We start from the raw sequence: 72,089 nt of genomic DNA on the forward strand, positions 1-72,089 counted from the left end.
CAGACTCCATGAGGGTGGTATGAGGGCCCGACGTCCACAGGTGGGGGTTGTGCTTACAGCCCAACACCGTGCAGGACGTTTGGCATTTGCCAGAGAACACCAAGATTGGCAAATTCGCCACTGGCGCCCTGTGCTCTTCACAGATGAAAGCAGGTTCACACTGAGCACATGTGACAGACGTGACAGAGTCTGGAGACGCCGTGGAGAACGTTCTGCTGCCTGCAACATCCTCCAGCATGACCGGTTTGGCGGTGGGTCAGTCATGGTGTGGGGTGGCATTTCTTTGGGGAAACGCACAGCCCTCCATGTGCTAGCCAGAGGTAGCCTGACTGCCATTAGGTACCGAGATGAGATCCTCAGACCCCTTGTGAGACCATATGCTGGTGCGGTTGGCCCTGGGTTCCTCCTAATGCAAGACAATGCTAGACCTCATGTGGCTGGAGTGTGTCAGCAGTTCCTGCAAGAGGAAGGCTTGATGCTATGGACTGGCCCGCCTGTTCCCCAGACCTGAATCCAATTGAGCACATCTGGGACATCATGTCTCGCTCCATCCACCAACGCTACGTTGCACCACAGACTGTCCAGGAGTTGGCCGATGCTTTAGTCCAGGTCTGGGAGGAGATCCCTCAGGAGACCATCCGCCACCTCATCAGGAGCATGCCCAGGCGTTGTAGGGAGGTCATACAGGCACGTGGAGGCCACACACACTACTGAGCCTCATTTTGACTTGTTTTAAGGACATTACATCAAAGTTGGATCAGCCTGTAGTGTGGTTTTCCACTTTAATTTTGAGTGTGACTCCAAATCCAGACCTCCATGGGTTGATAAATTGGATTTCCATTGATTATTTTTGTGTGATTTTGTTGTCAGCACATTCAACTATGTAAAGAAAAAAGTATTTAATAAAATTATTTCTTTCATTCAGATCTAGGATGTGTTGTTTAAGTGTTCCCTTTATTTTTTTGAGCAGTGTATAAAGCTTGTGGTCTGAAGCAGTAGCTGTATGCAACTTCCAGTAATGTATCATTCTCTATTCAAGGAGCCGCAGGTAAGAAATCAAGCCAGTGGAGGAGTGTCTGTCTGGAATATCCCCTGAAATCAGAGCACAGCACAAGAGCTGTTTTGAAATATTCCACAGTAAACTACCATACATACTTCTTGTCCCCCTCGGTGCAACAATGGCTAACATGCAGTCTGCTTTTCATTTAGTGGATTACCTATGGTAGGTTGAGACAGCCGTCTCTGGAGTGGCACTGTGTGTGTTCTCCCCATCATCGCTCCATCTCTCCATCCCCACGGAGAGATTTCTCTCATTAACACAGCTCTATACCAGGCCAGTCTCTGTCCTCCTCTCTTCCTCCCCCTCCTCCTCCCCAGTGGAGCTCTGCAGACTGCAGACTACCTGTGTAATGTGACTCACACATTACACAGTCCCAGCACCGTACCACAGCACCCCATGTTACTGCAGACTGCACAGCACCTGCCCCAGCAGCACCCCTAGTCACTCTAATGAGAGCTCTGTAATGTTTACAGCACTTAGAGAGAAGAGAGAGGGGGAGAGAGAGAATGAGAGAGAGAACGAGAGAGAGAAAGAAGGGGAGAGAGGGGGAAGGGGAGAAAGAAAGACAGATGATAGAAGGGGATAGAGTGGGAGAGAGAGAATGGGATAGAGTGGGAGAGAGAGAAGGGGAGAGAGATATATAGAGAGCAAAAGAGAGAGAGAGAAGAAGAAAGAACGAGAGAGATAGGGAGAGAGAAAGAGAGAGCGCGAGAAGGGAAGAGAGAAAAAGAGAGAGAGAGAGAAGATGAGAGAGGGGGAGAGAAAGAGAGATAGAGAGAAGGGGAAAGGGGGAAAGGTGGTGTTAAAGAGAACGGGAGAAGTAACAGTTCCGATTCCTTTGCTAACCCTTCCGAACCAGTTAGACCAACGGCAAATAAAAGTTTATAAGTCTGACACCATACAGTTATTATCAGGTTATCGGAAACAAAAAAGGAAGGCTGACGTTAGACTTTAACTTTAGACGCACTGAAACACACGCACAGAACCACACCCACACCCACACCCTAGCATACAGAGTATGTTGTAAGACAATTATTAGTCTCTTTCATCTTTAATGAAAACATTCATTGTCATTGAAAAGGTTAATCAATCAGTCATCAGTGGGGTGAATACTTATTGCATGGCACTCACAGCCACCACAAACGTCATGGAGTAAGGGTGTGCCTCACATTTCATTAAAGGGGCTCCGTGTGACATCATTGATTTCCAGCAAACCTGGGATTCCATAAAGCAGGCATTCTGGGTAAGGGGAGAGGGAGAGGGGGAAGGCAGAGGGGAGAGGAGGGAGGGGGAGAGGGCGGAGAAGGGGAGAAGAGAGAGGGAAGATAGGGGGTAGATCGAGGAGAGAAGAGGGGAGAGAGCGGTGAGGCTGGCGTGGTGTGTCCCATGTCAAAGAGCCTGTCAGGGGCTGTCAGAGGACAGGATCCAGACCCAGGCAGGGCCAGGACAGGAGGGTCCTGGTCAGGCAGCTGTCACCTCCCTGACACTGGGTGAGACCATCCATCTGGCCTGCTTGGGGAGGCCCACGGCGGGTGGAGAGAAACAGAACAGATCTCACGTCACACACACACAGGAATACATGCATGTACATACAGGAATACAAGCACACACACAAGTTGCACACACACGCACACACACACACACACACACACACACACACACACACACACACACACACACACACACACACACACACACACACACACACACACCACACACACACACACACACACACACACACACACACACATGCCTGTTCATGTGCACCACACTGAACAAGGCTATTCTGGGTGATCACTGAGTCAATCTTTGGCCCATGTCCAGATGAATCCGCTCTTGCTGAGAGATTTGAAAAACAGGACTGACACGCTGCCATCACTGCCCATGAACATAAACAAACAATAATAACATATGGATGTAATGGTCTACCTCAAGTAACTCTTACTGCCTCCACCGAGATTTTAATACTGCTAATTTCACACCTCTTTTTACATAAACCTATATGCTGTTAGAAGGAACATAAAAAGGCATAGTTCAAATCAAATCAAAGTTTATTTGTCATGTGCGCCCAATACAACAGGTGTAGACCTTACAGTGAAATGCTTACTTGCAAGCCCTTAACCAACAGTGCAGTTTTTAAGTAAAAAATAGGTATTAGGTAAACAATAGATGTAAAGAAGAAAGAAAATGTCAAAAATAACAGTAGCAAGGCTATATGCAGGTGGTACTGGTGGCATACAGGTGGTTCACTTGCTAATGGTGCACAATTAGCAATACCGATTTAGCGATACACATGTTTAAGATAGAACTGCATCGTTCCTCGGACCCCAAACCGATCGAAATTAGCAAAACATTTTAAATGAATTGGTGATTCATAACGTTTGAATCAATTTTCTGACCTATGCATGTTAGGTCAGAAAATTGATTAAAATGTTACGAATCGCAGATTTACTCAAATGTTTTGCTCATATTAGGCCAACTTTTTATACCTTCTGAAAATACCTAATTTTTGTGACAACTGATGCGCGTTCACGTTCTAGTCAGAACTAGGAAACCCAGAAAAGTCTCACTTGCTAACTGGTTGAACGTGGCAAGTGTATATCTACAGTACAACCAGTTAGCAAATCGGAAAATTCATAGTTTCCTAGATCCGATTAGCTCGTGAACGCGGCATTAGCATATAACTGTGTTGACAGTTGTTGATCTGGAAGTATTTTGCATGCCGAATAACACTAGGGAATATCACTAGGCTAGTCTAGTCAAACTGCACACTGTGCCCACCTTCGCGCACTGACCAATGCGAGGTAGGAGGCCTGTTCTGGATCTTGCACATCTGCCTGGCACCTTCAGCATTCAAATGCTAAAATGTCTTGCTCGATATTAGGCTTTACTAGTTGAGTGACAACCTATGTGATTTGCTAGGTTATTGCGCACACACACACACACACACACACACACACACACACACACACACACACACACACACACACACACACACACACACACACACACACACACACACACACACACACACACACACACACACACACACACACACACACAGAGACAGATCCAGCTCAGAGAGGCCCAGGTCATGAGCTCCATCAGCAGCAGATTTTAATTCAGAATGGAAAGTGAATGTGTTTATGCAATAAATGTTTGAAATGAATTCCATCGATTCATTCTCTAATCAAACCGAATTGCACCAAATTGTTTCAAACTAAAACGTATCATTCTTGTATCGTATCGGAGCTGGTAGCAGGATTACCATTAAGTGACAAACTTCCTCCTCCACATTTAGACAGTGAGGGACATTCTACATGTAACAGTGTAGGTTCTGTCCCTCTCTTCGCCCCAACCTGGGCTCGAACCAGGGACCCTTGCACACATCAACAACTGACACCCCACGAAGCATCGTTACCCATCGCGCCACAAAAGCCACGGCCCTTGCAACGCAAGGGGAACAACTACTTCAAGTCTCAGAGCGAGTGACGTCACTGATTGAAATGCTATTAGCGCGCACCACCGCTAACTAACTAGCCATTTCACATCGGTTACACTCACCCCGCCTTTGACCTCCTCCTTTTCCGCAGCAACCAATGATCCGGGTCAACAGCATCAATGTAACAGTGTAGGTTCCGTCCCTCTCTTCGCCCCAACCTGGGCTCGACCAGGGACCATTGCACACATCAACAACTGACACCCCACGAAGCATCGTTACCCATCGCGCCACAAAAGTCGCGGCCCGTTGCAAGGGGAAACCCTACTTCAAGTCTCAGAGCGAGTGACGTCACTGATTGAAATGCTATTAGCGCGCACCACCGCTAACTAACTAGCCATTTCACATCGGTTACACACAACAGACCTCTAGCCAGGTCTTCCCCTGTACGCTACTGCTACTCTCTGTTCATCATATATGCATAGTCACTTTAACCATATCTACATGTACATACTACCTCAATCAGCCTGACTAACCGGTGTCTGTATGTAGCCTCGCTACTTTTATAGCCTCGCTACTGTATATAGCCTGTCTTTTTACTGTTGTTAATTTCTTTACCTACCTATTGTTCACCTAATACCTTTTTTTGCACAATTGGTTAGAGCCTGTAAGTAAGCATTTCACTGTAAGGTTGAATTAAGTGTACGTGACAAATAAACTTTGATTTGATTTGTATCCAGTTATAATGGAATGTATCCAGTTATAATGGAATGTATCCAGTCATAATGGAATGTATCCAGTTATAATGGAATGTATCCAGTTATAATGGAATGTGTCCAGTTATAATGGAATGTATACAGTTATAATGGAATGTATCCAGTCATAATGGAATGTATCCAGTTATAATGGAATGTATCCAGTTATAATGGAATGTATCCAGTTATTTTTGAATGTATCCAGTTATAATGGAATGTATCCAGTCATAATGGAATGTATCCAGTTATAATGGAATGTATCCAGTCATAATGGAATGTATCCAGTCATAATGGAATGTATCCAGTCCTAATGGAATGTATCCAGTTATAATGGAATGTATCCAGTTATAATGGAATGTATCCAGTTATAATGGAATGTATCCAGTTATAATGGAATGTATCCGGTCATAATGGAATGTATCCAGTTATAATGGAATGTATCCAGTCATAATGGAATGTATCCAGTCCTAATGGAATGTATCCAGTCATAATGGAATGTATCCAGTTATAATGGAATGTATCCAGTCCTAATGGAATGTATCCAGTTATAATGGAATGTATCCAGTTATAATGCAATGTATCCGGTCATAGTGGAATGTATCCAGTTATTTTGTCCAGTTATAATGGAATGTATCCAGCTATAATGGAATGTATCCGGTCATAGTGGAATGTATCCAGTTATTTTGTCCAGTTATAATGGAATGTATACAGTTATAATGGAATGTATCCGGTTATAATGGAATGCATCCAGTTATAATGGAATGTATCCAGTCATAATGGAATGTATCCAGTTATTTTGGAATGTATCCAGTTATAATGGAATGTATCCAGTTATTTTGGAATGTATCCAGTCATAATGGAATGTATCCAGTCCTAATGGAATGTATCCAGTTATAATGGAATGTATGCAGTCATATTGGAATGTATCCAGTCATAATGGAATGTATCCAGTCCTAATGGAATGTATCCAGTTATATTGGAATGTATCCGGTCATAATGGAATGTATCCAGTTATAATGGAATGTATCCAGTGCTAATGGAATGTGTCCAGTTATAATGGAATTTATCCAGTTATAATGGAATGTGTCCAGTTATAATGGAATGTGTCCAGTTATATTGGAATGTATCCAGTTATAATGGAATGTATCCAGTTATAATGGAATGTATCCAGTTATAATGGAATGTATCCAGTTATTTTGGAATGTGTCCAGTTATTATGGAATGTATCCAGTTATATTGGAATGTATCCAGTTATAATGGAATGTATCCAGTCATAATGGAATGTATCCAGTTATAATGTAATGTATCCAGTTATAATGGAATGTATCCAGTCATATTGGAATGTATCCAGTCATAATGGAATGTATCCAGTTATAATGGAATGTATCCAGTTATAATGGAATGTATCCAGTTATAATGGAATGTATGCAGTCATATTGGAATGTATCCAGTCATAATGGAATGTAGCTACCCCATTGATTAGAAGAGCAGATCAGGCATTGAAATGAAAATGGGGTCAAATGAATCCCTCTGTCACGTTCGTCGTAAGGATGGGACCAAAACGCAGCGGGAATGTGTATGATCATCTTCTTTATTTAGAAGAAAACCAAAATAAACACTTAAACAAAAACAACGACGAGAAACTGTCCTGTAAGGCACACAGCTACACATAGAACAACTACCCACAAAAACCCATAGAAAAACACCGCTACTAAATAGGACCTTCAAATAGAGGCAACGAGGAACAGCTGCCTCCAATTGAAGGTCAACCCAATAAACTAAACATAGAAATAGAAAAACTAGAACGAACATTGAAATATACCAACATAGAACATTAACCAAAAAACCCCGAAACACATAAAACAAACACCCCCTGCCACGCCCTGACCAAACTACAATAACAAAACCCCTTTTACTGGTCAGGACGTGACACCCTCCAAGTCATTAATACTGTCTCAGATATCCAATTACAGCATTGCACAAAGGAACTGTGTCATATTTGGGTGACCTCTTTATCACCAAAGGTGACAAGAGACTTCAGTTATCTGGTATTGTATAGCGTGTGTACTAGATATCGATTCAAAAATGAAATCATTTTCTAACTATACACCAACAGATTTCTACCTTCGGAAACTATTTCAAAGTATTTCTTTGCCATCGTGAAAATGATCCTCCCACAGAAAGCGTGTCTAATTTTCAAATCTGGCAACCGTGTGAGCAGGCTCTGGAAATGTTTATTTAGTAATAGCTGTGAACAATGTCCCTTGCTGTCCATACAGTAGGCTCTACAGTAGGCCGTAGTGACTGGTCGGTGAGACCCATGCCATCCTATTGGTGTGAAGACAGCTGCCGTAAATACACCAGATTGTATACAATTACCCAGAGAAGGGGGTGCCAACACATTTTTTCCAGCAATTATCAGCAGGGATGCCTGCTAAGTATTAAAGTCAAGTGAAGGTGATGTGTTGTTTTTCTCAGTCTTAGACAAAGACCCTCATTGTTGGACTTTCCTGAGCTCTGGTATGACTTCTACAGTCGAGACGCAGTCTGGGTCTCCTTATCGGAGAGGTTTGATGGGGGGAACAGTGAGTCATGAGTAATGGGAAGTGTGTGAGAGAGAGGAGTACAGGATGAAGGGCCCAGAGAGGGAGCGAGCGAGCGAGTGAGCGAGCGAGCGAGCGTGAGTGAAGTGAGTGAGTGAGTGAGTGAGTGAGTGAGTGAGTGAGTGAGTGAGTGAAGGAGAGAGAGAGTGAGAGATCAATGGTAATGTGTCTGATGTCATAGACAAGTGAGCTGTTTCCCCTGGTGGTCTTCCCATCTACCAACTCAGAGGTGAAGAAATTCTACTTCGTCTGGATTGGCTTTAATCTTCTCATCGAGCAGTATGAAGGAGGCAGTACACAGCCAGAGTGTTTTCCATTTTCGTCACATGAAAATCGTGTCAGGTCTGCGAGTGCACAAGCAGAGATCTTTCAGTATGGCACATTGACAGGCAGCTTGTTCAAATAAAGGACCGACAAAGCTCTGAACGCAAGCAACTGAGCTATTGAGAAATGCATTTACACGGATACACACGCATGACAACACAAAACAAAACAGAACCATTTCCTCTGTTGTCTCACAGGATATTGTCTCTGTGGGGTGTTGAGAAGATACATATTCAATTGTTGAAAAAAGTGCATATTTTCCTACAAAAAGTTAATTACAAATGGTTACAGTGTTGTTTAAAAATGTGAGTAAATTGAAAACATGATCTCTCTCCTGACATCTTAACCCTTTTAATAACTGGGCTCTGGGGAAATGAACAACATGCACAGAGCTTATCTATGACAAATTGAATCAGATGGTCTCATTGTCTTCAACAGAATAGTGTGAAACCAGATGAATTTGTGGAAAGCTAGTGAGAGCATGGGAATATGTAAATGAGAGATATTTTTTCAGGAAGTGTCTCTCTGTCAGAGGGACATCTGTACATTTTCACTAAATTACACTGATTTCCCTTAAGGATCAACTTAAAGCACATAAACAAATTCATATGGGCCAAATTTAATTCAAACTCATAAAAGAGTTTCCAACCACTTGCCAAAAGCTGTTATGCCTCTTAGATATTAAAGAGAGTCGTGCTTTTACATGGTTTTGTAATCTGTCTGCCTTGTCTGTTTGAATGGACTGGACAAATTATGAGCTGCTCTAAGTTTCTATTGGTACAGCAGTTAATTACAAAGAGAGTACACACATTGAAAGATTTATTGAAATGAATCCCAGCGTGAAACCAACATGAAAACACTCAAAGACTTTGATTTTGCCGGTCTCAAAGTTGGAAAAAAAAGAAAATTCAAATTGGGTTTACGGTAAACAATTCCTCTTGCAGAAATATTTCCAGGAGGTTGTCTGACAGCGAAAGTTGTCCCGACACAAAGGAGTCCCCATGACTTCAAAGTCCAGCCAAAGCCATAAAGGGATTTTTGAGACGGGTTAATTGGGTTAGGGCTGGTCCTTGGATGGTAAAGGATCTGCCATGAGGCTGAGGCTCATGCAAAGTGGCTTTATCAGTCTGGGATGCCACCACACCTTTTTTCAACCCAGAGGTCTGATACACACTGTTTACATTGTGGTTTTCAAAATATGTCTCCAAATATGAAAATGACAACAGAGTTTTGCTCAACAAGAGTCAGATCATCAAAGCAGGAGAAACCTGAGGTTAATTTTTTTATTTAACCTTTATTTAACTAGGCAAGTCAGTTAAGAACAAATTCTTATTTCCAATGACGGCCTACCCCGGCCAAAACCGGACAACGCTGGTCCAATTGTGAGCTGCCCTATGAGACCCCAATCACGGCCGGATGTGATACAGCCTGGATTCAAACCAGGGACTATAATGATGCCTCTTACACTGCGATGAAGTGCCTCAGACCGCTGCGCCACTTAGACAGCTGCGCCACTCATTACACAAACAATGAGAGGAAAGTGTTGAAAATAATTTTTGACTTTTGATCTAGTGCGTCTCCTTCAATGACAGTGTGAAAGGTTCAGAAAAATGACATTCTATGAAGAAACGCTTTGTGAAAGAAGCAAAACGGTTTTCAAGGATTTTATTAATGCATCCTAAAGGAAGTGGCCTAACCTGTAAAAGCAAAAGCAAAAGCATAGAATCGCAAATAACACCAACACTGTCTGTGCCTCTCCTCTCCTGGTGGACAGGAAAGTACACAATATTTCTTATTGCCCTGGATACTTAAGTGTGTGTGCCTTGGGCCCTCTTAAATGTTGCATGATGACCAAATGTTAGCAGCAGAATGGAGTTTACAGATTAGGCCTGGTACAGTAATAAACCTCCACAGCATCCTGGAAGACAGACGCAGTCAATACGAAGTGATAACAATTCCGCTGAACAATTACCTCTTAGTCACTCCTGGTATTCCAATTAAAAGGGGATCTGGAGATAAACCAGGCCTGAATTGAGGTCCGAGACAATAATTGCAAAGGAGTCTCATTTAATATTGAATTATGGTGTCTTGGCCATGCTAAATTATACATTCACATAATGACCATGGGCACAGAGTTTGTTCTATCACTATAAACCGTGGCACAAAAAGAGGCATTCATCCAGCCACTTTTATTGAACTGATATGAATTGATTCATCATAAGCCACTAGGATCTGTCCGCCTTGGGCTCAGCAGCCAGCGAGCCAGCTTCCCCAGTGGAGTGGTGCCAGGTAGGCCTCTCTATCTTAATCCTGATGCATTCAAATAAATGACAAGCTATGGGGCCATTGGGCTATGGAGTCTAAAGCCAGAGGATATTGTTCGATTCTACCTCGGCACTCCAGGAGGCAATTTAAACAACCCAGCATGCTAATCAAGGGTGTCTCTCTCTCTCTCTCTCTCTCTCTCTCACACTCTCTCTGTCTCTTTCAAGTAGAAGAGGAGCCAAACTAGACCCAAACAATCTAAAGTGTAAACTTAAATTGGGCCCCTGTCTAGGAGAACATTAGGCTCCAACAGGAAATGGGCACTCACATAGAAAAGGCAGAAATGGGTTTTGTTGACCACACTGCTGTTATGTCTTGAATGTGATTTTTCAAAAATGTTACTTTTTAGACTAGAAAATCATGTCAGTATATTGTGACCTCATGGATCGCTCGGTCCTTTGTCCCAGGGGGTCGTATTTATGAGAATCAACGACTGTTAATGCCAGTGGTAACAGTCAGGCATCAACCCTGACTGTTACAACTGAAAAATATAAAAATAACTCATTTTTCCCATAGGAAGGGTTGAACGAACCAGAGGTAACTCATTTTTCCCATAGGAAGGGCTGAACGAACCAGAGGTAACTCATTTTCGGTTTTTAGGACTACAAGCTGGTGAGCTCTATAACCTGGAAAAACTCCAAACAACTTTGACAGAACTACTGAAATGCAAAAGATGTGTACCTCCATGATGTGAAGAAAATGTATGAAATGTATGCATTCACTACTGTAAGTCGCTCTGGATAAGAGCGTCTGCTAAATGACTAAAATGTAAATGTAAATGTAACCCTGAAACAATGAGTGTTAAAGTAAGAGGTTGGATGCAGAAAGGGAGGCATAGGGAGTTGAACCTACAATCCCAGCCAGTAGAAGGAGAACAGGACCAGAGCTCTCCTACTGCCAGCAAGACATCAACACCATCTCTGAGGAACTGCATTATTATTCCCATACCCGCCCACCTCCGCGCCTCCAGAATAATTCAATATATTAATATTCCCCTGGTATTTGTTGTGACCACAGAAACCGATAGTGTTCATTCTCCTCTGGTGCTCTGGACCCACAGGTCAGCTGGTAGCAGATCAGAGGCCCCTCTCTGACTCTGGGGTTAAACTAACCAGGTCTGACCGATAAAGATACCTATTCCCTTTGGAAATCTAGACCAGCCTGGCATTTGGTTTAGGATTAGCTTGTTCTCTTGTTCTTTTTTGTGCGCTGAGTATTCTTTTCATTAGCTACTGAGATGCAGTTTGTCTTTGTGTATTGTTTGTAGGAGCCAATCTGTGGATTAGGAAGGTGAATTATCATGCTAAGTAAATACTAGACTAAGAAAGTACTGTGTCAGTATGAGTATTTGGTATGAAACTCAAACAAAAATGCATTATCTGCAAGGCAAAATCAATTAGTGAACCAACAATGAACTGGCTGTATCTTCAAGGGGTCATAATCATTGAGCAGCTGTTGTTCATCTGATTGTGTCTTACTTGCGATGACTGATGCATAGTTGATTCACTTACAATAAGTACATGTGTCGAAAGTAAGTCTCTCTGGATAAGAGCGTCTGCTAAATTACTATATGTAAGTGTAATAAGCTGTGGAAAACCTCTCTAAAATAAACAGTCAAATTTGCCATTGGTTTATAAAGAAATTTGCCACAGCTCAAAACAGGATCACCATCACAAACATACATATTTGTATATTTTTGTTGTAATGTATGTATTCACAACAACTGTCACAAAAACAGTCTTACCACACTGAAATAAAAAAATGGACCCTGCAAAGGAAGTAGTAGATGGAAACGCTAAAGAACACTGACCCCTACTGGTACAAAGAAGTGTTACAGTTTGTGGATAATCTTCAATACAAGTGAATTGCAAATTACTGAAGGATGCATTTATTTTTACTTTCTCTGTGCCCCTTCTCTTGGCGGTCATCAAAGGGAGTCACTGGACTGCGCCTGTAGCGGACTGTGGATAATGTGCTGCTCCTTGGGGTCTGGGGCGGGTGTGTCATCAATTCTTTCTGGGTCTTCTGCGGAGTCACTGGACAGCCTCTGTGGTGTATTATGGGTAATGTGCTGCTCATTGGGGTCTGGGATGGGTGACTCATGTCCTTTATTTTTTCTTTGCTATCTGGGGATGCTGGTGATTCACAGGACTGTCTCTGTAGTGTAGTCTGGGCAATGTGCTGCTCATTGGGGTTTATTATATGCGTCTCATCCATCTCATCATTCTGGGTGGATGTTTGGTTGGTATCAACTCCTTCATTCTCTGTGTCTGATTCCTTCTACTCCTGTCCTTCATCTCTCGTTCATGTCCCCCTCTGTATTTTGTTCCCATTTCTCCTCGTCTGTCTCTTTATTACTTCCTCTTATTCTTCCACATAATTATTCTCTCTTTACTCCCCTGGCTGGTTCCCCTGACTGAATCTCCTGGCTGGACTCCTGCATGTGTTGATTTGTCTGGTTCTTGTATTTGTGGTCTACTGTGTACAGGTCCTAGTGTCTCTCCTTGTTGGGCTTCATGTGCAGGTCTAGTATTTCTTCTTCCTCTTGTTCGCTCTGCGGGTCATGGTAGTTTGTCCTCTGGAGGTTCTGGTCCAGTTAAGGTGTGTCTCCTCTGTCCTGGTTCTCAGACCTGTCCTCTTCTAGCACTTTCTCTGACACTGAAACACAGAATGAAGAGATTAGTACAGAATACAAAATAATTGAATGAGAGAGGAACAACTGGGAATATTCCATAATATAGGTGGCACACATTACTAACCCGGAGGAACCTCTGGGGTCTTTGTGAACTGGTCAGGATGATTTCTATCTCCTGTCAAATTAAAACAAACAATGAGTCTAATTTGGGTTCAGGGTCACTATGTAATTGACAGTAAATGTAAAATAATATAGAACAGCGGAAACCATTTAAAAATGACTACATGTAAACAAACTCCCTCACCTGAAGAATGAGTTGCTATTAAGATGAAACAGAAACAATGGGGCATTCATTAACACATCATTTAGTGTTTTTCTGTTTAGACAAAACTTCCACGTAGCAATATTCAGAAACTGATGTGCTGTATGATCATGTGACTTGGACAAGTAAAGTGCATCATCTTACTCTACCTTCTTCCAGTTGACTCTCCACATCAGACCTTCTCTATGTAGCTACAGGTCATCCACAACACAATGGAAAATAAGAGAGGAATAAAGGACAGGATTATACAAAGGGGAGTGGCAGTGATCATTATGAGAATAAGGGACAGCAACTTTCTATAAATTGTAGGCTTTATCCCTCTTACCAGAAAGATAGACTTTTGTTCTGTATTGCTCTCTTTTCTCCCCTCTTCAGTTGATACTTTGTCTCTGATTCAAGGTCTACCACCTTGTAGCAAATCAACTGGTGTCACTGGGATTATGCACACTTGAGATGGATTGACTCTGGTCTACCCAGATCATAAGAATGAAGAGTTTTCACCTCTTGGAATATTGAACTACGCCTCTTACACATTTCTGAATCTGATCTATAGGATGTTTGACAGAGGATGGTGTTACCTTTCTTGCCTATCATGCGATGCCACAACATGAATGATAGAAAGAATACCAACACAAGTAGAATCAAGATGATGGGCAGGACCACAGCCAGTACAGATGAGCCTTGCTCTGCAGAGAGACATCATTACGCACTGCTGGATATACAGCATTAACATATAATAAGACATGTTTTAAGCAGTTCTAACACTACGAATCACACAGTAATGTGACGCAGAGCCTTTATATGTCCCCTAGATCTACATAGACATGTCTACAGAGTCAGCACATTCAAATCACAAATCTGAGAATGTATTGTCTTTACCTGTGTAGCAGTATTGTCTTTACCTATGTGGACTTTACCAGTGCAGCAGTGTTGTCTAACCTGTTTACCAGTCCTTCAGGGTGCTACAATCCCTCCAGCTATGAACAGTTCAGGCCCTGGACTCTGACCCCCCAGGACTCCCGACGAGAATCCATCCGGAAAATTTGAGGTCACGGCCATTTCAATGCAAGCCAATGAGATATTCAAAATAATTCCTCCCAGACTGCAGTTCCTATGGCTTCCACTAGATGTCAAGTCTTTAGAAAGGGTTTCAGGCTTGTTTTTTTGAAAAACAAACGAGTAGTTGTAGTTTTTCCAAGGTGTCGCTCATTAGAAAAGTAGTCTTCTTGTGCGCGTCAATGTTGCGCGCTCTTCATTATCTTCCCTATTGAATATACTATTCTCCATCTTAAATGTTATTGTTTATTTAGATATTAGAGTACCTGAGGATTAGTTAGAAACATTGTTTGACTTGTTTGGACAAACTTTACTGGCATCTTTTCAGATTCGTTTGTATGCATGTTGAACGAGTGGATTACTGAATCAAGCGTGCCAACTAAAACTGACATTTTTGGGATATAAAGGACTTTATCGAACAAAAACTACCATTTTGTTGTGTAGCTGGGACCCTTGGGATTGCAAACAGAGGAAGATCTTCAAAGGTAAGTGATTTATTTTATCGCTATTTGTGTTTGTGATGCCTGTGCTGGTTTGGAAAAGTATTTGTGTGGGGTGCTGTCCTCAGATAATCACATGGTATGCTTTCGCCATAAAGCCTTTTTGAAATCTAACGCGGTTGGATTAACAAGAAGTTACCCCAGAGAGGAATATGTGGGACGGTAGCGTCCCACTCGCCAACAGCCAGTGAAATAGCAGAGCGCCAAATTCAAAACAACAAAAATCTCAATTCAAATTCTCACACATACAAGTATTATACACCATTTTAAAGAAACTTCCCATTAATCCAACCACAGTGTCTGATTTCCAAAAGGCTTTACGGCGAAAGCATAGCATTAGATTGTTAGGACAGCACCTAGACAAGAAAAACCACACAGCCATTTAAGCGTCACAAAAAACAGAAATACAGCTAAAATTAAATCACTAACCTTTGATGATCTTCATCAGATGGCACTCAGGACTTCATGTTACACAATACCTGTATGTTTTACTCGATAAAGTTCATATTTATATCCAAAAACCACATTTTACATTGGCGTGTAATGTTCAGAAATGTTTTGCCTCCAAAAACTTCCGGTGAATGAGCACATCAATTTACAGAAATACTCATCATAAACGTTGATAAATATACAACTGTTATGCATTGAAATAAAAGACACACTTCTCCTTAATGCAACCGCTGTGTCGAAAGCACACTTTGCAATAATCTGTCTACAGCGCTCAGTCACCAAAACAAGCCAAACAGATACCCGCCATGTTGTGGAGTCAACAAAAGTCAGAAATAGCATTATAAATATTCACTTACCTTTGATGATCTTCATCGGAATGCACTCCCAGTTCCACAATAAATGTTTGTTTTGTTCGATAGTTCATCTTTATGTCCAAATACCTCCATTTTGTTTGCACATTAGGTTCACTATTCCAAATGCAGAAGGCGCACGCACTAAAATCCAGACGAAAAGTCAAAAGTTCTATTACAGTTTGTAGAAACATGTCAAACGATGTGTAGAATCAATCTTTAGGATGTTATCATAAATCTTCAAAAATATTCCAACCGGACAATTCCGTTGTCGTCATAAAGGAAAGAGAACTGAGCTCGTGCACATGGCCGCGCGCGTAACTAAAATAGTGGCCGACTGCCAGACACCTGACTGAAACAGCTCTTATTCGCTCCCCCATTCACAGTAGAAGCCTGAAACAACGTTCTAAAGACTTGACATCTAGTGGAAGCCTTAGGAAGTGCAATATGACCCCATAGACACTGTATTGGATAGGCAATCACTTGAAAAACTACAAACCTCAGATTTCCACACTTCCTGGTTGGATTTCTTTCTCAGGTTTTTGCCTGCTATATGAGTTCTGTTATCCTGTTTAGGATAGGGGGCAGTATTGACACGGCTGGATAAAAAACATACCCGATTTAATCTGGTTACCACTCCTACCCAGTAACTAGAATATGCATATACTTATTACATATGGATAGAAAACACCCTAAAGTTTCTAAAACTGTTTGAATGGTGTCTGTGAGTATAACAGAACTCATTTGGCAGGCAAAAACCTGACAAGGTTTCAGGCAGGAAGTGGCCTGTCTGACAAGGTGTCGTTCTTCTTGTCTCTGTTTATTGAAGAGTGAGGATCTTAGCTGTCCCGTGACACTTCCTACGGCTGCCATAGGGTCTCAGAAGGCGGCAAAAAGCTGAATCGTGGCTTTGCAGGCTCTGGCTGAAACAAAGTAGCGCGTTTGGGTAGTGGCTGGTTACAGTACTGTGAGACTCAGGCGCGTGCCCGCGTCGACCGAAAGCTTTGTTTACTTTCCTCAGTTTAGCTAAATGGACATTCCCGGTCGGAATATTATCGCTTTTTTACGAGAAAAATGGCATAAAAATGGATTTTAAACAGCGGTTGACATGCCTCGAAGTACGGTAATGGAATATTTAGATTTTTTTTGTCACGAATTGCACCATGCGCGCGACCCTGATTTACCATTTCAGATAGTGTCTGGGACGCACGAACAAAACGCCGCTATTCGGATATAACGATGGATTATTTTGGACCAAACCAACATTTGTTATTGAAGTAGCAGTCCTGGGAGTGCATTCTGACGAAGACAACAAAAGGTAATCAAACTTTTATAATAGTAAATATGATTATGGTGAGTGCTAAACTTGCCGGGTGTCTAAATAGCTAGCCCGTGATGCCTGGGCTATGTACTTAGAATATTGCAAAATGTGCTTTCACCAAAAAGCTATTTTAAAATCGGACATATCGAGTGCATAGAGGTCTGTATCTATAATTCTTAAAATAATTGTTATGCTTTTTGTGAACGTTTATCGTGAGTAATTTAGTAAAATGTTAGCGAATTCCTCCGGAAGTTTGCGGGGGGTATGCTAGTTTTGAACGTCACATGCTAATGTAAAAAGCTGGTTTTTGATATAAATATGAACTTGATTGAACAAAACATGCATGTATTGTATAACATAATGTCCTAGGGTTGTCATCTGATGAAGATCATCAAAGGTTAGTACTGCATTTAGCTGTCTTCTGGGTTTATGTGACATTATATGCTAGCTTGAAAAATGGGTGTCTGATTATTTCTGGCTTGGTACTCTGCTGACATAATCTAATGTTTTGCTTTCGTTGTAAAGCCTTTTTGAAATCGGACAGTGTGGTTAGAGTAACGAGAGTCTTGTCTTTAAATAGCTGTGAAATAGTCATATGTTTGAGAAATTGAAGTAATAGGATTTTTAAGGTTTTGAAAATCGCGCCACAGGCTTAAAGTGGCTGTTACGTAGGTGGGACGAATTCGTCCCGCCTAGCCCATAGAGGTTAAACTCAGACATCATTCAAACAGTTTTAGAAACTTCAGAGTGTTTTCTATATGCATATTCTAGCTTTTGGGCCTGAGTAGCAGGCAGTTTACTCTGGGCACGCTTTTCATCCGGACATGAAAATACTGCCCCCTACCCCAATGAAGTTAAGCTTTTAACCTCTTGGGTAGGGGGCAGTATTTTGATGTCCGGATGAAAAGTGTGCCCAGAGTAAACTGCCTTTTACTCAGGCCCAGAATCTAGGATATGCATATAATTGGTGCATTTGGATAGAACACTAAAGTTTCTAAAGCTGTTCAAATTGTGTCTGTGAGTATAACAGAACTGATATGGCAGGCGAAACCGAGGACAAACCATCCCAAAAAAAAGAATTCAACCTACCTCTATTTTCAATGGCTATCACTTTAATTATAAGGCCAAGTCCTCCCAGATTTCAGTTCCTAGGGCTTCCCCTAGATGTCAGTCTTTAGAGTTTCAGGCTGGTTTTTGGAGAATTTTTTTTTTGCCAGAAATTGTAGTTTTTCTAGGTGGCTCCCATTTTGGCTGTAGTGTTTCCAAGTGTGTGGAAGAGTGCGTTTCTGTATTTTTCGCCGGGAAACACAATAACGATTCTCCGTCTTAAATTGTATCGTTTATTTACGTATTAGGGTACCTAAGGTTTGATTATAAACGTTGTTTGGAAAAGTTTTAGTAACGTTTGGGATTCATTTTGTATGCATTTTGATGGAGGGAAACTGGGTGGATTATTGACTGAAGCGCGCCAGCTAAACTGAGTTTATATGGATATAAAGAAGGATATTATCGAACAAACATCAGGTCACCATTACTCCTGATCCTGTAATGGTAGACAGGAGCACGTCTCACAGTTGGAAGGAGCTCTGTGAGTCTGTACCAAACTATGATTCCAAATGTTGGTGATCCCAAGCCTTCAAGGCACGACGCAGAGACTTTCCTGCTTAAAGAAGCCCAGAGGGAGAGTTTTGCAGAGACAAGCCAGTACCAAGGAACTGCAAACTCTGTTCATTGTCTCCTGAGTACGACCAAGCTCTAGGTCTTATTCGGGTCGGCGGACGGCTTCTTCAAGCTGAATCCCTGCCTCCTGACGTTCTCCATCCTGTCGTGTTGGACCCAAAGCATCCCATAGTCAAGTTCGTCATCCAGGACTTTGATGACTGTCTGCTTCATCCAGGACCGGAAAGAGTGTTTGCCGAGATTCGAACATTCTGGATACTACGAGGCCGGGAGGCCATTCAACAACATCAACGCACCTGTCTGGAGTGTAGGAAATGGCAAGCAAATCATGTTGTCCCAAAACATGGCAGACTTACCTTCATCCCGCCTTTCTGGTCTACCGGGGTACTGTTTCGGTCCATTTACAGTGAAGATAGGAAGACACCCACCTCAATCTTCTGACCAGAATGGACGCAGATACCTACCGGATGGCTTTCCGCCACTTCATTGCCCGATGAGGAAAACCCTTTGAGATCCTGTTGGACAATGGGATGAATTTCCGAGGTGTGGACAGAGAGCTGCAAGACGGCTTCACGGTCCTCTGGCCTGCTCTCCAGGAGCAGCTGGCTAAACAGAAGATCACTTTTTGGTTCAAACCCCCGAAACCACCGCATTTTGGAGGCGCCTGGGAGAGGGAGATAAGGTCTGTGAAGAAAGCTCTTGGCTTAGCAGTCAGAGACAAATCCCCACATGAAGATGTCCCCCTGACAATCCTTATGGAGATGGGAGATATTCTGAACTCCAAGCCCCTTGGCTATGTTTCAGTGGACGTAGCAGACCCCGATCCAGTTACGCCTAATCTGCTCTTGATGGGGCGGCATGATGCTTCGCTCCCACATGCCGTATATGTAGACAGAGACCTTCTTGGAGGACGCCGTTGGAAGCATAGTCAGGTCCTGGCGGACCACTTCTGGAGCCACTTCATGCAGAACTATTTGCCAAGTCTTCAGAGGCAGAAGTGGCTGAAGGACACTCCAGACCTGAAGGTTGGACATGTGGCCCTGATAGTGGATCCTCAGCTACAAAGAGCTTCATGACCCATCGAACGGACAGTGAAGATAATACCAGGTGCAGATGCAAGTATCCGGACTGTGGAGATCAAGGATCGAATCTACCTCCTTCCAGTCGCACGATCGGTGAAGCTTTTACTAAGTTTGAATTAGTTACCCTAATTCTGGGGCGGCTGTATAAAAGCCACTTAGATTTTAATTTACAATACCCTCATTTTAATTAGATCTACAAGGACATTTGATTGAGCTGCCAGCATTTTCATTTTGAGATTCCAGTAAGCTCTTTGATATTTTCTTTCATGTATCCTACAAATTATTATTGGATTATTCAACATGGCAACCACTTGTTAGTATAAAAACTAAACTTCTCAGTTCGGTTCATTTTCGTGGAGATCAGACCGTTTTCATTTGCAGGGATATTTGTGCGTTTTCGACCAGATACCACATGTATACTCTGTTTCATCATTCAACTCCTAGACTGGGCTTCTGTGTCTGTCATCTCCCTTTGACTAGAGTGCAGTCCGGTATCCGTTTACTCCCAGTGGCCTATACACACACATTAGAAAGCAAATTAGAAAGAGGTGGTGTGGCATTTAGCCATGGTTATATACTACAAACACCTGAGGTGCCTTATTGCTATTATAAACTGGTTACCAACGTATTTAGAACAGTAAAAATAAATGTTTAGTCGTACCCCTGGTAAACGGTCTGATATGCACTATATATACACACAAAAGTATGTGGACACCCTATCAATTTAGTGGATTCGCCTATTTCAGCCACACCCATTGCTGACAGGTTTATAAAATTGAGCACACAGCCATGCAATCTCCATAGACAAACAGTGGCAGTAGAATGGCCTTACTGAAGAGCTCAGTGACTTTCAACGTGGAACCATCATAGGATGCCACCTTTCCAACAAGTCAGTTCATAAAATTTCTGCCCTGCTAGAGCTGTCACGGCAAGTAATGTCTAAAGACTTGACATCTAGTGGAAGCCTTAGGAAGTGCAATATGACCCCATAGACACTGTATATTGGATAGGCAATCACTTGAAAAACTACAAACTTCAGATTTCCACACTTCCTGGTTGGATTTTTCTGAGGTTTTTGCCTGCCATATAAGTTCTGTTTTACTCACAGACATCATTCAAACAGTTTTAGAAGCGTCAGAGTGTTTTCTATATGCATATCCTACCTTCTGGGGCCGAATAGCAGGCAGTTTAATTTGGGCACGCTTTTCATCCAAAATTCCGAATGCTGCCCCCTACCCTAGTGAAGTTAAACATTTAATAATGATCTCTTACCTAGCTTGATAACTGGGGACATTTTTGCTTACTTTTTGTTCTAAATAGAGACAGCATATTGTATAAAAAAAGCATGAAATTAGCTGAAGATGCCCAAAAAATTATGGGGGAGGACCCCCAGACCTCCTACCAGGTTATGTCCCCCCACTTCTAAAACAAAAGTGGCGCTCCTGCCAAAACATGACGTTCTTTTTTTTTAGCTGATATGGGAGTAAATGCATAAACTGCATATCAAACTGGGATAATGTTTTAGGTTACACCAGCAAGCATAAGATTATTTTCCAGGGCATATTTTTTAAATTAGGAATCTGTGTGACGCTCGTCATAAGGAGTAGACCAAGGTGCTCATGATAAATATTTATTATACTCAGAACACTATACAAAAACAATAAACAAAGAAACACGAACGTCACGTTCTACAGGCTTCACTGAGCAATACAAAAACAAGATCCCACAACCCAGGTGTAAAAACCCCCTACTTAAGTATGATCTCCAATTAGAGACAACGAGGACCAGCTGCCGCTAATTGGAGATCATCCCAAACAAACCCAACATAGAAATACAAAAACCTGAACATAGAAATACAAAACATAGAAAAACACCCCGTCACTCCCTGACCTACTCTACCATAGAAAATAACATCTTACTATGGTCAGGACGTGACAGTACCCCCCCCCCCCCCCCAAAGGTGCGGACTCCGACCACACCTAAACAAAACAAACCCCCCCCTCAAAATAGAAAAAAATAAAGGAGAGCAGGGTGGGTAACTATTGTCTATGGCGGCTCTGGTGCAGTACCCATAACCTTCTCATCCCGCGGATCTTCCCACAGGAGGCGGCTCCGGTGCACAACCCCCCCTCTGCCCGCTGATCCCTCTGCTTCTGTACCACCGGACCGTGGATCGTCGGAGGTTCCGGACAGCAGGCCGTCTCTACAGGCTCCATGCCATGGATCATCACTGCAGGCTCCATGGCAAGGATCACCACTGGAGGCTTTGTGCCATGGATCACCACTGGAGGCTTCATACGTGGAGCCAGAATAGGTCTCACCAGACTAGGGAACGTCGCTGAGAGTTCTGGACTAGGGAACGTCGCTGGAGGCCGGGTGCGCAGAGCAGGCACAGGGTATACTGGGCCTTGGAGGTGCACTGATGGTCTGGAGCTTATGACTGGCACAACCCGTCTTGGCTGGATACTTCCTTTAGTCCGGCAAGGGCGGGTCGCTGGCACAGGACGAACTGGGCTGTGCAGGCACACTGGCGACAGTGCGTAGAACTGGCGCAGGATATACTGGGACGTGGAGGCGCACGGGAGGTCTGGAGCTTATGACTGGCACAACCCGTCCTGGCTGGATACCCCCCGTAGCCCGACAAGCACGGGGCATTGAAACAGGTCGCACAGGTTAGTGCTGGCGAACTGGGGGTACCGTGCGTAGAGCTGGCGCAGGATAACCTGGGCCTAAGAGACACTCCGGAGACCAGGAACGCAGAGCCGGCACAATCCTTCCTGGCTGAATGCCAACTCTAGCACGGCAACTGCAGGAAGCTTGCACCGAGCGCACCGGGCTGTAGCTGCGCACTGGCGACAGTGTGCATCCCCGCATAACAATGTGCTTGCTCGGTCACTCGCTCCACACGGTAAGCACGGGGAGTTGGCTCAGATCTCCCAGTGTGCCCCCCCCCCCCCCCCCCCCCAACAACAAAAAAATTGGGGGGCTGCCTCTCGCACTTGCCTCATGGTTGGTATAGTGCCTCGTAATAACGCCGCTCTGCTCTTGCTGCTTCAATCTCTTCCCTCGTGGGGCGATACTCCCCAGCCTGACTCCAGGGTCCTTTCCCGTCCAGAATCTCCTCCCATGTCCAGTTGTCCTGACCACGCTGCTTGGTCCTTTTGTGGTGGGATCTTCTGTGTTGCTCGTCGTAAGGAGTAGACCAAGGTGCAGCGTGTTGAGTGCTCATGATAAATATTTATTATAATACTCAGAACACTATACAAAAACAATAAACAAAGAAACACGAACGTCACGTTCTGCAGGCTTCACTGAGCAATACAAAAACAAGTTCCCACAACCCAGGTGTAAAAAACCCCTACTTAAGTATGATCTCCAATTAGAGACAATGAGGACCAGCTGCCTCTAATTGGAGATCATCCCAAACAAACCCAACATAGAAATACAAAAACTAGAACCTGAACATAGAAATACAAAACATAGAAAAACACCCCCCGTCACACCCTGACCTATTCTACCATAGAAAATAACATCTTACTATGGTCAGGACGTGACAATCTGATTATTTTACATTGAGATGTAGGGAGCTAAAAAGGTTAGCTTACTATATTTTTAGCCAGACTAAACCAGCTAGCCAGAATGCCAGCTAGCTACTACCATCAAGGGAAGGTGACTCTTCCTTGCTTTCACAAAATGAAAAGACAAAAAAAAAAATCTATTGCCCCCTTGTGAATGGGAGTGGGACCGGCGAGGATGTCATGTTACCAAAAGGTGTCCGTGACTCCACAATTCCCACTCCACCCACACACGTAGATCAACGGAATGAAGCTTGTTGGACTAGCTAACATGCTAAGTAGTTGCAAACTTGCTACAGTTGTCCATCATGTGATTTGAACACGCAACATTTGGGATACTAGAAATGTGTGTTATATGCCCACCTATCCTCCACGACCAACCTCCCTCCAATCGTTTCTGTCTTAAGTAACCTACTGCCTTCATCTGTGTTTGAAATGCACTGTATACAAAATTGTGTGGTGGAATCGAAAATGTTTCCCTTCTTGTGTGTCTGTCACGATATTCACATAAGTCAATTGTTTCTATTTCAGGATCACTTGTGATAGTGGGTTGATCCTACAGGAACCACGCACCTACGAAAAGTCTCTGAATGCTAAGGAGTCAGTGCAATGTCAACAGGAGATGCAAAGGACAGAGCTTTCAAACCTGGAGAAACGGTCATAACTAGGAACTACCTCAAAGGACCAAAGTGGGTTTCTGCTACATTCATTGCTGACTGGTCCTGTGTCCTATACTGTCCAGACTGCAGAGGATGTCATCTGGAAAAGGCACACAGATCAGTTACTGTTAAGTAAAGCAACACCGACAGAGCCACCAGTCGTGGGTTGTCCAGAACTGTTACTGGCTGACACCCTAACCCAGTAGTCGTCACCTAGGGGCTCAGTCACGTTCTCAGGACACTGACTCAACCAATACCAAAAAAAAGTGCATTTCATATGTGTGTTGCTGAAAATGAACAAGCTGTGAAAAAGATGTAACTTCTACATAATGGGGACAATTTAAATAAGAGGGGAGGAGATGTTATATATTAAGGTTGTAACTTTTGTACCTCCTACTTGCACAGAGCATCATGGGTAACGTGATGTTGAGATGTGCTTGTTTTAGATAAATGATTTAACTGATTCCCGGTTCTCGTCTAATCATTATTGAATTGTTATAAAGACGTGGTTATGAAACCATTGCGACAAAACAATGAGGAAGACAGAATATCCTGTGTGGCTCTCTTGGTAGATCTTGGCACTTGCAACGCCAAGGGTTGTGGGTTTGATTACCACGTGGGACCAGTATGAAAATGTATTCAATCACTACTGTAAGTCGCTCTGGATAAGAGTGTCTGCTAAATGACTAAAGTGAGAGTATTGTTATGTACAGTGGTGTAAAAATACTGCTTAGGTTTTTGGGGTATTTTGTTTTACTTCTTCACTCAAGAAAATTTGCTTAATATAAGGAATTTTAAAAGAGTTATACTTTTGATACTTAAGTATACTTGAGCAATTACATTTACTTATGATACTTAAGTATATTTAAAACCAAATACTTTTATAATTTTACACAGGTAGTATTGTACTGGGTGACTTCCACTTTTACTTGAGTCATTTTCTATTCATGTATCTTTATGCATGACAATTGGGTACTTTTTCCACTACTGATATTGTAACTACTGTATAGCAGTGCTGTCTTACCTGCAGCAATGCAGCAGTCATACAGGGTTTTCATCACACATGTGTATGTCATGCGGAATGACGCTGGAGGGACGAAGCAGGTACTGGGATTAAACATTTAGTAAATGACTGACATAGACAGCGTCAAAAACAAATCCAAGAGACAAAAACAATACAACGACGCAGCAAGGAATAGAGCTAGGGAACAGACAATTATAGGGGAGGAAATTAACAGGAGATAAGTGAGTCCAGGTGAGTCCAATAATGCTGATGCAAGTGACGAGGGAAGGCAGGTGTGCATGATAGATGGCAGGAGCGCGTGATGCAGGGTAATCTCGCCAGAGGAAGGGAAGAGCGGGAGCAGACGTGACAGTGTAGACAGATTCCTGCTTCTCAGACTGCTGGTTCTCCCCCTAGGTATGAACAGTTCAGGTCCTGGACCCACTTAGTGAACAGAGGCGGGTCCCCTTATGTCAAACGTTTCCAAGTGAAAGACTAGCCAACACAGTGCTATTACAGTACTATTTGGCCTCTAGAGAAACCTATGTGCTTATTCTAGGCCCTACTTGCTTATGTGCCTTTAAACCTGTAACATTGCCGAGTGACCCAATAACCTCCTAAAACCTAGTTAACCAGCCTCTGTGCTGAAAAAGACATGGGGCACCAGCCCGTGTAGAAAGACACTGAGCAACACACTATTTTGTTAAGGGATATCAAAAACAAAGACTCCCGAACACCATTGTGAAGAAAACGCGAACTGCCATTGCATTTGAACAGCCTTTTCCACTTGTTGAAAGTGAAATTTTGCAGTTGTCTGAGTCACTCATTGCTCAGATTGCATAATGATAAAATGGACCATACACTTAAAGATGCAATATGCCGAAATAGCTCCGCCATTTTCTGGTTGCTAAAATTCTAATAGTTCGCTTAAATTCAGTTTATGTAACAAAACAAGCAAGTATAGTGTAATCATTGTACCATCGAACCGCCGCAGGACTGCCAAATCTCACGTATTGGCCGTGAAACACACGCATGTGACCCTGTTATATCTCACGCATTGAAAAGTATTGCTTTTATTTTTCTAATTAGTCCATTGTATTGTCAGCGTATTATCTTTTCAACAGCGCTCCAAATCATTTTGAAATCGGAGCATCTGTGACTGCAATTTAACATCACGAGCAGAACCTCTATCATCGTCTGGTCTTGCCACAGCACTGTGACCCGCGGCACATTGAAGCATATAATTGATCTAGTTATGTAAGGGAGCAAGGGGATTGGATGCATGTTTAAAAAAAAACACCCTTCAAGATTAAAGTGGAATTGAATGGAGAAATGCAGACTTTTGACAGCATGTACTAAAGTCAATTTAAACTGCACTTGCATTAGTCCCCTCGTTTGGTGATTGGCATTAAGACTGTGACAATTTAAAGGCAGCAGACAGACGTACAGTATGTTTTAGCGGGGAAGTTTGGTAGGGTGACCTGATTTGTAACTATAAAAATAATTTTGTCTAACAGATTGTGAAGCAAAATGGGGCAGTTTGATTCTAGAGTGGGCACAATAAATACAACAATCATTTGATTAGTGTGTTGGGGCAGATTTATGTAATCTTCTCTTCAGGAGATTTTATTATCTATTTACTTAATTTAAACTGATCAGTGGAACAATTCTAATTCTTAACAATGGATTAAAGTATAGGGTAATTACTGTGCTTGTTATTCCCCACTTATTTTATTATTCTACTTCCTCCCAGTTTTTCCAGTGTAATCACATATTTGAAGTCTCATATGCCGACTTGTGTCTTTGAAAATGAGTTATATGAGCCTTTTTTGCAAGTCATACAAATAAGCGTTGGAATCAAATGTTGTTGATATATTAGTATTGTGCACACGCTAGGCAACTCATAAACAAATCATATTTTATCTCTGTAGAGATGATGGCAAGGATCTTCAACTAGTAGGCATAAACCACCTGAACATTGATATTTATATATATATATAAATAAATAAATGTTTGTAATTTTAGGCAAATTTTTTCCCCAAATTTTGTGATATCCAACTGTCTCATCTCTGCAACTCCCCAATGGGCCCGGGAGAGCCGAAGGACACGTCCTCTGAAACATGACCCGCCAAGCCACGCTGCTTAACACCTGCTTGCTTAACCCAGAAGCCCGCCGCACCAATGTGTCGGAGGAAACACTGTTCAGCTTGCAGGCACCCGGCTCGCAAACAAGGAATCAATAGAGTGCGATAAGCCAAGGAAAGCCCCTGGACAAACCCGGATGACGCTAGGGCAATTGTGCGCCGCGTTATAGGACTCCCGTTCACGGCCGGCTGTGACACAGCCTGGGATCAAACCCCAGCCTGCAGTGACGCCTCAACACTGCAATGCAGTGCCTTAGACCGCCGCGCCACTCGGCAGGCCCTGAACATTGATATTTATAAACTTTTCAAACACACAGCACTTGGAAAACATAGATCAGGGGTGGCCACCCTCCTGGAGAGGAAGCAGGACATTCTTCCAGCCCTATTTTAAAGAGAGAGTTCACCTAAATTACAAAATATAAAATATTTGTGTCCTTACCTTGAAAGCAGTCTATGGACAAGGAGACTGCAATCTATGATTTGGTTATCCACTGCCATCAACCATTAATATTTCCAGTTCAGAGCCTTGGTGTACTGGTAATGCTCCCAGCACGTGTTGCAAACAACTTTCCACCTGACAACAGGGATCAAACCCTACTTCCAACATTCCCACTGTTTCTAGCATTTGCCTGTCTCACTTCATTACAGACCTGCTGCTGTGAAATATCTTTACTCTTATTAGTCATTGTGTTGATTTGGTCATGCAATATTGACAATGGTGAACATGCCCATACCAGTTTTTGTTTTATACAGTATATATATATATATATATATATATATATATACACTGCTCAAAAAAATAAAGGGAACACTTAAACAGCACATCCTAGATCTGAATGAAAGAAATAATCTTATTAAATACTTATTTCTTTACATAGTTGAATGTGCTGACAACAAAATCACACAAAAATAATCAATGGAAATCCAATTTATCAAACCATGGAGGTCTGGATTTGGAGTCACACTCAAAATTAAAGAGGAAAACCACACTACAGGCTGATCCAACTTTGATGTAATGTCCTTAAAACAAGTCAAAATGAGGCTCAGTAGTGTGTTTGGCCTCCACGTGCCTGTATGACCGCCCTACAACGCCTGGGCATGCTCCTGATGAGGTGGTGGATGGTCTCCTGAGGGATCTCCTCCCAGACCTGGACTAAAGCATCCGCCAACTCCTGGACAGTCTGTGGTGCAACATGGCGTTGGTGGATGGAGCGAGACATGATGTCCCAGATGTGCTCAATTGGATTCAGGTCTGGGGAACGGGCGGGCCAGTCCATAGCATCAATGCCTTCCTCTTACTGGAACTGCTGACACACTCCAGCCACATGAGGTCTAGCATTGTCTTGCATTAGGAGGAACCCAGGGCCAACCGCACCAGCATATGGTCTCACAAGGGGTCTGAGGATCTCATCTCGGTACCTAATGGCAGTCAGGCTACCTCTGGCGAGCACATGGAGGGCTGTGCGGCCCCCCAAAGAAATTCCACCCCACACCATGACTGACCCACCGCCAAACCGGTCATGCTGGAGGATGTTGCAGGCAGCAGAACATTCTCCACGGCGTCTCCAGACTGTCACGTCTGTCACATGTGCTCAGTGTGAACCTGCTTTCATCTGTGAAGAGCACAGGGCGCCAGTGGCAAATTTGCCAATCTTGGTGTTCTCTGGCAAATGCCAAACGTCCTGCACGGTGTTGGGCTGTAAGCACAACCCCCACCTGTGGACGTCGGGCCCTCATACCACCCTCATGGAGTCTGTTTCTGACCGTTTGAGCAGACACATGCACATTTGTGGCCTGCTGGAGATCATTTTGCAGGGCTCTGGCAGTGCTCCTCCTGCTCCTTCTTGCACAAAGGCGGAGGTAGCGGTCCTGCTGCTGGGTTGTTGCCCTCCTACGGCCTCCTCCACGTCTCCTGATGTACTGGCCTGTCTCCTGGTAGCGCCTCCATGCTATGGACACTACGCTGACAGACACAGCAAACCTTCTTGCCACAGCTCACATTGATGTGCCATCCTGGATGAGCTGCACTACCTGAGCCACTTGTGTGGGTTGTAGACTCTCTCATGCTACCACTAGAGTGAAAGCACCGCCAGCATTGAAAAGTGACCAAAACATCAGCCAGGAAGCATAGGAACTGAGAAGTGGTCTGTAGTCTCCACCTGCAGAACCACTTTTATTGGGGGTGTCTTGCTAATTGCCTATAATTTCCACCTGTTGTCTATTCCATTTGCACAACAGCATGTGAAATTTATTGTCAATCAGTGTTGCTTCCTAAGTGGACAGTTTGATTTCACAGAAGTGTGATTGACTTGGAGTTACATTGTGTTGTTTAAGTGTTCCCTTTATTTTTTTGAGCAGTGTATATATATTTCACCTTTATTTAACCAGGTAGGCAATTTGAAAACAAGTTCTCATTTACAATTGCGACCTAGCCAAGATAAAGCAAAGCAGTTCGACAACATACAACAACACAGAGTTAAATTATAGATGGGCTATGTACAGGTGCAGTGATCTGTGAGCTGCTCTGACAGCTGGTGCTTAAAGCTAGTGAGGTAGATAAGTGTTTCCAGTTTCAGAGATTTTTGTAGTTCGATCCAGTCATTGGCAGCAGAGAACTGGAAGGAGAGACGGCCAAAGGAAGAATTGGGTTTGGGGGTGACCAGAGAGATATACCTGCTGGAGCGTGTGTTACAGGTGGGTGCTGCTATGGTGACCAGTGAGCTGAGATAAGGGGTGACTTTACCTAGCATGGTCTTGTAGATGACCTGGAGCCAGTGGTTTTGGCGACAAGTATGAAGCGAGGGCAGCCAACGAGAGCGCACAGGTCGCAGTGGTGGATAGTATATGGGGCTTTGGTGACAAAACGGATGGCACTGTGATAGACTGCATCCAGTTTATTGAGTAGGGTATTGGAGGCTATTTTGTAAATGACATCGTCGAAGTCGAGGATCGGTAGGATGGTCAGTTTTACGAGGGTATGTTTGGCAGCATGAGTGAAGGATGCTTTGTTGCAAAATAGGAAGCCAATTCTAGATTTAACTTTGGATTGGAGATGTTTGATGTGAGTCTGGAAGGAGAGCTTACAGTCTAGCCAGACACCTAGGTATTTGTAGTTGTCCACATATTCGAACTAAGAACCGTCCAGAGTAGTGATGCTGGATGGGCGGGCAGGTGCGGGCAGCGATCGGTTGAAGAGCATGCATTTAGTTTTACTTGTATTTAAGAGCAGTTGGAGGCCACGGAAGGAGAGTTGTATGGCATTGAAGCTCGTCTGGAGGGTTGTTAACACAGTGTCCAAAGAAGGGCCAGAAGTATACAGAATGGTGTCGTTTGCGTAGAGGTGGATCAGAGACTCACCAGCAGCAAGAGCAACATCATTGATGTATACAGAGAAAAGAGTTGGCCAAGACTTGAACCCTGTGGCACCCCCATAGACACTACCAGAGGCCCGGACAACAGGCCATCCGATTTGACACATTGAACTCTATCAGAGAAGTAGTTGGTGAACCAGGCGAGGCAATCATTAGAGAAACCAAGGCTATTGAGCCTGCCGATGAGGATGTGGTGATTGACAGAGTCGAAAGCTTTGGCCAGGTCAATGAAAACGGCAGCACAGTATTGTTTCTTATCGATGGCGGTTACGATATCGTTTAGGTCCTTGAGCGTGGCTGAGGTGCACCCATGACCAGCTCTGAAACCAGATTGCATAGCGGAGAAGGTGCGGTGGGATTCGAAATGGTCGGTAATCTGTTTGTTGACTTGGCTTTCGAAGACCTTAGAAAGGCAGGGTAGGATGGATATAGGTCTATAGCAATTTGGGTCAAGAGTGTCCCCTCCTTTGAAGAGGGGGATGACAGCAGCTGCTTTCCAATCTATGGGAATCTCAGACTACACGAAAGAGAGGTTGAACAGGCTAGTAATAGGGGTTGCAATAACTTCGGCAGATAACTTTAGAAAGAAAGGGTCCAGATTTTCTAGCCCGGCTGATTTGTAGGGGTCCAGATTTTGCAGCTCTTTCAGAACATCTGCTGAATTGATTTGGGAGAAGGAGAAATGGGGAAGGCTTGGGCGAGTAGCTGTGGGGGGTGCAGTGCTGTTGACCGGGGTAGGGGTAGCCAGGTGGAAAGCATGGCCAGCCGTTAGAAAAATGCTTATTGGAATTCTCAATTATAGTGGGTTTATCGGTGGTGACAAAGTTTCCTATCCTCAGTGCAGTGGGCAGTTGGGAGGAGGTGTTCTTATTCTCCATGGACTTTACAATGTCCCAGAACTTTTTTGAATTTGTGTTGCAGGAAGCAAATTTCTGCTTGAAAAAGCTAGCCTCAGCTTTTCTAACTGCCTGTGTATATTGGGTTCTAACTTCCCGGAAAAGTTGCATATCACGGGGGCTGTTTGATGCTAATGCAGAACGCCATAGGATGTTTTTGTGTTGATTAAGGGCAGTCAGGTCTGGGGAGAACCAAGGGCTATATCTGTTCCTGGTTCTAAATTTCTTGAATGGGACATGCTTATTTAAGATGGTGAGGAAGGCATTTAAAAAAAAATAACCAGGCATCCTCTACTGACGGGATGAGGTCAATATCCTTCCAGGATACCCGGGCCAGGTCGATTAGAAAGGCTTGCTCGCCGAAATGTTTCAGGGAGCGTTTGACAGTGATGAGTGGAGGTCGTTTGACCGTAGACCCATTACGGATGCAGGCAATGAGGCAGTGATCGCTGAGATCTTGGTTGAAAACAGCAGAGGTGTATTTAGAGGGCAAATTGGTTAGGATGATATCTATGAGGGTGCCAGTGTTTACGGCTTTGGGGTGGTACCTGGTGGGTTCATTAATAATTTGTGTGAGATTGAGGGCGTCAAGCTTGGATTGTAGGATGGCTGGGGTGTTAAGCATGTCCCAGTTTAGGTCACCTAGTAGCACGAGCTCTGAAGATAGATGGGGGGCAATCAGTTCACATATGGTGTCCAGAGCACAGCTGGGGGCCGAGGGTGGTCTATAGCAGGCGGCAACGGTGAGAGACTTGTTTTTAGAGAGATAGATTTTTAAAAGTAGAATTTCAAATTGTTTGGGTACAGACCTGGTTAGTAGGACAGAACTCTGCAGGCTATCTCTGCAGTAGATTGCAACACCGCCCCCTTTGGCCGTTCTATCTTGTCTGAAAACGTAGTTAGGGATGAAGATTTCAGAGTTTTTGGTGGACTTCCTAAGCCAGGATTCAGACACAGCTAGGACATCCGGGTTGGCAGAGTGTGCTAAAGCAGTGAATAAAACAAACTTAGGGAGGAGGCTTCTAATGTTAACATGCATGAAACCAAGGCTATTACGGTTACAGAAGTCATCAAAAGAGAGCGCCTGGGGAGTAGGAGTGGAGCTAGGCACTGCAGGGCCTGGATTCACCTCTATATCACCAGAGGAACAGAGAAGTATAAGGATAAGGGTACGGCTAAAAGCTATAAGAATTGGCCGTCTGTGACGTCCGGAATAGAGAGAAAAGGGAGCAGGTTTCTGTGGGTGATAAAATAGCTTCATGGTATAATGTACAGACAAAGGTATGGTAGAATGTGAGTACAGTGGAGGTAAACCTAGGCATTTAGTGATGATGAGAGAGATATTGTCTCTAGAAACATCATTGAAACCAGAAGATGTCATAGCATGTGTGGGTGGAGGAACTGAGAGGTTGGATAAAGTATAATTAGCAGGGCTAGAGGCTCTACAGGGAAATAAGCCAATAAACACTAACCAGAACAGCAATGGACTATATATATATATATATATATATATATATATATATATATTATATATATACAGTATCCAATAGGCCTAAATTGTTTAGCTGTGTAGGAATTCCAGTGAAATTCAGATTCCTCTTGTGTTTCACATAATATGACTTGTAATGACATGATATCATGAAGAAAAGGGCACGTGAAGGTTCACTTGATATCAAGTTCCCAGTTCTGCCCCATCTTCATTACTCTGGGGGGGCTGTTTAGTACCACATAATGTGGAGACACCCGCTTGTTTTTACAATATAGCCAATTGTGACTGCATCTGTCCCATTTAGCAGAAAGCCCTCAGTTCTGCCTCCAGGACAAGACCCAGGACAAGACCCAGGACAAACATCAACCTGCAGAGTGACAGCGCTTGTTCTGGTTACAGTCATTTATTCACATCATTCTGTTAACATTTATTTATTTACACTGATCACTGAGGACCTCTGACAACCCATCAAGATGGCATATCAGTAGCCTAAGTAAGTGCTTTAGCAATAACAGTATGTTAAGGTTCATTAAAACATATCTTTAAATGTAGCTAAAAAACAAATAGTGTATTAACTTATAGTATGTTATGTATTATGTTAGCTACCACAGGTATGAAGAACTGAAACGTAACTTTAGAGGAAAATGCTGTATTCAAACTATGAAACCACAATCAAGAAATTCCAATGCTTATATTACACTGAGCACTTCATTCACTTTTCTTTTCACTGTGAAAGTCAATCAATAAATATGTAGCATCCAGCATTTTCTTCACTACAGTCTTTCTTCTAACAGTATGAGGACAGCACTTATAAGTTCAGTAGAAAATAAGGTTATGCAAACATCATTGAAACCTGTTATGCAAACCTTTTTCCATTAGGGATTATTGTGTGTCCCTGGACTGCCCCTGTAGTGTAGTCTGGGTAATGTTCTACTCATTGGGGCTTGGGGTGGGTGTCTCATGTTCCATCTCTTCTTGGTTCTCTAGGGCTCCTGCGGAGTTACTGGACTGCCCCTGTAGTGTAGTCTGGGAAATGTGTTGCTTAATGGGGTCTGGGGTGGATGTCTCATGTTCCATCTCTTCTTGGTTCTCTAGGGCTCCTCTGGAGTCACTGGACTGCTCCTGTAGTGTAGTCTGGGAAATGTGTTGCTTAATGGGGTCTGGGGTGGATGTCTCATGTTCCATCTCTTCTTGGTTCTCTAGGGCTCCTCTGGAGTCACTGGACTGCTCCTGTAGTGTAGTCTGGGTAATGTGTTGCTTAATGGGGTCTGGGGTGGATGTCTCATGTTCCATCTCTTCTTGGTTCTCTAGGGCTCCTCTGGAGTCACTGTACTGCTCCTGTAGTGTAGTCTGGGTAATGTGCTGCTCATTGGAGCCTGGGGTGGGTGTCTCATCCATCTCCTCATCACTCTGGGTAGATGTTTGGTTGGTATTATCTCCTTTCTTCCCCTTCCACCTCCATCTCTCCTTCATTTCCCCCCTCATCCTCTGTGTTTGTAACCATACCTCTATTGTGGTCCATTTTCCCATCTCTGTTCTTTTCTCCTCTCGTCTTTCTCCTCCGTGTCTCTTTATTCCTTCCTCTGTTCCCTTTCCCTTATTCTTCCTCTTCATTATTCTGTCTACTCCCCTGGCTGGATGTCCTGTCCTCCTGTGTGTTGATTTGTCTGGTTCTTGTCTTTGTGGTCTGTTGTGTACTGTCCTTTCTCCTTTGTTCTTTATCTCTGGCTTTGCATCATTCCCCCTCTCCTCCGTTCTATCTCTATCCAGATCCGTATCTTCTCCACCTTGCTTCTGTCTGAGGTTCTTTCCCTTCTCTTCATCTTTTCCCACCTTTATCTTTATCTTCTGTCTGGAGGTCCATCACAGATCCCGCCGTGGCTCCTGAGTCTGTTTGGTCTGGAGCTGTCTCTGTTGTTATTGGGTATGATTTGCTTGGAGCTGTCTCTGTTGTTATTGGGTATGATTTGCTTGGAGCTGTCTCTGTTGTGCCCAAGTCTTATTGGTCTCCAGCTGGCTCTGTTGTTGATCTGTCTGGTTCTTGTCTTTGTGGTCTGCTGTGTACGGTCCTTTCTCCTTCGTTCTATCTTCTCCATCTCCATCTCCTGTCTGGTTGTCCTTCTTCTCTCCATCTCCTGTCTGGTTGTCCTTCTTCTCTCCATCTCCTGTCTGGTTGTCCTTCTTCTCTCCATCTCCTGTCTGGTTGTCCTTCTTCTTCCCATCTCCTGTCTGGTTGTCCTTCTTCTCCTTCTTTCCATCTCCTGTCTGGTTGTCCTTCTTCTCCTTCTCTCCATCTCCTGACTGGTTGTCCTTCTTCTCATTCTCTCCATCTCCTGTCTGGTTGTCCTTCTTCTCCTCCTCTCCATCTCTAATCTGGTTGTCCTTCTTCTCCTTCTCCTCTCCATCTCTAATCTGGTTGTCCTTCTTCTCCCTCTCCTCTCCATCTCTAATCTGGTTGGGTTTCTTCTCCTTCTCCTCTCCATCTCTAGTCTGGTTGTCCTTCTTCTCCTTCTCCTCTCCATCTCTAGTCTGGTGGTCTTTCTTCTCCTCTCCATCTCCTGTCTGGTTGTCCTTCTTCTCCTTCTCTCCATCTCCTGTCTGGTTGTCCTTATTCTCCTTCTCTCCATCTCCTGTCTGGTTGTCCTTATTCTCCATCTCCTGTCTGGTTGTCCTTCTTCTCCTCCTCTCCATCTCTAATCTGGTTGTTCTTCTTCTCCTTCTCCTCTCCATCTCTAATCTGGTTGTCCTTCTTCTCCTCTCCATCTCTAGTCTGGTTGTCCTTCTTCTCCTTCTCCTCTCCATCTCTAGTCTGGTGGTCTTTCTTCTCCTCTCCATCTCCTGTCTGGTTGTCCTTCTTCTCTCCATGTCCTGTCTGGATGTCCTCCTCCTCTCCATGTCCTGTCTGGTTGTCCTCCTCCTCTCCATGTCCTGTCTGGTTGTCCTCCTCCTCTCCATGTCCTGTCTGGTTGTCCTCCTCCTCTCCATGTCCTGTCTGGTTGTCCTTCTTCTCCTTCTCCTCTCCATCTCCTGTCTGGTTGTCCTTCTTCTCCTTCTCCTCTCCATCTCCTGTCTGGTTGTCTGTCTTCTCCTTCTTTCCATCTCCTGTCTGGTTGTCCTTCTTCTCCTTCTCTCCATCTCCTGTCTGGTTGTCCTCCTCCTCTCCATGTCCTGTCTGGTTGTCCTCCTCCTCTCCATGTCCTGTCTGGTTGTCCTCCTCCTCTCCATGTCCTGTCTGGTTGTCCTTCTTCTCCTTCTCCTCTCCATCTCCTGTCTGGTTGTCCTTCTTCTCCTTCTCCTCTCCATCTCCTGTCTGGTTGTCTGTCTTCTCCTTCTTTCCATCTCCTGTCTGGTTGTCCTTCTTCTCCTTCTCTCCATCTCCTGTCTGGTTGTCCTCCTCCTCTCCATGTCCTGTCTGGTTGTCCTCCTCCTCTCCATGTCCTGTCTGGTTGTCCTTCTTCTCCTTCTCCTCTCCATCTCCTGTCTGGTTGTCCTTCTTCTCCTTCTCCTCTCCATCTCCTGTCTGGTTGTCCTTCTTCTCCTTCTCCTCTCCATCTCCTGTCTGGTTGTCCTTCTTCTCCTTCTCCTCTCCATCTCCTGTCTGGTTGTCTGTCTTCTCCTTCTTTCCATCTCCTGTCTGGTTGTCCTTCTTCTCCTTCTCTCCATCTCCTGTCTGGTTGTCCTTCTTCTCCTCATCTCCATCTCTAGTCTGGTTGTCCTTCTTCTCCTCCTCTCCATCTTCTGTCTGGTTGTCCATCACAGATCCCGCCGATGCTCCTGAGTCTGTTTGGCCTGTCTCTGTTGTGCCTGCTGAGTCTGTCTCTCTCTCTGGAGCGGTTTCCTGGTTGGGTTCTGGTGTGTCCGTGCCTAGCTGGGCTTCTTTGGATTCTGGTGTAACTAGTTTTGGTTGGGCCGGGATGGGCTTGTCCTGTACAGGCTCTGTGTCTGTCACTGAAACACAGAATGAGAAGATGGGTTGATACAAGACTATACAAATACTATTATATAGACACATTTGTCTTAATGATAACATTACTTCTTATGTCATTGTCAGTCTCAATATTGAGTATTATGTTTAACCTATCTGCTATGGGACATAAAATCACCTGTCTGTTGGTCTGAGAGACTGTCATTCTGTCTGTACAGAGGCCAGTGCCCACTTTTTATTGGAGAGAAAAATCTTCCAGCTGGTGTAGTGTGCCGTTTCCTGTTTGCATCTGTATCCTGCATGTTTAACAGCTCTACCTGCTTTTTCACCATTCCTGTACACACAAAAACATTCATCCCCATTAATATCATATGTATTCAAAGTTTATTATGCCCAAGGTAATAAACATTATATAAGGAGAACCTTTTTGTGTAGAATAAATATTTCCAGTGTTCTCAGAATGGTCATCCTCAGGATCTTTGTTTCCTATTCAATTATAACATAAACAAAATAGTTTTATTCAGAAACAGTAAAGTGGTAAGGTTTTATTTTGTCTTAAAATATATGTGATGCCAAACTAAGTCTATAGCAATAGAACTCATGTTCAAAATATAGTTTTTACAGCTAAACAACCTTGTACTGTAACTTCCATCAGCCCCGCCTCCTCTTCAGATTTTCTCAGTGCAGCTTTAGCCGCTGGTCATCCACCACAGAGTGGAAAGGACAAGAGGGATAAAGGACAGAATTAGACATAGGGACGTGATGTGGGTGAACATCCTGTAACATGTATATATCTAACCAGAAATACTATGTAGTTACTTTGCTTTGTTTGCTGGTTGTACTCTTTTCTCTCCCCTTTTCAACTCTAATCTCAGATCCAAGGTCAACGACCTTGTAACAAGTCAGCTGGCGTCACTGGGACAGTGATCATCTGAAAGCTCAGCACACGCCAGGGGAGTGGGGAGGAAATGGATTGACTCTGATCTAGCCAGATCATTATAATGAGGGGCTTTTTCTCCCAATAATACTGAACTATCCCCCATATATTTCCGGAGTCTGGAACTAAATGTTGGCCTTTTGGTCTGATTTTGTCATAGGACATAGGATGGTCGTACGTTTCCTGCTTTTCCTCCGGTACCAGAAGAGAAATGCCAGAACAGCAACTAAGATGAGGAGAAGGAGGATGGACAGGACCACAGCCAGGACACTGGTTGAGCCTTCCGCTGCACAGAAACACCATTAAAACAACTTGGATCAGCAGCATTTCCACACTTAATAAGACATGAATTAAGCAGTCATAACACTATGAACCATATAGTAATGTCAGTGACTGTAACGTATGAATATCCGGGATCTGCAAAAAAGATGCTTAGCATGCTCGATATAACATTGTATTCACAACAATCTCATTCTATGTCTTTCTGAACCATGTTCTCACTATCAATAAATGTACAGAATCTACATGTCATGAAAATGTGTTGGCAGCATAAAATAATACATCCAAATTGTGAACACGACAGAGAATGAAAGTGAGAGTGTATTACTGTAACTACAGTTTAGAAGTGTTATCTTACTAGTGTAGCAGTCCTTCAGGGTGAACTCTGCAGTTTTCTCACTAACAGGGTTTTTCACCACACATGTGTAGACAGAATCCTGGTTTTCCCCGACAGGTATGAACAGTTCAGGTCCAGGACTCTCTGACCCTCCAGGACTCCTCCAGATGAACTGGGTCAGGGGCTGGAGGTCAGCTGAGCACAGCAGGGTTCTGTCCATGTTCTCTGGGGTTGTGTTGTCGACCACACAGGTTATGCTGGGCTGTGCCACATCATCTACACACATGTGCACACACGAGTACAGACACAGACACACACACACACACACACACACAGCAAAGTGAAAAGCCGTTTTCAGCTCAACTGATCTGAGGAGAGGTGTGTCTTGGTGTGGGTGAAAACCTGTCCAGCAACTTTGAACATTTGTAATAAAGATGTAATGATGATAAGGGGGAGTTTCAATATCACACTGGAAGGAGATTTCAAGAGCTAGGTGAGAATATGTGAGTCCTGACTCATTAGATACAGTAACCATTTTTTAAACTATACTGGCATCACTTAATCAGCCGTTGTCTAGGCTTAATGATTATTTTTTTAAACGCCCTTACTGATACTGTAAATAAACATACTGTATACACACAAACCTGACATGCAGGCCTTTAAACAGCAACATTACACACTTACCAATAACGTCCACCTCATGTTGAGAGTACTGCAGCGTGCCCTTGACAACAGCCTCTAACTCATAGGGCCCACTGTCTGCATCAGCGAGACCTTTGATAGTTAGCGCTCCAGAGCTCCAGTCCAGGATGGTCCTGCCTTTATAACTGCCATACTCAACATTCTGACTCCCATCAAACTCCACCACCTTGTTCCCTTTGTGTTTCCACAGGATGTCCTCAGGCTGTCCTGAGACCTTGGGGGTCAGGGTGATCTTGCCTCCCAGGCCACCATACTGCTGTTCACCTGTCACCTCCACTGAGCACAGAAACAGGAGGATCAGGTGAAAACACATTGGAAACCCCCTAACTTCTGTGACTATAATGTAATGTAGTCTAGTGGTCTTCTTTGAGACCACTAAGGACAGATCAGGTATCAGCAGTATCAGTCAGACATCCCACCTATTCAACCTTGTTAGTAATCTCCCACTATACTGCTCTCCTCTGCTGTCAAATCAATGATTGGCCAGAGAGGGATTGTAGACCTTGTATCTTGATATATCATTAACTTTGCCATGCATGGTGAGACATATCTTCAACTCTATCGAAACTCCAGCCGGGTACTTCAACTCCATGATAATTGAATCCACGGAGTTGCGAGCAAAGTCGTTTTTGAAATGAACCTCTGACTCCTTTAAGTCACTATGCAATCGATACTTAAAAAAATGTAACTTACTGTGTACCTATGTTTGTCCTCTGTTGTTGCATGCCTTTGTTTGCTGAAATCCATACTTTTTAATAAAACGTTGATCAGATACAACCACAACCTTTTCCTTGTTGAGATTCAATTGGCACATGCACATTCCAGCTGAGTTGCCATCTTAGAGCAACAGCAACGAGGAAACAGTCCGTGGTTGTATTTGATAAAGTTTTATTAAAAAGTACAGATTTCAGCAAAGAAAGTAAGGCATGCCAATACAGAGGACAAACATTGGTACACGGTAAGAGTTTAAGAATGTAATTTTGTAAAGTACTGACTTCATAGCGACTTGAAGGAGTCTGAGGTTCATTTAAAAAAAACAAATGTCTGCGCTCAACTCCGTGGTTGAAATCACCATGGAGTTGAGATACTTGGCAATCGTATATAAACCCTGGATTGCTGATGCTACAGTGGGGGAAAAAAGTATTTGATCCCCTGCTGATTTTGTACGTTTGCCCACTTACAAAGAAATGATCAGTCTATAATTTTAATAGTAGGTTTATTTGAACAGTGAGAGACAGAATAACAACAAAAAAATCCACAAAAACACATGTCAAAAATGTTAGAAAATGATTTGCATTTTAATGAGGGGAAATAAGTATTTGACCCCTCTGCAAAACATGACTGAGTACTTGGTTGGCAAAACCCTTGGCAATCACAGAGGTCAGACGTTTCTTGTAGTTGGCCACCAGGTTTGCACACATCTCAGGAGGGATTTTGTCCCACTGCTCTTTGCAGATCTTCTCCAAGTCATTAAGGTTTCGAGGCTGACGTTTGGCAACTCCAACCTTCAGCTCCCTCCCTTGGGTTCATAGGCAGCATTCCTCCTCCTCCAAACACGGCGAGTTGAGTTGATGTCAAAGAGCTCCATTTTGGTCTCATCTGACCACAACACTTTCACCAGTTGTCCTCTGAGTCATTCAGATGTTCATTGGCAAACTTCAGACGGGCATGTATATGTATTCTTAAGCAGGGGGACCTTGCGGGCGCTGCAGGATTTCAGTCCTTCACGGCGTAGTGTGTTACCAATTGTTTTCTTGGTGACTGTGGTCCCAGCTGCCTTGAGATCATTGACAAGATGATCCCGTGTAGTTCTGGGCTGATTCCTCACCGTTCTCATGATCATTGCAACTCCACAAGGTGAGATCTTGCATGGAGCCCCAGGCCGAGGGAGATTGACAGTTCTTTTGTGTTTCTTCCATTTGCGAATAATCGCACCAAATGTTGTCACCTTCTCACCAAGCTGCTTGGCGATGGTCTTGTAGCCCATTCCAGCCTTGTGTAGGTCTACAATCTTGTCCGTGACATCCTTGGAGAGCTCTTTAGTCTTGTCCATGGTGGAGAGTTTGGAATCTGATTGATTGATTGCTTCTGTGGACAGGTGTCTTTTTTACAGGTAACAAGCTGCGGTTAGGAGCACTCCCTTTAAGAGTGTGCTCCTAATCTCAGCTCATTACCTGTATAAAAGACACCTGGGAGCCAGAAATCTTTCTGATTGAGAGGGGGTCAAATACTTATTTCCCTCATTAAAATGCAAATCAATTTATAACATTTCTGACATGCGTTTTTCTGTATATTTTTGTTGTTATTCTGTCTCTCACTGTTCAAATAAACCTACCATTAAAATTATAGACTGATCATTTCTTTGTCAGTGGGCAAACGTACAAAATCAGCAGGGGATCAAATACTTTTTTCCCCCAATGTATGTATTGGCCATTGAGAGGCCATTGTAGTTGGGATAGTAATATTAGTACTCTCTAAAGTAAAATACTATATTTCTCTCTCAGGCTGATACAGAGAGACTCATCCATACTTTACTACAAGCAGGCTTGACTACTGTAATGCTCTCCTGTCTGGTCTACCCAAGAAAGCCATTGGGCAACTGCAAAACATACAGAATGCTGCAGCATAGATACTGACCAAGACCAGATGGAGAGCGCACATTACACCTGTTTTAAGGTCTCTGCACTGGCTGCCTGTGAGTTTTAGAATTCATTTTAAGATTATTTTATTGGTTTTTAAACTAATCCACAATTGTGCATCACAATACATGCCAGACATGCTTTTAAGTTATTTACCCAGTAGGTCCCTTTAAACTATCCCAAAACCTTGGACCAAGAGTCATGGAGAGGCAGCCTTTAGTTATTATGCCCCCAGACTCTGGAAGAGCCTGCCAGAGAACCTGTGGGGGGCCGAAACCGTGGACATATTTAAAAGAGATCTTAAAACACACCTTTTAAGCTTTGCTTTTCCTTATTGTGCTTTTTACTCGTTCTCATTTTATTGTTATTCTTTAGTTTTTTATCCTCTTATGTTTGTTGTGTAGCAAATATTTCCGTTTTTATTTTCATTGGTTTTATTCGTTTTGTCCTGTGAAATACATTGAGTTGCATTCCATGTCTGAAATGTGCTGTATAAAATAAATCTTGATTTGATTAGATGTTTTCATTGTTTTTTTTTAATGTTGAGCTCACACAATATAATGTAAATGTTTGCAGGTATCTGTAATGGATTAAACATGTCATAATGTAGACATTAATAAATGCATTTTTTTTTGTTGAGGAGTGCCAAGATGACTGCGCATTTCTACACACCAAAACTCTAACTGTCAAACTCAACTCTGGACCTCGAAGCCAGTTCCATTGCTTGTTTTCATTGTTCCCCTCTAATCAGGGACTAATTGGGTGCAATTAATTATCAGGTAGAAGAGAAAACCAGCAGGCTCTGGACCTCGTAGAGTAAGAGTTGAGCACCCCTTCCTAGTAAAATAAATGATCAACTATTTCATAGTAAACAGAGGCCTATGGCTATACTTGGGCCCCCAAGTGGCGCAGCGGTCTAAGGCACTGCAAGAGGTGTCACTACAGTCCCTGGTTCGAATCCAGGCTGTATCACATCTGGCTGTGATTGGGAGTCCCATAGGGCGGTGCACAATTGGTCCAGCGTCATCCTTTTAGGGTTTGGCTGGAATAGGCCATCATTGTAAATAAGAATTTGTTCTTAACTGACTTGCCTAGTTAAATAAAGGTTAAATAAAAATATATCTCTTTTGCTGAAGGGAGGGCCATCCATTTTCATTTCAGAGGTCCGATTTTCTCCATGTAACCCTTATTATAAATAACGTTCACTCCCTAAGAGTGTACAGTATTAATAAACCTGTAGCTTTCACAGAAGTGTTCATTTGTTACCATGCATGTGATGTCAACATATTTGTAACCTCGGTTTTATGTTATTTATTTTATGATGCATCATCATCATGATCATCATGTTGTTGTATTTCCTGTTTAACCAACACAATAGGGTCGTCACTAGCTAGCCACAAAGTCATTAATAACCCTGCCTATTTCTTTGGCCCAGCGTCGTCCGGGTTTGGCCGGGGTAGGCCGTCATTGCAAATACGAATGTGTTCTTAACTGACTTGCCGAGTTAAATAAATCTCAAATAAAAAAATATACAAAATAAAGACTTTTCTGTACACTCAAAGCAATGTGATTAGAGTTACACTATAACATGTTAAGTTACCACTGAATGACTAATTATCGATTGGACCAGACTGGGCGGCTGAACAGACCTAGGGCTAATAAGGCTCCCGCTCGGGATACAGTGCACAATGACTATGTCAAGGACAAATTACTTTCCTACAAATCAATAACCGGGAAAGACTTAGTATAGGCTACTCACCGAGAAAATAAGCCAAAAACGGTATGATAACTTTCCCAAAAAAGCTGACTGCCATTTCCTTCGGTTCGAGTTGTACACTTCTGTGGGATGGTAAGTAAAAGTGAAAGTGCCCGTTCCAGTTATCATTTCATCTGGAACACCCCCGCCCGGGAATGTTTCAAAGGAGAAACTAAATTATAGACGACAACCTTACATATAGTCTAAATCCGAACACATAGATTTATCCTAACTACGCAAGCAAACAAGCTCTTATTCCGATGCGACGTTGGCTACCTGCACACAGGTAAAGTAACCTACTACGCAGGGTTGCCAGGGTCAAAATCAAATGTCTAAACAAACGATGTCTCAAAACCCACCCAAAATTCCTGAAAACGAGACATTTCTCTTTTTTTGCAGAAAGATAGCAGCAAGATAGGAGTTTCCAAATCAGGAATAAGAATTACAGGGCACTTTGGAAAAAACTAAACCGGTCCGAATCGTCCTCTGGAATAACGGACATTCTTTAAAAATATATATATTTTACCTTTACTTAACTAGGCAAATCAGTTAACAAATTCTTATTTTCAATGGGCCAAGGAACAGTGGGTTAACTGCCTTGTTCAGGGGCAGACCGACAGATTTTTACCTTGTCAACTCGGGGATTCGATCTTGCAACCTTTCGGTTACTAGTCCAAAGGCTACCTGCCGCCCTTAAAATGGTAATACTAGTCGCGAATAGGGCTTAAAACAAGCAGAATTCGGTTTTCCATCACAGTAATAATTATTGCAAGTTTAATAATATGTCGCAAGAGAAAAGATATTTGCCCTTATTAAACTTGCCAGATCATTTTTTCATCAATGGGTGTCAATTTAACTTGTTTTGACTGCTATGATTAAGCAATAAGGCCAGAGGAGATGTGGCCCATAGCCGTGGTATATATAGGCTATTGGCTATATACCACAAATACCAAGGTGCCTTATTGCTATTATAAACTGGTTACCAACCTAATTAGAACAGCAAAAAGACATGTTTTGTCTTACCTCTGGTACACGACCTGATATACACTATGTAAACAAAAGTATGTGGACACCCCATCAAATTAGTGGATTCGGCTATTTCAGCCACACCCGTTGCTGACAGGTGTATAAAATCAAGCACACGGCCATGTAATCTCCATAGACAAACATTGGCAGTAGAATGGCTTTACTGAAGAGCTCAGTGAGTTTCAATGTGACACCAAAATGTAGCCACAAAGTCATTAACACTGCCTATTTCTACAATGTATCTTCTTAAAATCTGATTTTAAACCTAACCCTAACCTTTAAATAGGCAAAAAATACCTTAAAATAGACCACATTTTAGACCACACACCATACAATAGATCTGCTCTACAGTGTGTCCCTGCCCTTCCAAGATTGCCACCTGTAATTCAATACCCTTCCGTAGTAGCAGGGTTGCCATGTCTGCAATTTTCTACTTTGAAAACAAGGCTGAGGGTGAAAAAAATGTATTGGTCGCAGGTTTTCGGGCTACTTCTATGTTGCACGGTGGCCGCCATGGCATTTCTCTTTTAAAAAATAAATATATATTTCACTGTGACCTGCTGCTGACTATCAGGTAGTGATTAGGCTGTTACTGACCGATTGAGTGAGTGAGTGATGGGGAGTGCCGGAGGTGTGTGTGTGTTGAGAGCAATTGTTGAAAGGCGCTGCATGGTCAATCCCATGTCTGCATTGGCCGTGCAACGTTTATGGTGATACGGCCTCTGCAGAAGTCAGGGCATTCATACTTCTTGGCTTCGCAGAGCAGCAGAGCTGTTGTGAAGGAAGATGTCAAGGAAGTGAGTGTGTTTATACAGGACCTCCAGCCCCCACCTACCGTCAACCAATCATGTCACTGCGGAGCTATATGGATCCCTTCCGCATTGTTACAAAATGTGAGATTCCAAAAGGAGCTCAATTTGGCCTCTGTGTGCCTCTGGAGGCTCCATAATTGCGTCACAGTCCAAGTATAAACTGGCTCTGAGAGAGCACTGCACCAGGCAGCTGAGTCAGAGACAATATATGCTTGATCTGAAAAGGTGGTAGAAGGCGCCATATGGATGGTGTTACCCAATTCCGAAGCCTCCTGAGGCACACAGAGGCCAAATTGAGATCCGTACAGCATTGCCATGTGCCTCTCAAATGTTGTAACAGAGGGCTCCATATAGCTCCACATTGACATGATTGGTTGACAATAGGTGAGGGCGAGAGATCCTGTATAAACATAAACTCACTTCCTTGACAACTTCCTTCACAACAACTCTGTGCTGCTTGGCGAATAAGTATGAATGCCCTGACTTCTGCAGAGCCAATATCACTGTAAATGCCAAGCAGCGAATACAGGCCAATACAGACTTCGGAATGACCATGCAGCGCTTTTCGCGGAGACAGAGCAGCACGCGTGCACGTTGGGACAACTTTTTACCAGTCGTAGGTGGCTATTTAGATTGGTCATTATGGAGACACCTATTTCCAACACTTTTTCCATAAAACATATTAACGCGTTTCAACTGATACAACGGCGATAAAACACTGGAAAACGACATTAGGCGCACTAGAGCCTTTAGATAAATTGGCTCAGAGGTGGTTTAAAGTAAACGGCATTCTAATGAGGACTTTTCTTAGGGAAAGCATATCAAGCGAAGGGTTTTACGCATGCTCAGTTCATGGGTCTCGAGCGCTGCGCGAGTGGACATTTGAAATGGAACTTATGGAACTCCATTGCGTTCCAGCTTCTGTTATGGGGAAAAGTCCACAATGAAACTGACATTATGTGGAGAATGATACATTTGCATATGTTGGCCATCAAGTAGGCTATTAATATCTATGCCATTGTAGCCTACTGTACCATTTGATTCAATAACTATGTTGAAATGATATCACTGGAGTCATTGCAAATCAATTTGTGCCACTTTTGTAGTGTACCTGGAGCTGGAAAAAAGATTTAATAAATAGCCTATAACTTCAGTGTGTTGTTGCAGCCTTGTGATATTACAAATGGCCAAGATTAGTTAATTAAATTGTATGTTATTATCACAGGTGTAGCCGTGTTGAATCGACCAAAACGCAGCCGGGATGTGAATACTCATCTTTATATTTATTTTGAATAAAGCATACACGGGAAAACAATAAAGACTAGTGACAGTCTCACAGGCTATACATTCACTAGCAGTGCGAAATATACAACAACCCACAAAAACCAGGTGACAAACACACTCCTAATATATGACTCCCAATCAGGAACAACGATAACCAGCTGTCCCTGATCGGGAGCCACACAGACCAACATAGAAACAGAAATACTAGACAAACACATACCCAGTACTTCTGCCACGTCCTGACCACAATACTAAACAACTACTCCCTTTGCTGGTCAGGACGTGACAGTTATCAATTGTGATCATGGTCACAGCTCTATCGCAAATGTATCATTCTCCACATTTAATGTCAGATTCAGTGTGGACTTTTCACTGAAATTAGATGTTGGCCTATCAGGGGCTATAGGCGACCTGCATCTAGCTCAGCAAACCATGGCAAAGTTAAATTACAATTATCAACTCAGATTTTAGTCAATAGCCTATGCCTATTGAAATAAGTAAATCTCGCTATTAGGCTATTTATAACTGTTGTTGTCTTAACATCTGGTACTTAAAAATTGCACAATTGCCAGAATATAGCCTAACATTCGTTTTAGAAGTGCATCCAAGTTTTTCTAGCACAGAGATTGAGATCCTCTGTCCAAACAGGTTACTTTACCTGTGTGCAGGTAGCCAACGTCGCATCGGAATAAGAGCTTGTTTGCTTGCGTAGTTAGGATAAATCTATGTTTTCGGATTTACACTATATGTAAGGTTGTCGTCCATAATTTAGTTTCTCCTTTGAAACATTCCCGTGGCGTTCCAGATGAAATGATAACTGGAACGTGCACTTTAACTTTTTTTACATTTTTATTTCACCTTTACTTAACCAGGTAGGCTAGTTGAGAACAAGTTCTCATTTACAACTGCGACCTGGCTAAGATAAAGCAAAGCAGTGCGATACAAACAACAACACAGAGTTACACTTGGAATAAACAAACATACAGTCAATAATACAATAAAAAAAAGTATATATACAGTGTGTGCAAATGAGGTAGGATAAGGGAGGTAAGGCAATGAATAGGCCATAGTGGCGAAATAATTACAATATAGCAATTACACACTAGAGTGATAAATGTGCAGAAGATGAGTGTGCAAGTAGAGATACTGGGGTGCAAAGGAGCAAAATAAATAACAGTATGGGGATGAGGTAGTTGGATGGGCTATGTACAGATGCAGTGATCTGTGAGCTGCTCTGACAGCTGGTGCTTAAAGCTAGTGAGGGAGATATGAGTCTCCAGCTTCAGTGATCTTTGCAGTTCATTCCAGTCATTGGCAGCAGAGAACTGGAAGGAAAGGCGGCCGAAGGAGAAATTGGCTTTGGGGGTGACCAGTGAAATATACCTACTGGAGCGTGTGCTACGGGTGGGTGCTGCTATGGTGACCAGTGAGCTGAGATAAGGCGGGGCTTTACCTAGCAAAGACTTATAGATGAACTGGAGCCAGTGGGTCTGGCGATGAATATGAAGCGAGGGCCAGCCAACGAGAGCATACAGGTCGCAGTGGTGGGTAGTATATGGGGCTTTGGTGACAAAACGGATGGCACTGTGATAGACTGCATCCAATTTTCTGAGTAGTGTGTTGGAGGATATTTTGTAAATGACATCACCGAAGTCAAGGATCGGTAGGATAGTCAGTTTTACGAGGGTATGTTTGGCAGCATGAGTGAAGGATGTTTTGTTGCGAAATAGGAAGCCGATTCTAGATAAAAATGTTTTGATTGGAGATGTTTGATGTGAGTCTGGAAGGAGAGTTTACAGTCTAACCAGACACCTAAGTATTTGTACAGTGAGGGAAAAAAGTATTTGATCCCCTGCTGATTTTGTACGTTTTCCCACTGACAAAGAAATTATCAGTCTATAATTTTAATGGTAGGTTTATTTGAACAGTGAGAGACAGAATAACAACAAAAAAATCCAGAAAATCGCATGACAAAAATGTTATAAATTGATTTGCATTTTAACTGGAAATGGGGGAGGCTTGGACAAGTTTTATTTTATTTTATTTATGTCACCTTTATTTAACCAGGAAGGCAAGTTGAGAACAAGTTCTCATTTACAATTGCGACCTGGCCAAGATAAAGCAAAGCAGTTCGACACATACAACAACACAGAGTTACACATGGAGTGAAACAAACATACAGTCAATAATACAGTAGAAAAATAAGTCTATATACAATGTGAGCAAATGAGGTGAGATAAGGGAGGTAAAGGCAAAAGAAATGCCATGATGGCAAAGTAAATACAATATAGCAAGTAAAACACTGGAATGGTAGATTTGTAGTGGAAGAAAGTGCAAAGTAGAAATGGAAATAATGGGGTGCAAAGGAGCAAAATAAATAAATAAATACAGTTGGGGAAGAGGTAGTTGTTTGGTCTAAAGTATAGATGGGCTATGTACAGGTGCAGTGATCTGTGAGCTGCTCTGACAGCTGGTGCTTAAAGCTAGTGAGGGAGATAAGTGTTTCCAGTTTCAGAGATTTTTGTAGTTCGTTCCAGTCATTGGCAGCAGAGAACTGGAAGGAGAGACGGCCAAAGGAGGAATTGGGTTTGGGGGTGACCAGAGAGATATACCTGCTGGAGCGCGTGTTACAGGTGGGTGCTGCTATGGTGACCAGTGAGCTGAGATAAGGGGTGACTTTACCTAGCATGGTCTTGTAGATGACCTGGAGCCAGTGGTTTTGGCGACAAGTATGAAGCGAGGGCAGCCAACGAGAGCGTACAGGTCGCAGTGGTGGATAGTATATGGGGCTTTGGTGACAAAACGGATGGCACTGTGATAGACTGCATCCAGTTTATTGAGTAGGGTATTGGAGGCTATTTTGTAAATGACATCGTCGAAGTCGAGGATCGGTAGGATGGTCAGTTTTACGAGGGTATGTTTGGCAGCATGAGTGAAGGATGCTTTGTTGCGAAATAGGAAGCCAATTCTAGATTTAACTTTGGATTGGAGATGTTTGATGTGAGTCTGGAAGGAGAGCTTACAGTCTAACCAGACACCTAGGTATTTGTAGTTGTCCACATATTCGAACTAAGAACTGTCCAGAGTAGTGATGCTGGATGGGCGGGCAGGTGCGGTCAGCAATCGGTTGAAGAGCATGCATTTAGTTTTACTTGTATTTAAGAGCAGTTGGAGGCCACGGAAGGAGAGTTGTATGGCATTGAAGCTCGTCTGGAGGGTTGTTAAAACAGTGTCCAAAGAAGGGCCAGAAGTATACAGAATGGTGTCGTCTGCGTAGAGGTGGATCAGAGACTCACCAGCAGCAAGAGCGACATCATTGATGTATACAGAGAAAAGAGTTGGCCCAAGAATTGAACCCTGTGGCACCCCCATAGACACTACCAGAGGCCCGGACAACAGGCCATCCGATTTGACACATTGAACTCTATCAGAGAAGTAGTTGGTGAACCAAGCGAGGCAATCATTTGAGAAACCAAGGCTATTGAGTCTGCCGATGAGGATGTGGTGATTGACAGAGTCGAAAGCCTTGGCCAGGTCAATGAATACGACAGCACAGTATTGTTTCTTATCGATGGCGGTTACGATATCGTTTAGGACCTTGAGCGTGGCTGAGGTGCACCCATGACCAGCTCTGAAACCAGATTGCATAACGTAGAAGGTGCAGTGGGATTCAAAATGGTCGGTAATCTGTTTGTTGACTTGGCTTTCGAAGACCTTAGAAAGGCAGGGTAGGATAGATATAGCTCTGTAGCAGTTTGGGTCAAGAGTGTCCCCTCCTTTGAAGAGGGGGATGACAGCAGCTGCTTTCCAATCTTTTGGAATCTCAGACGACACGAAAGAGAGGCTGAACAGTCTAGTAATAGGGGTTGCAACAATTTCGGCAGATAATTTTAGAAAAAAATGGTTCCGATTGTCTAGCCCGGCTGATTTGTAGGGGTCCAGATTTTGCAGCTCTTTCAGAACATCAGCTGACTGGATTTGGGAGAAGGAGAAATGGGGAAGGCTTGGGCGAGTAGCTGTGGGGGGTGCAGTGCTGTTGACCGCGGTAGGGGTAGCCAGGTGGAAAGCATGGCCAGCCGTAGAAAAATGCTTATTGAAATTCTCAATTATAGTGGATTTATCGGAGGTGACAGAGTTTCCTATCTTCAGTGCAGTGGGCAGCTGGGAGGAGGTGTTCTTATTCTCCATGGACTTTACAGTGTCCCAGAACTTTTTTGAATTTGTGTTGCAGGAAGCAAATTTCTGCTTGAAAAAGCTAGCCTCAGCTTTTCTAACTGCCTGTGTATATTGGGTTCTAACTTCCCGGAAAAGTTGCATATCACGGGGGCTGTTTGATGCTAATGCAGAACGCCATAGGATGTTTTTGTGTTGGTTAAGGGCAGTCAGGTCTGGGGAGAACCAAGGGCTATATCTGTTCCTGGTTCTAAATTTCTTGAATGGGACATGCTTATTTAAGATGGTGAGGAAGGCATTTAAAAAAAAATAACCAGGCATCCTCTACTGACGGGATGAGGTCAATATCCTTCCAGGATACCCGGGCCAGGTCGATTAGAAAGGCTTGCTCGCCGAAATGTTTCAGGGAGCGTTTGACAGTGATGAGTGGAGGTCATTTGACCGCTGACCCATTACGGATGCAGGCAATGAGGCAGTGATCGCTGAGATCTTGGTTGAAAACAGCAGAGGTGTATTTAGAGCGCAAGTTGGTTAGGATGATATCTATGAGGGTGCCCATGTTTACGGCTTTGGGGTGGTACCTGGTAGGTTCATTGATAATTTGTGTGAGATTGAGGGCATCAAGGTTAGATTGTAGGATGGCTGGGGTGTTAAGCATGTCCCAGTTTAGGTCACCTAACAGCACGAGCTCTGAAGATAGATGGGGGGCAATCAGTTCACATATGGTGTCCAGAGCACAGCTGGGGGCAGAAAGTGGTCTATAGCAAGCGGCAACGGTGAGAGACTTGTTTTTAGAGAGATGGATTTTTAAAAGTAGAAGCTCAAATTGTTTGGGCACAGACCTGGATAGTAAGACAGAACTTTGCAGGCTATCTCTGCAGTAGATTGCAACTCCGCCCCCTTTGGCAGTTCTATCTTGTCGGAAAATGTTATAGTTAGGGATGAACATTTCAGGGTTTTTGGTGGTCTTCCTAAGCCAGGATTCAGACATGGCTAGGGCATCCGGGTTGGCAGAGTGTGCTAAGGCAGTGAATAAAACAAACTTATGGAGGAGGCTTCTAATGTTAACATGCAAGGAACCAAGTCTTTTACGGTTACAGAAGTCAACAAAAGAGAGCGCCTGGGGAATGGGAGTGGAGCTAGGCACTGCAGGGCCTGGATTAACCTCTACATCACAAGAGGAACAGAGGAGTAGGATAAGGGTACGGCTAAAGGCTATTAGAACTGGTCGTCTAGTACGTTCAGAACAGAGAGTAAAAGGAGCAGGTTTCTGGGCATGGTAGAATAGATTCAAGGCATAATGTACAGAAAAGGTATGGTAGTATCATGACGTTGCCCTGTTGGTGAGGTTTATGACCCCCATAAATACCTTTCCCCCTTTCCTCTCTCTACTCTACAGATGTGACTCTTGGAAAGCCCTTTGTTAACATAGAGAGAGTCTGGTAACATCAAAAGGTTGGGGAACGGAACCATATTTCGGTAATCCAACCAGTTGAAAATATGCGTTGGTACTTAAAGAATATGATATCAGATCAGTTGTCATCTGAGACATTATAACCGATGATAGGATGACATAAACTGTATTTTGGAAAGTCTACACATTATAGTTATCAGATTCACATGGAATTGTTGTGCAATTTAAATGTTTAAATATGAAACTATTTGTGAACAGATTAAATGTAATTTTAGCTTCTAAATGAGAGAATTGGTTTTCATAAGTGAACTAGGCTCAACTCAGTGGCCTCACCCATGTGAACAGACATTGGTTGTGAACTATGAAACACGCCCTTCTCTCCCTACTACATAAGCCCTTTATAAAAATGTAACATTTGTGTTCCCGAGGACGTGAGGACGACGGTCCATACGTTAAAAGGGCTAATATCAAACTACAGAACTAAGCCAACTTCAGCATGAGGTTAAAGTATGGCAACTTGGTATGAACTTTGAACTCTTATTCACTAAAGAAGTGATACCTCCTAGCCGTTGAGTGAGCAGCAGCAGCTGTAAACGTGGGCTAGGAAAGGACGGACAAAGTATCTCTTCTACCAAACACACGACGGTACTACAACGCATTCGTTCTACCAGACATTCTTCAGATGACAGGAAGATCTCTGTTGGGCACCACAGCCTTCCATTTACAACCAACCTATTGAAGCACAGCTCAGAGTAAATATTTCTTGCTTTTTCCTTTTCCAAATGGGCGGTTATTTAGAATGCATAAGATTCTGTATTTACGATAGCATAGCTTTACAAGGTCTGATCAGAGACCAAATTCCTTTGTTCCTTAGTCTTCCCGCACTTTCATTCAAAACCCAATCCCCTTTCTTTGTGTAACCAGCCGTCATATCAGTTCCGTCCGCTAGGGACGTTTTCTTTTATGACATAATTAGTCATCAATGTATGACCCATACTGTGTATGTGTAATTCTGTGTGATTGTTTAGGTATTTAGTAAATAAATAATTAAATCAAATTTTGTATTGCTGATTCAACTTGTTAGCCAGGGTTCGTGAAGACAACCAAGAATTCTACGACTTCAGATGAGACTGAATAAGGTGACGATTAAGAATTGACTGCTATTGATGTAAAAGATTGCCAGGTCTTTAAGAGTTTATTCGGAAGATAACAGCTCTATAAACGTTCTTTCGTGGTGCCCAGACTTTCTAGTTAATTACCTTTACATGATTAGTTCAATCAGGTAATATTAATTACAGAGAAATTATTTTATAGAATAGCATGTCATATCACTTAATCCGGCATAGCATAACCACGACATTAAGATGTGAATACAGTTGAGGTAAACCTTTGCATTGAGTGACGATGAGAGAGATATTGTGTCTAGAAACATCATTTAAACCAGGTGAGGTCACTGCATGTGTGGGAGGTGGAACTAAAGGGTTAATTAACTAAGGCGTATTGAGCAGGGCTAGAGGTTCTATTGTGAAATAAGACAATAATTACTAACCAAAACAGCAATGGACAAGGCATATTGACATTAGGGAGAGGCATGCGTAGCCGAGTGAGTGGCAGGCCGGAGACACAATTGGCAAAATAGGTATAGTGGCCAAAGAATTTGTCCGATGGGCCTCTTAAGCTAACAGTCTGATATGCTCTAGACAGCTAGCGGGCCGCGGCAAGCAGGCTAGCAGATTGGCAATTCAGGGGATGTTGCGACGGAGGAGCCAGTTGAAAAACCCCCTCGGGTGAATTACTTCGGTAATCCAGTCGTGATGGGTCGATGGGGGTCCAGGTCAATTGGCAAAATAGGTATTGTAGCCCAAGGAGTGGCTGATGGACCTCTTCGGCTAGCCGGGAGATGGGCCTAGCAAGGGCTAGCTCCAGGCTAACTGGTTCTTGCTTCAGGAGAGAGACATTAGCGTGGAGTGGCCACTCGGATAGCAGCTAGCTAGCTGCGATGATCCAGTTGAAAAGGCTTCAGAGCTTGCGGTAGGAATCTGGAGATATGGAGAAAAATAAGTCAGATTTGCTCTGGTTTGAGTCGTCCTGTGCAGACTGGCGAGAGTTGTCCAGGCTAAAAGGTAGCTGATGACCGCTAGCAGTGGCTAGCTGACTACTAGCTAGTTAGCTGGCTAGCTTCTGTTGGGGGTTCCGGTTCAAAGTAAAGAAAATAGCAGATCCATACCACATTGGGTGAGGCGGATTGCAGGAGAGTATGTTGAAGTTGAGGTTAAGAAAAATATTGTAAAAATATATGCGAAGAAAAATATACAAAATGGTTGTACACGATAGAGGTCGACCGATTATGATTTTTCAACGCCGATACCGATTATTGGAGGACCAAAAAAAGCTGATGCCGATTAAATCAGCCGATTGTTTTTGTTTATTTGTAATAATGACAATTACAACAATACTGAATGAACACTTATTTTAACTTAATATAATACATCAATAAAATCAATTTAGCCTCAAATAAATAATGAAACATGTTCAATTTGGTTTAAATAATGCAAAAACAAAGTGTTGGAGAAGAAAGTAAAAGTGCATTATGTGCCATGTAAGAAAGCTAACGTTTAAGTTTCTTGCTTAGAACATGAGAACATATGAAAGCTGGTGGTTCCTTTTAACATGAGTCTTCAATATTCCAAGGTAAGAAATTTTAGGTTGTAGTTATTATAGGAATTATAGGACTATTTCTCTCTATACGATTTGTATTTCATATACCTTTGACTATTGGATGTTCTTATAGGCACTTTAGTATTGCCAGTGTAACTGTATAGCTTCCGTCCCTCTCCTCGCTCCTACCTGGGCTCGAACCAGGAACACATCGACAACAGCCACCCTCAAAGCAACGTTACCCATGCAGAGCAAGTTACGTTTGAAACGCTATTAGCACGCACCCCGCTAACTAGCTAGCCATTTCATATGGTTACACCAGCCTAATCTCGGGAGTTGATAGGCTTGAAGTCAAAAATGCTTGAAGCATTGCGAAGAGCTGCTGGCAAAATGCACAAAAGTGCTGTTTGAATGAATGCTTACGAGCCAGAGAGAATAAAGTAGACGGCATCGGTGAAAATCGTGATTTATGACCCTATGTCCGGATGGCGCGTACATGCCCAAATAAGGGCATCCGGTCAGGACATCCTGGCGGGAAGGTGTCACGTGGTTAGGGCCATATAGTTGCATCCTGTTCTGCCACGTGTTAGAGTGTGTGTTATTTTATATCTATATTGCATCTATTCCTTTGAAGTTGTCATGATGGTTGATGTGTAGGGACCTCGTTGAACTGGGGGGGTTGTGTTTGAACATTTCATAGAGGATGGCCCCACACCCCACCTATTTTATTGCTCTTAGGGTTGTTGTCTATGAAGCAGGAATGGGATTGGGTGTGTGTGTGTGTGTGTGTGTCTGTGTGTGTGTGTGTGTGTGTGTATATATATATATATCTCTCTCTGCAGGGGTGTTTGGAAAAATGTTTTTTATCTAAACAATTCAACAATAGGAGGGCATATGTGCATAACGATACCCAAACAACAGGTGATTTTCCTAGGTTGGGGATCAAAGGAGAGCTGCTCTCCAGGGTGGGGGCTGTCACAGTCAATCATGCCAGCCTCTTTTTGAAAGGCCTTTACTTATGACTTAAACAGAATCATTTTCTACCCAGCCTATTAATTAATGCTGTGGGATAAATCCGGTGTTTCTTGGTGGTCTTAAACAAATCTACTGTGAAACAAAAGTGTACACTCTACACACATGTTTATTGACTTAAAAATAGACCCCAGGAACATGACAGATATAGTAGAGATGCTACAAAAATCTATTAGTTCGTATGTATTTTCCAAAGCCTGTCGGGATGTGAACTACATTGTGCCTGGAAAACTTACGGATCTGGGGCTTGTGTGGGATATCTTGCGAGCAAGAGAGCCTGTCATGACGATGGGGTGGAATTGGAAACGGCAGGGTGTCAGGGTTAAACCTATAGCCGGGCCCTTTATCTGTAAGAAAGGAACAGTATTTTTTTTTTTAAAGGTCTGTACTAAAGATTTACAATTAAATAAAGGGTTTTAATGCTTTATCTTACCCCTTAATGAATGGGAATCTGTCATTTCTCTCTCGCCCGGGTCTGTCGCGGAGAAATGCAATGTCTTATTTTATACGAATAGTCTTTGCCTACAACAACATGTCTTTCCCAGATTACATGTGCCCGGTAATGATGGCTGACCTGCTGTACAAACATTGTTTATACATAAAAAAACATTAATGCATGTTTCAATATTGCACAGTAAAAATGTTTAAATGATTACAAGCTGTTTTTAAAAAGGTCTGTACTAAATATTATGAATTAAATAAAATGGTTTTAAAGCTTTATCTCACCTTTAACGAAGGGACTCTGCATTTTCGAGCTATCCCCATGCCTGGCCCTGAGAAAAAAGGATTCCGGAAAGACGTGTGTGTGCAGCGGGTGGTGTGTGCGTGTGCGGGAGTGTAGGTGTGTGTGTTTCTAAACAAAAAGGGGGTGGTGGGGTGTGTGTGTCTGCATGGGGGGCTTTTGAAACCCCCCCCCCCCCCAAAAAAAAAAAGTAGGTGTGTTGTTTAGGATTGTCTAAATTGAATACATCTCTTCAATTGGGCTTGGGCACTTTAGATTTTATTACCACACACGCCTTTCAAATACGTATTTATCTCACCCCCAAGGATGTGGGGGCTAAAAAGTCAAACAGCCCAGGCATAATATATCTTGTCACGACAAACTCCTACGGTTTAAAACATATGTTATTTCTAATCAGCGCACATACTAACGGTCCCCCACCCCGGGATATAAATTTACAACGGACACCCCCAAGCTGTGCTAGGAAATCAAAAGAAAATACAGGCAGACAGAATATGTCGAGACACCCGCCTGTGGTTTTTCGGTCTCTAGACATTCGGGGGTACTTTATATGACCCTTTTAGGCATACAGGATGTCGCCCGAAAAAACGGCACCCCCGCTCTGTAAGCTCATTGCAGAATATCTCTCTCGTTTGAGTACGAAAGCCTATAAACGCAACTCAAGACTCCAGGCCAACAACCCCGAGCCCCGAACAGTTAAAAGATAATCGATGAATCCGTCCTAATGGAGCTTTCTGAAGGTGAGTTAGTGAAAATAATATATTAGATTTGGAGAGGTATTTTCAGGGAATTGTATGGATATTAAACATTTGATATTATTGTAATATTAAACAGGAGTTATTTGTTTTAGTTTTTTTACTGATATTCTAAATCGGATGGACAATGATTTTTAGGTAATATATGAAATGCACGTATTCTTATAAGTTAAAATGTATATATTTCGTATAAATACCTGTTAGATAATATTAACGTCTGTATGATACCCAGAGGCTACCTGGGCATAATTGATTAGGAACCGACAGCGTTAGACGGGGATTCACAGAAGCAAACTGCGCCCGGTCCTTTACGTAGCCCTTCACCATCACACTATTTTCGACGTAAATCCCCAAATAAAATCCATAATAATATCATTACATTAAAAACAAAAAGTGGGCACCCTATTTTAAAAGCTATTTTTGTGTTTACAGCGGACAGCCAACAAACAGGGGTACATGATGCATTAGGGACTCTGAACGACTTCGGAGGAGCAGATGAAACAGATGGTATTCTCCGGTTTTGTACTAACGGCTTTAGCCTAACTCCAAACACCAGCCAACAGCCCAGAACAGCGGAATACCGAGCAGCTAATAGATCATCTGTGAATCCATCCTCATGGAACTTTCTTTTTGAAGGGGAGTTGAATATTCAATGTGATGTGTGTATATAGATATATATTATTTAAGAATGATAGGTATTAATTCTTGGCATTTACATGTATGTTTAAAAAAAAAAGAAGGCTATTTAACCATTGAACCATAGTTTTTATTCATACCGTTTGTAAACAGTAGCTTCTGCTCTCTTAGGGTCTATCTGACCCGCTTATTATATCAAACCTCTCAGACTAGAAAGTATGATTAGGAAGTATGATTAGAAACTATGACAACTATGTTCAAACTGTGATTAGAAACAATAATTTGAAACTATGACAAACTATGATCAAACTATGATAATAAAATATGAACAACTTTGAAGCCAGGGATGTGTGTGTGAGTGATAATCTATTATTTAAGTGTGTAATATTACTCTCTCTCTCTCTCAATGTATACCTTTTCACTCAATGTATACCAAAGTAGCAAATATTTAACAATGTTTCAACATTCGGTATTGCAACACTGATGAAAGACAATGACATACAATTTAAGGCAATTTAAGGCAATCAATATAATGTGTTACATAGTGTGCAGCTGTGATAACTTTAGGTAATTCTCTCTCTCTCTCTCGCTCTCTCTCTCTCTCACTCTCTCTCAAAAATACAAAAGACAGGACATTGAGTGGGCATAAGTTCAATTAGGAGTCAATGTCCTGTCTTTTGTCTTTTTGAGAGAGAGAGAGAGAGAGAGAGAGAGAGAGAGAGAGAGAGAGAGAGAGAGAGAGAGAGATAATTACCTAAAGTTATCACAGCTTTAAGGACCCAGTTATCACAGGGTCCTTAAAGCAACTATATGGCCCTAACCACATGACACCTTCCCGCCAGGATGTCGTGACCGGATGCCCTTATTTGGGCATGTAAGCGCCATCCGGATATAGGGTCATAAATCACAATTTTGACCAATGCCGTCTACTTTATTCTCTCTCGAGCCTGCTGGTGCCTACCATCGCTCAGTCAGACTGCTCTATCAAATCATAAACTTAATTATAACATAATAACACACAGAAATACGAGCCTTAGGTCATTAATATGGTCGAATCCGGAAACTATCACGTTTATTCTTTCAGTGAAATACGGAACCGTTCCGTATTTTATCTAACGGGTGGCATCCATAAGTCTAAATATTCCTGTTACATTGCACAACCTTCAATGTTATGTCATAATTACGTAAAATTCTGGCAAATTAGTTCACAATGAGCCAGGCGGTTCACAATGAGCCAGGCGGCATATACCCTGACTCTGCGCGCAATGAACGCAAGAGAAGTGAAACAATTTCACCTGGTTAATATTGCCTGCTAACCTGGATTTTAGCTAAATATGCAGGTTTAAAAATATATACTTCTGTGTATTGATTTTAAGAAAGGCATTGATGTTTACGATTGTGCTTTTTTCGGAAATGCGCTTTTGTTAAATCATCCCCCGTTTGGCGAAGTCGGCTGTCTTTGTTAGGAAGAAATAGTCTTCACACAATTCGCAACGAGCCAGGCGGCCCAAACTGCTGCATATACCCTGACTCTGTTGCAAGAGAAGTGACACATTTTCCCTAGCTAAAAGAAATTCATGTTAGCAGGCAATATTAACTAAATATGCAGGTTTAAAAATATATACTTATGTATTGATTTTAAGAAAGGCATTGATGTTTATGGTTAGGTACACGTTGGAGCAACGTGTATCTAAGCGATTATATGCAACGCAGGACAGGCTAGATAAACTAGTAATATCATCAACCATGTGTACTTAACTAGTGATTATGATTGATTGATTGTTTTTTTATAAGATAAGTTTAATACTAGCTAGCAACTTGCCTTGGCTTCTTACTGCATTTGCGTAACAGGCAGGCTTCTCGTGGAGTGCAATGTAAAGCAGGTGGTTAGAGCGTTGGACTAGTTAACCGTAAGGTTGCAAGATTGAATCCCCGAGCTGACATGGTAAAAATCTGTTGTTCTGCCCCTGAACAAGGCAGTTAACCCACCGTTCTGTCACGTCCTGACCAGCAGATGGAGCTGTTGTTGTAGTTTTGGGGTCAGGACGTGGCAGTCTTGTGTGTGTGATTGTTCTGTGTTGGTCTTGTGACTCCTGATCAGGAACAGCTGGGGATCGTTGTTCCTGATTGGGAGTCATATATGTAGGAGTATGTTTGTCACTTGGTTTTGTGGGTAGTTGTTTTTGCACTGCGTGTTGTGTGCCTGCAAAACTGTTCCTGTCTTATATATTGTTTGAATTGTTAAGTGGATGCTCTACTCCTTTATTTTAATTAAAGATGAGTATTCACATACCTGCTGCGCCTTGGTCCATTTCTACAGAAGACAGCCGTTACAGAACTACCCACCACCAAAGGACCAAGCAGCGGAGAAGAGGACAGAGGCAAGTGAGGGAGGAATGTTGGAGGCAGCCCCAATAATTTTTTAGGGGGGGGCACAAGGGCTATTTGGCGGGGCGAGATTACAGCCCCAGGCCAGCTCCCCGTACCCTTGTAGGGCAGACTGGACAGGTCCCGTGCTTTGGGGTTGGGGCTGTGGTGAGGCCTGGGATTTTCAGGCCGGTAGGCAAGGTACCAGCGCCCCGCATGTGCCAGGGCGAAGTAGGCATCGAGCCGGAACGGGTGATGCCAACCCTGCGCTCAAGACCGCCAGTGCGCCCTTTCGGTCCGGTGTTTCCCGCCAGACGCACTAGCATGGAGGTGCGTGTCTCCAGGCTGGCACGTCCTATACCAGCCCCACGCATCAGGAGTCTAGTGTGTCAACCCAGCCTCGCCAGTCAACAGTCGTCAGAGCTGCCCGCCAGTCAACAGTCGTCAGAGCTGCCCGCCAGTCAACAGTCGTCAGAGCTGCCCGCCAGTCAACAGTCGTCAGAGCTGCCCGCCAGTCAACAGTCGCCAGAGAGGTCAGACTGCCCTGAACTGCAGGAGTGGCCAGACTGCCCTGAACTGCCGGAGTGGCCAGACTGCCCTGAACTGCCGGAGTGGCCGGACTGCCCTGAACTGCCGGAGTGGCCGGACTGCCCTGTTCTGCCAGAGTGGCCGGACTGCCCTGTTCTGCCAGAGTGGCCGGACTGCCCTGTTCTGCCAGAGTGGCCGGACTGCCCTGTTCTGCCAGAGTGGCCGGACTGCCCTGTTCTGCCAGAGTGGCCGGACTGCCCTGTTCTGCCAGAGTGGCCGGACTGCCCTGTTCTGCCAGAGTGGCCGGACTGCCCTGTTCTGCCAGAGTGGCCGGACTGCCCTGTTCTGCCAGAGTGGCCGGACTGCCCGGTTCTGCCAGAGGTGCCCGCCTGCCCTGATCTGCCAGAGGTGCCCGGCCTGTCAGGATCAGCCCGAGTGGTCCTCCTGCCCTCCGGTCCAGCCCGAGTGGTCCTCCTGCCCTCCGGTCCAGCCCGAGTGGTCCTCCTGCCCTCCGGTCCAGCCCGAGTGGCCCGCATGCCTTCCGGCCCAGCCCGAGTGGCCCGCATGCCTTCCGGCCCAGCCCGAGTGGCCCGCATGCCTTCCGGCCCAGCCCGAGTGGCCCGCATGCCTTCCGGCCCAGCCCGAGTGGCCCGCATGCCTTCCGGCCCAGCCCGAGTGGCCCGCATGCCTTCCGGCCCAGCCCGAGTGGCCCGCATGCCTTCCGGCCCAGCCCGAGGGGCCCGCCTGCTCCCCGGCCCAGCCCGAGGGGCCCGCCTGCTCTCCTGCTCCCCGGCCCAGCCCGAGGGGCCCTCCTGCTCCCCGGCCCAGCCCGAGGGGCCCTCCTGCTCCCCGGCCCGAGGGGCCCTCCTGCTCCCCCGGCCCGGCCCGGCCCGAGGGGCCCTCCTGTCCCCCGGCCCGAGGGGTCCGTCTGCCTGGCGCAGCTATCGGCTCCACCGAAGTGGGCGACGCCGAGGGTGGAGCAGGGTCCACGTCCTGCACCGGAGCCACCTCCAGGATAGGTGGGTTGGGGAGGGAGGGTGTAGCACAGTGCCGTCGTTGACGGCAGCCACCCTCCCTTCCCTCCCTTATTGTTTAGGGGTTATTGTTTATGGGTTTTGTTGGGGATTTTGTTTGTTGGTGTTTTTTCGTTGTTAGGTGCATTCCGGGGTCTGCACCTTGAGGGGGGGGGGGGGTACTGTCACGTCCTGACCAGCAGATGGAGCTGTTGTTGTAGTTTTGCGGTCAGGACTTGGCAGTCTTGTGTGTGTGATTGTTCTGTGTTGGTCTTGTGACTCCTGATCAGGAACAGCTGGGGATCGTTGTTCCTGATTGGGAGTCATATATGTAGGAGTATGTTTGTCACTTGGTTTTGTGGGTAGTTGTTTTTGCACTGCGTGTTGTGTGCCTGCAAAACTGTTCCTGTCTTATATATTGTTTGAATTGTTAAGTGGATGCTCTACTCCTTTATTTTAATTAAAGATGAGTATTCACATACCTGCTGCACCTTGGTCCATTTCTACAGAAGACAGCCGTTACACGTTCCTAGGCCGTCATTGAAAATAAGAATGTGTTCTTAACGGACTTGCCTAGTTAAATAAAGGTGTAAAACAAAAAATCAAATACATCAAATACTACATTTTAAAAAATGTGCCAAATCGGTGTCCAAAAATACCTAATTTTAATCGGCCATTCCGATTAATCGGTTGACCTCTAAAACACGATATAAACACGGGCCACGACAAGACAAGGACAAAAGACGTCTGACTGCTACGCCATCTTGGAATGATGATCTTACTAGCATACAGTAGTGTAAAACTTGGACCGAAGGAAATGGCAGTCAGCTTTTTTGGGAAAGTTATCATACCGTTTTTGGCTTATTTTCTCTGTGAGTAGCCGATACTAAGTTTTTCCCTGGTTAATGATTTGTAGCAAAATAATTTGTCCTTGACATAGTCATTGTGCACTGTATCCCGAGCGGGAGCCTTATTAGCCCTAGGTCTGTTCAGCCGCTCAGTCTGGTCCAGTAGATAATTAGTCATTCAGTAGTAACTTAACATGTTATAGTGTGTCGTGTCTTTGGCTATGCCGGATTAAGTGATATGACATGCTATTCTATAAAATAATTTCTCTGTAATTAATATTACCTGATTCTCTTTTGTGAGGGCGACCTGGCAAGAGGCAAAACAGGGAAATAGCAGCGTGTCTAACAAAATCCCAGAAAAATACAAAATACACACAAAAGACAAAGTGTCACAAGTTACAGATACAATTGAAGATTAGAAACAACAGCAGTTATCACAAACAGTATTGTCGATCAGAGTCTTAAAAACAGGCCAGGCCACTAACTCTCCTAACTTTAAAATCTTTTCAAATCAAATTTTATTGGTCACATACACATGGTTAGCAGATGTTAATGCGAGTGTAGCGAAATGCTTGTGCTTCTAGTTCCGACCATGCAGTAATATCTAACAAGTAATCTAACAATTTCACAACAACTACCTTTTACACACAAGTGTAAAGGAATTAATAGGAATATGTACATATAAATATATGGATGAGCGATGGCCAAACGGTATAGGCAAAATGCAGTAGATGGTATAGAGTACAGTATTTACATATGAGATGAGTAATGTAGGGTATGTAAAATTATATAAAGTGGCATTGTTTAAAGTGACTAGTGATACATTTATTACATCTAATTTCTTATCATTAAAGTGGCTAGAGACTTGAGTCAGTATGTTGGCAGCAGCCACTCAATGTTAGTGATGGCTGTTTAACAGTCTGATGGCCTTGAGATAGAAGCTGTTTTTCATTCTCTTGGTCCCAGCTTTGATGCACCTGTACTGACCTCGCCTTCTGGATGATAGCGGGGTGAACAGGCAATGGCTCGGGTGGTTGTTGTCCTTGATGATCTTTTTGGCCTTCCTGTGACATCGGGTGGTGTAGGTGTCTTGGAGGGCAGGTAGTTTGCCCCCGGTGATGCGTTGTGCAGAACTCACTACCCTCTGGAGAGCCTTGCGGTTGTGGGCGGAGTAGTTGCCGTACCAGTCGGTGATACAGCCCGACAGGATGGTCTCGATTGTGCATCTGTAAAAGTTTGTGAGTGTTTTTGGTGACAAGCCGAATTTCTTCAGCCTTCTGAGGTTGAAGAGGCGCTGTTGCGCCTTCTTCATCACGCTGTCTGTGTGGGTGGACCATTTCAGTTTGTCCGTGTTGTGTACGCCGAGGAACGTAGAACTTTGCACCTTCTCCACTACTGTCCCGTTGATGTGGATAGGGGGGTGCTCCCTCTGCTGTTTCCTGAAGTCCACAATCATCTCCTTTGGTTTGTTGGCGTTGAGTGTGAGGTTGTTTTCCTGACACCACACTCTGAGGGCCTTCACCTCCTCCCTGTAGGCAGACTCGTCACTGTTGGTAATCAAGCCTACCACTGTAGTGTCGTCTGCAAACTTGATGATTGAGTTGGAGGCGTGCATGGCCACGCAGTCGTGGGTGAAAAGGGAGTACTGGAGAGGGCTGAGAACGCACCCTTGTGGGACCCCAGTGTTGAGGATCAGCGGGGTGGAGAAGTTGTTTCCTACCCTCACCACCTGGGGGCGGCCCTTCAGAAAGTCCAGGACACAGTTGCACAGGGTGGGTTCAAGACCCAGGGTCTCGAGCTTAATGACAAGTTTGGAGGGTACTATGGTGTTAAATGCTGAGCTGTAGTCGATGAACAGCATTCTTACATAGGTATTCCTCTTGTCCAGATGGGTTAGGGCAGTGTGCAATGTGACTGCGATTGCGTCGTCTGTGGACCTATTGGGGTGATAAGCAAATTGGAGTGGGTTTAGGGTGTCAGGTAGGGTGGAGGTGATATGATCCTTGACTAGTCTCTCAAAGCACTTCATGATGACGGAAGTGACTGCTACGGGGCGATAGTCGTTTAGCTCAGTTACCTTAGCTTTCTTGGGAACAGGAACAATGGTGGCCCTCTTGAAGCATGTGGGAAAAGCAGACTGGGATAGGGATTGATTGAATATGTCCGTAAACACACCAGCCAGCTGGTCTGCGCATGCTCTGAGGACGAAGCTAGGGATGCCGTCTGGGCCGGCAGCCTTGCGAGGGTTAACACGTTTCAATGTTTTACTCACGTTGGCTGTGGTGAAGGAGAGTCCGCAGGTTTTGGTAGAGGGCCGTGTCGGTGGCACTGTATTGTCCTCAAAGCGAGCGAAGAAGTTTTTTAGTTTGTCTGGGAGCAAGACATCGGTGTCCGCGACGGGGCTGGTTTTCTTTTTGTAGCCCGTGATTGACTGTACAGTCGTGGCCAAAAGTTTTGAGAATGACACAAATATTAATTTCCACAAAGTTTGCTGCTTCAGTGTATTTAGATATTTTGTCAGATGTTACTATAGAATACTGAAATATAATTACAAGCATTTCATAAGTGTCAAATGCTTTTATTGACAATTACATGAAGTTGATGCAAAGAGTCAATATTTGCAGTGTTGACCCTTCTTTTTCAAGACCTCTGCAATCTGCCCTGGCATGCTGTCAATTAACTTCTGGGCCACATCCTGACTGATGGCAGCCCATTCTTGCATAATCAATGCTTGGAGTTTGTCCGAATTTGTGGGTTTTTGTTTGTCCACCCGCCTCTTGAGGATTGACCACAAGCTCTCAATGGGATTAAGGTCTGGGGAGTTTCCTGGCCATGGACCCAAAATATCGATGTTTTGTTCCCCGAGCCACTTAGTTATCACTTTTGCCTTATGGCAAGGTGCTCTATCATGCTGGAAAAGGCATTGTTCGTCACCAAACTGTTCCTGGATGGTTGGGAGAAGTTGCTCTCGGAGGATGTGTTGGTACCATTCTTTATTCATGGCTGTGTTCTTATGCAGAATTGTGAGTGAGCCCACTCCCTTGGCTGAGAAGCAACCCCACACATGAATGGTCTCAGGATGCTTTACTCTTGGTATGACACAGGACGGATGGTTGCGCTCACCTTGTCTTCTCCGGACAAGCTTTTTTCCGGATGCCCCAAACAATCGGAAAGGGGATACATCAGAGAACATGACTTTACCCCAGTCCAATCCCTGTACCTTTTCCAGAATATTAGTCTGTCCCTGATCTATTTCCTGGAGAGAAGTGGCTTCTTTGCTGCCCTTCTTGACACCAGGCCATCCTCCAAAAGTCTTCACCTCACTGTGCATGCAGATGCACTCACACCTGCCTGCTGCCATTCCTGAGCAAGCTCTGTACTGGTGGTGCCCCGATCCCGCAGCTGAATCAACTTTAGGAGACGGTCCTGGCGCTTGCTGGACTTTCTTGGGCGCCCTGAAGCCTTCTTCACAACAATTGAACCGCTCTCCTTGAAGTTCTTGATGATCCGATAAATGGTTGATTTAGGTGCAATCTTTCTGGCAGCAATACCCTTGCCTGTGAAGCCCTTTTTGTGCAAAGCAATGATGACGGCACGTGTTTCCTTGCAGGTAACCATGATTGACAGTGGAAGAACAATGATTCCAAGCACCACGCTCCTTTTGAAGCTTCCAGTCTGTTATTCGAACTCAATCAGCATGACAGAGTGATCTCCAGCCTTGTCCTCGTCAACACTCACACCTGTGTTAATGAGAGAATCACTGACATGACGTCAGCTGGTCCTTTCGTGGCAGGGCTGAAATGCAGTGGAAATGTTTTTGGGGGATTCAGTTCATTTGAATTGCAAAGAGGGACTTTGCAATTAATTGCAATTCATCTGATCACTCTTCATAACATTCTGATGTATATGCAAATTGCCATCATACAAACTGAGGAAGCAGACTTTGTGAAAATAAATATTTGTGTCATTCTCAAAACTTTTGGCCACGACTGTAGACCCTGCCACATTCCTCTCGTGTCCAAGCCGTTGAATTGCTACTCTACTTTGTCTCTATACTGACGCTTAACACCTTAACACCTTATGAAAGAGCTGTGAAAACCAATCTGGCAATGTATTATAATTAAACATATAAACTTAGATATTTTTTGGTACATGTGTGTCAATTTACTTTCATATTTTTTTGTACACTCACATGGCAATCATAGACAAATACTGAATTATGTTGTGTGGAATAGAGAGGAGGTGGGTGCTGTGTGTATGGGAGGTTCTGCCTGTCACTTGTTTTTAACAGGCAGTCAGTCTCGGAAGGGGGACTCGATGAGGGACACTGCAAAGTCCAGGCGCTGCTGCTCTCTTTGTTCTGAGTCTTTGCAGTGCTAGTGTTTTTAGCTTATCTGTGGACCTCACATTATGTGCCCAGTATGATAGTTTTCTTGCTCTTTCTTAGGAGATAATGACAACATGAAAATAACAGCAGCTTGTCGTGTCTTTGCTATGCCGGATTAAGTGATATGACATGCTATTTCATAAAATAATTTCTCTGTAATTAATATTACCTGATTAAACTAATCATGTAAATGTAATTAACTAGAAAGTCAGGGCACCATGGAAGAATGTTTACAGAGCTGTTGTCCTCCGAATAAACTCTTAAAGACATGGTAATCCTTTATATCAATAGCAGTCAATTATTAATCGTCAACTTATTCAGTCTCATCTGAACGTCATAAAATTATTGGTTATCTTCACGAACCCTGGCTAACAAGTAGAAATCAGTAATACAAAATTTGATTTAACAATTTATTTACTAAATAATCACACAGAATTACATATACACAAGATGGATCATACATTGATTACTAATTATGTCATACAAGAAAACGTCCCTAGCGGACGGAACCGATATGACGGCTGGTTAGACAAAGAAAGGGGGTTGGGTTTGAATGAAAGCGCGGGAAGACTAAGGAACAAAAGGATTGGGTCTCTATCGGACATTATGAAGATTTGCTATCATAAAAACTGAATCCTACGCATTCTAAATAACCGCCCATTTGGAAAAGGAAAATGCAAGAAATATATACTCTGAGCTGCGCTTCGATAGATTGGTCGTAGATGGAAGGCTGGGTTGCCCAGCAGATCTCTATTGTCCTTTGAAGAATATGTCTTGTGGTAGAACGGATACATTATAGTACAGTCGTCGTGTGGTAGAACGGATACGTTGTAGTACCCCGTCTTTCTGAAGAGGTTGTCCGTCCTTTCCTAGCCTACGTTTACAGCTGGTGCTGCTGCTAACTCGACGTCTAGGATGTATCACTTCTTTAGTGAATAAGAGTTCAAAGTTCACACCAAGTTGCCATACTATAAGCTCATGCTATATTCTGGCTGGTATAGTCGGAATTCATCCTTCCAGCGTGTCAATCGTCACCTCCACATTGAAATTAGCCCTTTTAAACGTGTGGACAGCACTACTCACGTCATCGGGAACACATTGTTCATTTCGTTAGGTTGTAGTCGTTCAACCATTCGCAACCAGAGCTCACGCTGAGGTTGGCTTAGTTCTGTAGTTGATATTAGCCCTTTTAAACGTATGGACAGCAGTCCTCACGTCATCGGGAACACAAGGTTGACTTTCGTCAATGGGCTTTTGACATTGGTGGAGAGAAGGGCGTGTTTCATAGTTCACAACCAATGTCTGTTTACTTGGGCGGGGCCAGTGAGTGAGCATAGTTCACTTATGAAAACAATTCTCTCATTTAGAAGCTAAAATTACATTTAATCTGTTCAGAAATAGTTTCATATTTAAACATTTAAATTGCACAACAATTCCATGTGAATCTGATAACTAGCATGTGTAGACTTTCCAAAATACAGTTTATGTCATCCTATCATCAGTAATAATGTCTCAGATGACAACTGATCTGACATCATATTCTTTAAGTACCAACGGATATTTTCAACTGGTTGGATTACCGAAATATGGTTCCGTTCCCCAACCTTTTGATGTTACCAGACTCTCTCTATGTTAACAAAGGGCTTTCCAAGAGTCACATCTGTAGAGTAGAGAGAGGAAAGGGGGAAAGGTATTTATGGGGGTCATAAACCTCACCAACAGGGCAACGTCATGACAGTCCCCCCTTGTTGGGTTCGATCTTGCGATTAACCTGCACGTTGCAAACCAACATGAAAATGACAGTGTGTTGTCCTGGTTGTGAACCATCATTGTGGTCCCCCTCTGGTCGTTGACCCGGGTAAGGTTTCTGTGAATGAAGAAGTCTGCTCCAAGGCTGGGCAGCAGATGTCCAGTTGGTGATCGCTGTTGCAGTCCCCCCTCTGGTGGTCTACCTTGGTAGGATTTTTGGGAGCTGCAAAGCATCACAGGAATGGCCAGGGGATGTCCGGGTTGGGGGACCGCCGTTGCAATCCCCCTCTGGTGGTCAACCCGGTCAGGGTGTCTGCAAATGAAGAAGTCCACTCCAAGGCTGGGCAGCAGATGTCTGCATTGGGATCGCCGTTCCGGACCCGTCGTCTGGTCATCCAGACTGGAAGATCTGAGCCGTAACTTAGGCAGATGTTAACAACGCACACACACACACACACACACACACACACACACACACACACACACACACACACACACACACACACACACACACACACACAAAATATATCACTACATTTCCTCCCAAATGAGCGGCGTTGTGGCACTAACTGATGGTTGTATGGGGAAGTTCTTTATGGCTCTATCACTTTCTAAGAGCCGAAGAAAATGAAACAAAATGAATGAAAGCATAAACAAAAAATATATATAGTTATGCCACCTTAATCATCTAATTGGACTCTATTCTATTTACGTCCATGGTCTTGGCAAAATGACCCTATCATGGCATTGTCTAATGTCATATCTAGGGCTTTCCTAATTTGCAGTGTGTTGCTTAGGGCACTATCCTAAGTTGATAACTACATCATAAGTCTACAGCTGTAAGGCACTAGTTTTGGGCAGTCTACAGGGATGACCTATGGACTTCTGGGAAGAAAACTGGTGACTACTGTAGCTGTAGAGTCAAAGGCCTCAAAGTAAATGTTCAACTTTATTAAGGCTGGTATTTTGCTCAGACCCTTAAATCATCCTAGCATAAATCCTAATTGGATGTTCCATTGTACATGTGCGTTGATGCTTACACAATCGCACGCATGTCAAGGGAAGAAAACCAAGTATCCTGGTAGACTACAACTTCTTCAGAATGAGTACATAATCAGGTAATTTTCAGGTCAATGCCGAGGGAGTCTGTAGTGATGTCGAGGGAGTCTGTAGTGATGTCGAGGGAGTCTGTAGTGATGTCGAGGGAGTCTGTAGTGATGTCGAGGGAGTCTGTAGTGATTTTTACTACAGACTTTTACTACAGACTAATTTTCAGGTCAATGCTGAGGGAGTCTGTAGTGATGTCGAGGGAGTCTGTAGTGATTTTTACTACAGACTTTTACTACAGACTAATTTTCAGGTCAATGCTGAGGGAGTCTGTAGTGATGTCGAGGGAGTCTGTAGTGATTTTTACTACAAGTCACTGTGTCTTCCACTATTGTAGTGGCGATAGGTATGAAGAAGTCTACTTCATAGCTATGTTATCCACGGAGGAGCTAACCTCACGACGGAAGTACTCTCTAAGCACTGAACCAGTCGCACGCGGTGTGTTCATGGTTCATGACTTCTAATAACTTTTCTCTTGAATGAAGGGTTCTATTTAAAAGTGGCATGTGTGTTGACCATCAGAAGAGTGTTCTGGAGATTACACGTGTTGCAATCTGAGTGACTGCTAACTCTGTCGCTATTATCAATAGAAATTTGACTTGTGAGGTCTCTAATCCTCTTACTGAGTGTTGCTGGACTGACTGTGGTATTGGTACTGGTACTCAAGGGGACCAGTTGTCATACCTATTTATTCTGAAACGTTATCCTACAGTAACACATGATTAGAGCATTTTACAAGTTGTCTTGTAGTGGCTACTTCACATGGCAAGGAATGATTATTGTTGCCATTTGTTTTGGAGGTGGAAAAGTCCACTGGACTTCCTTTACGACCAGTGTGGTTCACCTCAGTAATATCTTAGATGTGTTCTAAGATAATCCCCGTCTAGGGGCCTGTCTGCTCCTCACTGTTCTTATAGGGGAGTTTACAACTAGATTTGTTTTATGCTCTGGTGGCCTCGTACGGTGTTGCACGTAGTCTCGACCCCCTCACCGGCCTCGATGAGGCTCATCATGGGTCTGGGTGGTGTTGGTATCCAAGGCGCAAACGAAAAGTTCCGACCCTATGTACGAGTTGTCAGTGCCGCGTTGTTATGAGAATGGCTGTAACCTTTCAACCAAATCTCCTGGTGTTTCTGCTTCACAACGCTCAGTGGCTGTTGAGGCCTGTCAGTCACCAAAGCGTCTGCGTGTGGTAACCTTTTCAGTACCTGTGAACTGAGACGAGGTTATCTGTCTGTGGTATCGCAAAGTGTTTCACCAGTGGGAGTCATCGGCTCAGTTGCTGGACTGACGCCATTAGTGTCATTGTAAAGGGTGACAGTCCCACACAAAGCGAAAGATGTATCATCGGAAGCAGAGTACACTCTGCACATCAACGTTTTTCTTGTTGGGATGGCCGCAGTGCTTGCGGAAGTGTCCGAAGGGCAAGAGAAGTTCATCTCAACTACCGTATTGCACGACTGCGTGGAGAGAAGTTGCTCATTCCCAGAGGCAGCTGGCTCGAAATCATGAAAAGAATGGTCAATCAAGTTTGCTAATGGGATGTGTCGAGATATCGTAATATCTCCTTGGATCCGATTCTGTACCAAGAGGTTTTGAAACATCTTTTCCCCAATGGGTGCTTTCGACAGATACCCCTCATGGGTGACTGGCTTGTTTCTTGATCAAGCTCGCCCTGGATGGGGTCTCGAGTGAGAGTGGGAGAAATGTGATTTTTAACGTCCTTGCAAAGGTTGTTAATTCCTGCGGACCTGGCGTCCGGCAGTTCCCGGTCTAGTCCTTGTGAATTGTTTGTTTATCATGTCCGCCTTATCCAATGCCCCCATTTTGAGGTTATAGTCAAGCACGCAGTCTGGTTAGATTTTTCTCTCTCCCCTCAGGTGGTCCACCTTCTCCGTGGCCGACGTGTTTGCTGTATGGACAGCCGAGAGGACATGGATGTCA

The 72,089-nt window shown here is 43.7% G+C and overlaps 1 protein-coding gene and 1 long non-coding RNA gene across 3 annotated transcripts; both read right to left on the reverse strand.

Annotated features, from left to right (window-relative positions):
- Positions 1 to 9,831: 9,831 nt before the first annotated feature.
- Positions 9,832 to 16,385, reverse strand: LOC106586621 (uncharacterized). The gene is made up of 4 exons (XR_001324226.3): positions 13,613 to 16,385; positions 13,446 to 13,460; positions 13,266 to 13,316; positions 9,832 to 13,164 (listed from the first exon to the last, which is right to left on the reverse strand). It is a non-coding gene; the product is annotated as an uncharacterized LOC106586621 (long non-coding RNA).
- Positions 16,386 to 35,400: 19,015 nt separating this feature from the next.
- LOC106586558 (uncharacterized) lies at positions 35,401 to 43,925 on the reverse strand. 2 transcript variants are annotated; one of them, XM_014173990.3, is made up of 8 exons: positions 43,618 to 43,925; positions 39,202 to 39,495; positions 38,539 to 38,793; positions 38,080 to 38,187; positions 37,598 to 37,660; positions 37,388 to 37,450; positions 37,143 to 37,298; positions 35,401 to 36,987 (listed from the first exon to the last, which is right to left on the reverse strand). In XM_014173990.3, exons 1-8 carry the CDS (start codon positions 43,670 to 43,672, stop codon positions 35,684 to 35,686), a joined length of 2,298 nt encoding a protein of 765 aa, XP_014029465.2. In that variant the 5' UTR covers positions 43,673 to 43,925; the 3' UTR covers positions 35,401 to 35,683. The 2 variants fall into 2 exon arrangements, with proteins under 2 accessions (XP_014029465.2, XP_045563244.1); XM_045707288.2 differs by lacking the exon at positions 38,080 to 38,187.
- Between the last annotated feature and the right edge of the window lie 28,164 nt (positions 43,926 to 72,089).

This window comes from Salmo salar, chromosome 25 (genome assembly GCF_965601325.2).
Source record: "Salmo salar chromosome 25, fSalSal1, whole genome shotgun sequence".
NCBI lineage: Eukaryota > Metazoa > Chordata > Actinopteri > Salmoniformes > Salmonidae > Salmo > Salmo salar.

Bases quoted from the DNA above. Each gene is read 5' to 3' on its own strand.
- LOC106586558 (XM_014173990.3), bottom strand. From the start codon at position 43,672: ATGGCAGTCAGCTTTTTTGGGAAAGTTATCATACCGTTTTTGGCTTAT. The intron at 38,794-39,201 runs GTAAGTGTGTAA...ACATGTGTGTAG, and splicing joins ACATGAGGTGGACGTTATTG to ATGATGTGGCACAGCCCAGC. The intron at 36,988-37,142 runs GTGATTTTATGT...TCTGTGTTTCAG, and splicing joins TCTCTCAGACCAACAGACAG to TGACAGACACAGAGCCTGTA.